The 72,089-nt window shown below is 42.1% G+C and overlaps 1 long non-coding RNA gene across 1 annotated transcript; it reads left to right on the forward strand.

Moving 5' to 3' along the window:
* The first annotated feature begins 10,868 nt into the window (after nucleotides 1–10,868).
* Nucleotides 10,869–21,898, forward strand: LOC119856164. The gene is made up of 3 exons (XR_005293189.2): nucleotides 10,869–11,016; nucleotides 12,403–12,637; nucleotides 21,009–21,898. It is a non-coding gene; the product is annotated as an uncharacterized LOC119856164 (long non-coding RNA).
* The last annotated feature ends 50,191 nt before the right edge of the window (nucleotides 21,899–72,089 follow it).

Raw genomic sequence — 72,089 nt, forward strand, 5'->3', positions numbered from 1 at the left:
TCCCAGTCTCTATTCAAGCCTAAGTTAATTGTATCCAGTTTGCAAATTAATTCCAATTCAGCAGTCTCTCCTTGGAGTCTGTTTTGAAGCTTTTTTGTTGAAGTATAGCCACTCTTAGGTCTGTGATCGAGTGACCAGAGAGATTGAAGTGTTCTCCAACTGGTTTTTGAATGTTATAATTCTTGACGTCTGATTTGTGTCCATTCATTCTTTTACGTAGAGACTGTCCAGTTTGGCCAATGTACATGGCAGAGGGCATTGCTGGCACATGATGGCATATATCACATTGGTAGACGCGCAGGTGAACGAGCCTCTGATAGTGTGGCTGATGTGATTAGGCCCTATGATGGTATCCCCTGAATATATGTGGACAGAGTTGGCAATGGGCTTTGTTGCAAGGATAGGTTCCTGGGTTAGTGGTTCTCTTGTGTGGTGTGTGGTTGCTGGTGAGTATTTGCTTCAGAATGGGGGGCTGTCTGTAAGCAAGGACTGGTCTGTCTCCCAAGATCTGATCTCCCAAGAGAGTGATGGGTCGTCCTTCAGGATAGGTTGTAGATCCTTGATGATGCGTTGGAGAGGTTTTAGTTGGGGGCTAAAGGTCATGGCTAGTGGCGTTCTGTTGTTTTCTTTCTTGGGCCTGTCCTGTAGTAGGTGACTTCTGGGTACTCTTCTGGCTCTGTCAATCTGTTTCTTCACTTCAGCAGGTGGGTATTGTAGTTGTAGGAATGCATGATAGAGATCTTGTAGGTGTTTGTCTCTGTCTGAGGGGTTGGAGCAAATGCGGTTATATCAGCTTGGCTGTAGACAATGGATCGAGTGGTATGATCTGGATGAAAGCTAGAGGCATGTAGGTAGGAATAGCGGTCAGTAGGTTTCCGATATAGGGTGGTGTTTATGTGACCATCGCTTATTAGCACCGTAGTGTACAGGAAGTGGATCTCCTGTGTGGACTGGTCCAGGCTGAGGTTGATGGTGGGATGGAAATTGTTGAAATCATGGTGGAATTCCTCAAGAGCTTCTTTTCCATGGGTCCAGATGATGAAGATGTCATCAATGTAGCGCAAGTAGAGTAGGGGCATTAGGGGACGAGAGCTGAGGAAGCGTTGATCTAAGTCAGCCATAAAAATGTTGGCATACTGTGGGGCCATGCGGGTACCCATCGCAGTGCTGCTGATTTGAAGGTATACATTGTCACCAAATGTGAAATAGTTATGGGTCAGGACAAAGTCACAAAGTTCAGCCACCAGGTTAGCCGTGACAGTATCGGGGATACTGTTCCTGACGGCTTGTAGCCCATCTTTGTGTGGAATGTTGGTGTAGAGGGCTTCTACATCCATAGTGGCTAGGATGGTGTTTTTAGGAAGATCACCAATGGACTGTAGTTTCCTCAGGAAGTCAGTGGTGTCTCGAAGATAGCTGGGAGTGCTGGTAACGAAGGGCCTGAGGAGGCTACTAGGCAGCTCTCCAACACCACTTTCCACTGAGAGTTACCAAAACAAACTACAGCATTTGCTCAAGAAACTCCCTGAAAGAGCACAAGAACAAATCCGCACAGACACACCCCTGGAGCCCCGACCTGGGGTATTCTATCTGCTACCCAAGATCCATAAACCTGGAAATCCTGGACGCCCCATCATCTCAGGCATTGGCACCCTGACAGCAGGATTGTCTGGCTATGTAGACTCCCTCCTCAGGCCCTTCGTTACCAGCACTGCGATGGGTACCCTACTCTACTTGTGCTACATTGATGACATCTTCATCATCTGGACCCATGGAAAAGAAGCTCTTGAGGAATTCCACCATGATTTCAACAATTTCCATCCCACCATCAATCTCAGCCTGGACCAGTCCACACAAGAGATCCACTTCCTGGACACTACGGTGCTAATAAGCGATGGTCACATAAACACCACCCTATATCGGAAACCTACTGACCGCTATTCCTACCTACATGCCTCTAGCTTTCATCCAGATCATACCACTCGATCCATTGTCTACAGCCAAGCTGATATAACCGCATTTGCTCCAACCCCTCAGACAGAGACAAACACCTACAAGATCTCTATCATGCATTCCTACAACTACAATACCCACCTGCTGAAGTGAAGAAACAGATTGACAGAGCCAGAAGAGTACCCAGAAGTCACCTACTACAGGACAGGCCCAAGAAAGAAAACAACAGAACGCCACTAGCCATGACCTTCAGCCCCCAATTAAAACCTCTCCAACGCATCATCAAGAATCTACAACCTATCCTGAAGGACGACCCATCACTCTCACAGATCTTGGGAGACAGACCAGTCCTTGCTTACAGACAGCCCCCCAATCTGAAGCAAATACTCACCAGCAACCACACACCACACAACAGAACCACTAACCCAGGAACCTATCCTTGCAACAAAGCCCGTTGCCAACTCTGTCCACATATCTATTCAGGGGATACCATCATAGGGCCTAATCACATCAGCCACACTATCAGAGGCTCGTTCACCTGCGCATCTACCAATGTGATATATGCCATCATGTGCCAGCAATGCCCCTCTGCCATGTACATTGGCCAAACTGGACAGTCTCTACGTAAAAGAATGAATGGACACAAATCAGACGTCAAGAATTATAACATTCAAAAACCAGTTGGAGAACACTTCAATCTCTCTGGTCACTCGATCACAGACCTAAGAGTGGCTATACTTCAACAAAAAAGCTTCAAAAACAGACTCCAATGAGAGACTGCTGAATTGGAATTAATTTGCAAACTGGATACAATTAACTTAGGCTTGAATAGAGACTGGGAATGGATGAGTCATTACACAAAGTAAAACTATTTCCCCATGGTATTTCTCCCTCCCACCCCACCCCCCACTGTTCCTCTGATATTCTTGTTAACTGCTGGAATTAGCCTACCTCGCTTGTCACCATGAAAGGTTTTCCTCCCTTCCCCCCCCCCCCCCCCCGCTGCTGGTGATGGCTTATTTTAAGTGATCACTCTCCTTACAGTGTGTATGATAAACCCATTGTTTCATGTTCTCTGTGTGTGTGTGTATATAAATCTCTCCTCTGCTTTTTCCACCAAATGCATCCGATGAAGTGAGCTGTAGCTCACGAAAGCTTATGCTCTAATAAATTTGTTAGTCTCTAAGGTGCCACGGGTACTCCTTTTCTTTTTGCAAATACAGACTAACACGGCTGCTACTCTGAAACCTGTCACTAATTTATAAAAAAATCTCTATGTTAAAAATTCTACATCTCTTAGTTAGCTCTGAGCCACATGGTACCAACTGGGTTGTGTTGTGGTGTTGCTAGTTCTTTTTGCGCTGATTACATTGCTTTTTGGAATTCATTGCTTTTTAGCGCAATGAAATTGTGGGCTTCTGGGTTTTTTCCTGAATCCCTCATCTTTAGACTTGCTTGTCCTCTACAATATTATATACTAAAGAAGAGCTGATTGCAAAATGGTCTTTGCAGGATCTCTCAGATCTAAAATATTTCAAAATCATTCCCATATATAAAATATTCTGCCCTTGTAAACTATTCCATTTTCTCTCTCTCAAGACACCATTAGTAGTGGGCAGCTCCTGCTATGACATCACTAGTTCAGAGCCTGAGTGTCAATTTACCAGTAGAGAGCTGCAGAGAACCCCCAAAATAATAAAATAGCACTGGTTGTGCTCCATGAACACCAGGATTCTTCTTTCCCCAGATAACATTACTTTCTCATTTCTTGTGCAGCTGTTCTGATGTAGTCCAATATACAGAATACACAATAATGTCTTACTCTCTTTTTAAACATCTATTAACCTTAAAAAGTCTCTTTCTGTAAGTTAAAGAAAAATAAACTTGACCACAAACTCAGAGGGTGGTTTGCCAAGCAATGCCCTAAACTCCTCTATAAACGGATTATCAACCAGACTGAAGAAGACTGTGGAAATCTTTATTGCTTTCTGAGAAATATAAATTGAAAATGATTGTTTTCCCCTTATATAACCTACTAGACATACAATATGGCTGCAAATTTTATATTGGAACTAATTATGTGCATATTATTTATAGAGGGGGAGGTTTGTTTTAGGGGTTTTGCTTATAACATCTAGTCAATTTTTTCTTTTTACTAAAAATGAACAGTTTGAAATAGAGATGTGACAAATTATCTAGGAAGAGTTGTTCCCTTTTTAAACCAATTTGCTGCGTTCAATTTTTTGGTCTGTTTTCAGGGACTATGCTCACTAAAAAAATTCACTGTCAGGAATATTTGCCAAATTTCAAATAAATATTGAAAACTATGCACCAAATATTGGAGACTACGCACAGAAAGTGACTATCTGGTTTCTGATCATGAATACTCACACCAGAAAGCTGATTCGAAGAGTTACACATATCTAATCTGAGCTCAGATAGAAATAAGGTTACCTAACAGATTAAATTTTGAATAGTAAGTATTCACAATCAATTGCTTGCATGCAATCTACAGGTCACAAATTATTCACAGAAGTTATTTAGCAAATCAGTTCAAACAGTGAATAAATCCTAAAAGATAGTGATCTGTGCAAAGACAGGAAAAAAATATGACTTTTTGGAATTGATCATGAATTATTTGTAGCGAGCAGCAACAACCACCCTGGGAATGTCTACACTACAGTGCTTCACAAGGTAGGAACAGGAATGCCAACATCATTGTTAGTGAATTTTGCAAAGTAAACAGCAAAATATTTTTTCCCATATCAGCTGGGGGAGTGACAGACTATTTTGCAGGGAAATTAACATCCATCATCTTTAGCAACCTTTTGCAGTCATGCACTGAACATCACAAACCCCAGTGCTTCTAATTTGAGTTGGCATCAGCTGAAGGAGAATGGAAGCTTTTCCAGGACATTGGCAATATTTCTTGCTAGTTGCAATTAGTGGTGTGAGATCTGCAACTTCCATCTGCACAATGCAGTGAGACCAGAGGGCGCCTCAGGTTAATGACTTGGAAGGGAAGCAGATTTCCTACACCCTTCAGTTCGCTGACACAGAGGTGGAGGGGGAAAGCTTTCATAAACGGTTCATAATAGAGAAACGAAGGTTTGTAAATTCTGAGTGAGAACAGAGTTTTTATTGGCAGGGGCAATATTAGGCATAGGCGGTTGCTGAGGGCACCACACTAAGGAAGTATATTAGTATTGGGAGTGACATGGTCACTCACTAAGATCACTGCTAAATCATTCTTCTCTCTCCCTGTAGAGGAGTCAGCTCACATTTGCCTCTGCACATAATTGAGCAAAAACTGGGACTGGAGGAAATGATGTAGACAGGGAACAGGGTGGGTTGCTAAGATGGATAGGATGAAGGGAGGCAGGCAGCTGTGGAGGGGATGCCACATCCTATTTTGTTTAGGCTTAGAATCCACATAGGACAGTAAGTAGATGACTTCAAAACCAACAGCTTCAAATCATGAGATGACCCACTAAGAGCAAAACATGACCCATTATCAGCAGTGCAATCCTGTGAAAGCTGTGAATGTCTTGAGCAAAGCCGTGAATAAGGCTACAATTTTGTCACAATATTTTTAGTGAAAGTCATGGACAGGTCATGGGCAATGAACAAAAAATCATGGAAACCCATGTCCTGTCCCTGACTTTCACAAAAAATATCCCTGACGAAAGGGGTAGGCGGGTTCAACACTTACTGCTGCTGGGGCTCCCGGTCCCCCACGACTGTGGTGTAAGCAGGACTGAAGTACAAAGGGTCAGTATCAGATCTGCTAATAAAAGGCCATTGTTTAAAAAAGAACACTTTAAATATAACTAATTTTCCCATACTCTCCAGTGTTTTGTAATGTGTGCTGCACACTAGCTGATAGTTTCTTTGCACTCCAGACGTGACTACATTAGTGTTGCTGGATGGATGTTGATACTAGTCAGCTCTGTGTTCTTGGGGAACCAGGGTGCAGTATCCAGCCTGTCTGACTCATGAAAGACACCCCCCCCAGCCTCTGCTTGAACAAAACTGATCAGAGAAAAGACTTGCAGAGAGTAGTGAAGGGTGGTGGGAGACACACCTAGACCACTCCTCACAAGGGTGATAGGATTAAGGCAACTCGCCTAGCCTCATCTGCTTCAAAGATGGGATAGGGAGGCATCTCCATTAGCGTACAGAATGGAGAACAGAGCTTCCAAGGCAAAAGCCACACTGAACTCTGGGACCAGAAAAGCAGGGAAGCACTGCATTCTGGAAAAATAAAAGGAGTATTTGTGGCACCTTAGAGACTAACAAATTTATTTGAGCATAAGCTTTTGTGAGCTACAGCTCTGGAAGATCTCTGCTCCAGATGTTAATGAACCTACACCTGCACACACCCAGCTCAGCTCAATTATCAGATCAATCTAGTAATAAACCCTTGACTGATATCCAAAATACTGAAGCAGCCTAATTGCATTGTGAGCTCCCTGGAAGGAACACCACCCATAGCCAAGAGTGATCAGCTCCTGTTATCTGGTCTAAAGAAAACCCTGGAATCATCAGTTTACCTATAAACAAATCTAGTGTTCTTCCTTGAACCATTGTTGTTTCTCTACGAAACCTGCTACCTATGTTCAAGTAAGTGTTCTGATGCATGGATCCAACTCTGCATCAGTTCCACTGGGATTTCATTGTCTCCTGACTGATCGTACTGGGGGCTCTGCCTGTCTCCAGCACTCAGGAACTTGAGCTACCATCACCTGGGAATCCCGACCAGTTCAAGCTTCAGAGAATGGGTGAGACACCAGGTCTCTCTCTCTCTCTCTGTGTTTTCTTTTCTACCTCAGGTATAACTTTCTAACCCCGACTTTTTGATCAGGTATAGTTTTATATATATGACTTTTGTAACCTTTAATAATGTAACTGTTATGTTTGTTCAGGCTCTCCTTGTGTGGTTATCACTATTATTCAATAAATAACTTTTATGGTTAAGCTGGTTGCTTCTCTCTCTCTCTAAACTTTACTCTTTTGTGTTTTTAGATTCCCCATTTACTCTGCAGCAACGCTTCTTTTACCTAAGCTAAAGATCTCTGTAGTGCCCAAAAATACTGTGGGATTTGCTCATCAAGTGGGTTACTACCAGAACAATTGTGACGTGAAAGGGGGGATAGGGACATGTTGAACCTGTGACATACGAGGGTGGCAGCTTGGTAATGTTGCTCGACCCAGACTACTGAGTCCAGGGGCATATAAGGGTGGCAGCCTGAAAGTGCTGTTTGACCCAGCCTGCTCAGGCTTACTGTATTCCAGTGAGGTACCTGTGGCATACAAGGATTGCAGCTTGAAAGTGCTGCTTGGCCCAGCCTATTGAGCCCAGGGGCATATAAGCGGGGGCGAGGGGGAGCTTGAAAGTGCTGCTTGACCCAGCCCACTGAGTCCAGGGACATATAAGGGGTCAGCTTGAACGAGCTGATTGACCCAGTCTGCTCAGACTTGCTCTGCTAATGTGTGTGCATATGTGTGTTCATCTGGTTCTGGGACTGGAGGAACCTAGCCCTGAGGAACCTAGATCCTGCAGGATAGCTTCATTGGAAGGGGACTTGCAGAAGGGAGTAGTAGAGCTTCATATGAAAAAAAAGTGACACAAGCAGTACATTAATAAAATTACAGAACACCACCATCCCAGAAGAGTAACCCTAATTAATGAGCATACCCCAAAGTAACGGGCAAATCTGGTAACAATGGATGGATAGATAGATAGATATAGATATAGCTTGTATTGTGATTTGGGAACCTTCAGAATGAAAAATGCAATAAACATGTAGATTATTATTAATAGCAGTAAATAATTCTGTTTCCTACATTTGTCAGTGCTGTATGTACACTGCTTGCTTACATTGGTCTGATAAGGGGTTATGTTGAGATATCCCAGTAGCAGCTACAGAGCACCACCCACTGTATACCTGATTGTCACTATATAGCCAATGTACTACAGAACCCAGATGTCTTGTATTGTTGGGACGGAGATGAGCCTTTATAGGCAAGTGAAGAAAAGCAGTGAGCATGTAATTAGGAGGTGCCATGAAGCAAGTCCAGTCTTCATGGCGTTCCATAGACTGATTACTGTTCCCAAACTGGGGATACAGTCAACTTAAAACCAGTCCTTCTTGTTATTGTGCAGGTGTGTGCAAGTTCATGGACCACATGGTTTGCTACTGCAATGGGTCTTATTCTTTATTCAGGCCATGATCCTGTAACTGAATATCAGTTAATAACTTTTCATAATAATTCCGCTTGTATCAACTTCTAGGTACAGAGGGCAGCCAGGCACAAAGCTCCTTCTTTGTCATACTTCAGCTGTGCCTCTGGAACACCTGCAGAGAAAAGGGTCTCTGTAACAGACCTCACGGTAATAACCACATCCTGGGTCCACTTATTGACATCTGCAGGTTCAAAAAGTGAAGAGGCCAGGTGGATCCAATTTTTTTTCTCCCCAGAGGACTGTGTCTGCCATTTTAAAGACAAGCTAGCAAGGAGCTGAAAAGCCTTTCAAAAGCTTTTGTCAAAAGCCTTTCGTTTTTTCATGTGAGAACTGAGCACAGAATCAGCAAAATGAGATCTATGTGACAGGAGAACAACCAATCCTATTTAGTGTTCCTTGCCCATCAGCCTACACTGCAAACAGTGTACACCTGGAGGCATGAGCAGATGATGAGAGCGTAAAGGACACTAAAGGGTAAGTGACAGGTTACACTTGTGTCTGTAGCAGGAAAAATGTGTGTGGGATGAGGTTTGGATGGGGAGAGGTAGGTTATTATGGTGGGATACTATGAGTAGGATGTTTCTGAAATGATTTCCATGAGATTATTCATACAGAATTATCCCATTGTGCAATAGAGCTAAACCCAGAGGATGATGCTGACTGGAAAACCAACTGTCCCATGAGGCCAGGGGTTGGAGGTTACTCTGGGCAATGGAGAATGTTAAACTGAAATGTGAGCTGGGGACTGTGGTTGGGATTACCTCATGATGACATTTGAAGTAGGGAATTTCCAGGCATTTTTCTCATTCGCTCTGTGTTTGTGCTAGAGTTGAGGGAAGTAATTGGGAGGATCCTCAGCATCTATGGGATCTGTGTGGATTTGACAACTATATAAAATGAGAGAGGCCACAGATTAGCCTGTATGTGTGGCAGACAGTCTGGGTTTGATGGGTCCAAACTTCTGTGGAGAAGGGCTCTGTAGGGCATCAGAATGTTCTACAAAGACAAATATCATTTTCAAGTTCAGACCTCATCGTCTTTCTCACCTCAGTTATTGCTACCTCCTCCTCTCTGACCTTCATGATATCCAGATTGCCCTTTCTTCCAAGCCATACAAACCCAACTGCCAAAATGACCTCCCTTGCCTGTTAGTCTAACCATGTTCCCTTCATTACTCTGTTCCACCCCACTTATTATCTCATATCAGGTAGCATCCTGCCCTTCTCTGCTCTGTCGATGAGGCCAACCTTGACTGCCCATTTGTTCATCTCTCTCACAAACGTGTCTTCACTTCCTTCCACACCACTCCCTGTGCTAGGAATAACCTCACTTAACTGACCAGTAAGAGCACTACCCATGTGTCCTTCATATCCCTCCTCAGGCAATTGTGCAGGTACTTAACCCATGTGAATGTGAGATCTTGTTTCTGTTACCCTTCTTCTCCCTGCACACCCTTTGAGTTCCCCTCAATTGTTGCATTTTGTCTTTCATTATACCTTTAAATTCATTGGTGTAGGTTATTATGGTGAGATTTGTATGTCAGACATTTGTGGAATGATTCCCAGTCAGATTGTCTGTTGTGCTTCCTATATGTTTGTAGAGTGGGGCCCCAGTCCTGACTATGACCTTTGGGAGCTACCGTAATAAAAATAAATAACCTCAGTTGTGGCAAATCAGGGAATTCTACACGATTCCATTTCATCTCACAAGATACATATTAAAGTTCAGTTATTCCCCACCTCTCTGCAAACAGAAGCCTAGAAGAGGTAACATTATAATGCCACCCACCCTGATTAGTGGCTGGAAGACTTGATTGGATATGCAGAGCGCCAGACAGCTTTAGACTGAAAGACCCCCTAGCACTCTGCTGCCCATAAGCCAGCAAGAGAGAGATATGGGAACAGACTAGTTCATTGCTACTCACAATAGGTAATTTAAACCCTTGGTGGGGGTTTCCAAGTCTCTTGCCCCACTTTAGCTGAAACCACCCTCCAGCCCTGTAGTTATCTGTGTTTAGGATGCTGTGGGTCTGACCGATCCTCTATTTCAGGGTCAGAAGATATTTTTTCCACATCAGGGCCAAGTTGGCTGAGGCCTGGTTCGTTTTTTTGCCCTCCTTGTAGGATCATGGAGACAGAGTAAGTTAAATAGGAAAAGGACTAAGAAATGTAATATTAGAATATATGAACATTTAGGTTGTTGCAACTTGCAGCTGGTGTCCAGTGCAGATAAGAAGCCAAAAGGGCCAGTCCCCAGAAACAAGATACCTGGGATTTTGTGGGTGCTCCACTGGCCTTTGAGAAAAGGGGAGACTTGAAGACTCTGCAAATTGAGGAACCTCTTTAGTACCTTCTGTCCCCTTCACAGGGCAGGAAGGCGTGAGGATTCAGCAGAGCAATTTGAATCCTAGGGATAGGCAGTGGAGCATCACTCTTGAATTATCAACTGTGACAGGTTGTACCAGACCCTAAGACCCCCTTCTGGAGTCCTCATGGTCCTACCACACTCTATCCCAGAAAGAAGCAGTGGAGATGAGTCCTCCAAGTGGCCTAGAGAGGCTGCATGGGAAACAATCAGGGAGAGGCTACAGGGAAGCAGCCAGTCCAGGCCCAGCAGGCCCATATAAAAGGAGCTGCAGTAATTGAGCAGAGTCAGTTGCTACTGGGAGTCAGAGGAGTGAGGATGGTGTTCCTAACTGGCTGAATGAACTGTAATGCCTTGGCCAGAGCAGTTGCTGGCAGATACTGGGAGAGGGAGCGGGACGGGAGCGGGAGCTCTTGGCTGGCTGTTGGGACTTGGTAGCTGTAAGCCCTAAGGTAAGGGTGAAGGGGCCATTTGGAAAGTGGCCCAGAGAATCATAGCAGCATTGTGAGCAGTTGAAAGGGACACAGTGGCATATGGCTGCTATCCAGTGTGTCCCTGGGTTGGGACCCTGAGTAGTGGGCAAGCCTGGGTCTCTCCACTGACTAGAGGTGGAGTGGCCAAGGCCCTGAGCAGAGAAGTTGAATCCCAGAGTACCCTGAAGAAGGTCAGTGATATTGGATTTTAATACACTCCTAAAAGGAGACCTGAACTGTTTAGTGCCCAAGCTGGAGAGTTGGGACCAGAAAGGCCCAGAGAAGGCGAAGACATACCCTCCAGAGAGGGAGCCCCAAGATGCATGGCCCCCTACCAGGGCAGGATTGTTTAAAGACTGTGTGATTAAAGACTGGGGGAGGGCTGCATGAAGAGGCATTCCAACCAAGGGGTACTGGGATAGGTCCCTGTTGGACTGTTTACACTGAAAGGGGATTGTTTTGTGTTGTGTTACACATATGGACTGTGTGACTCAGGTGGAGGGTTGAGTCACGGAAGACCTACCACAGTTGCAGAGAGTGCAGGCACACACACACTCAGCCAATGGGGCACCTGTGAGAGGTGAGTGCCACCCCATTGTATTGACTATATGATGGGAGCTCTGTAATCCTCATGCTTAAAATCCATCTCTGTGTCCTCACACTTGTGTGCACTGATCAATTCTAAAATTCCAGTTTTAGAAAGTTTCTGAAGACTGATAGCTGTGTGGGTGTTTAGCGTCTATTATGGGGCCTGGCTGCCATGCAGTGCCCTCTTCTGTTGAGTGTGGCAGTGCGCCTTGCCTCAGTTTCTCCTCACCTAGGTTTTGTCCCTCTCAGAGATTCACATAGGCCAACTGTCCAGCTGGGTCACTGAGTTCAATCCCCTTTTGGGGGTAACAAGCCAAACAAATGAGGACCCAAATTAACAGAAGGTTCTTCTGGCTTTTGGGGCTTCTCTGCAGTCTGCTCTCTGGGTTCTGTTCCCAATCCCTGCTGGGTTACCTTGCAGTTTCTCTCGTTCTGACTCCCAGGCTACTTCCCCAGAGTCCTCTCACAATCTCCTGTAGACCCTTGCTCAGGACCTTCCACAGAAGCCTGCCTGCTCTATGGTTCCAACTTAGGTGTCTATTAAGCTATCACCTGACCCTCCTTAGTCCTGACCCCCTCAGGCTAGGAAGCAGCTAATTAATTATGGCACAGCTGTGGCTGACCCCATTCCCCTTAAACAGGCCAGTCACCCTGTAATGGGGTCAATTGCCTTTTTGTATCAGGGAGCAGGAAAGAACCTCTAGTCAGGCTCAGTTTGAGCTAGACTGTTCTTATTGCCACAATGCATCATCTTGTTGTTTTTGTTTATCGCAACAGATAACAAAAGGCAGTGTTATTTGTACAGCACCTAGCACAATGCAATCCTGGTTCACGACTGGAGCTCCTAAGAGCTATGCAATACAAATAATATCTTGCACTTCATTGGGAAAAGACCCAAGCTACATTACAAACTGTGGCTTTGATTCAGCCAAGGGGAGGCAACAACTTAATAGAGGTGCTCATCAATAAAAAGCCTACAGCAGAACCAGGAAATGCAGAAGCCCATGGAAAGGTAAGAAATGATCTCCAGACGTTGAAGGTTTGGTTTGAGGAGCCCAGGAAGGTTCAGACTAATTCTTTCTTAATCCAAATCAGTTTGCCTGCCTGACACAAGAAAGGGTTGAGGAAAAAAGATTACCTCACCTCACCTTACCTCACCTCAAGTCAGACAGAAGGAAGGGTCTAAAGCAGTAGTTCTCAACCTTTCCAGACTACTGTCCCCCTTTCAGGAGTCTGATTTGTCTTGTGTACCCAAGTTTCACCTCACTTAAAAACTACTTACTTACAAATCAAAAATACAGGTGTCACAGGATGCTGTTACTGAAAAATTGCTTCCTTTCACATTTTTACCATCTAATTATAAAATTGATTTGAAAGATAAATATCGTACTTGCATTTCAGTATACAGAGCAGTATAAAACAAGTCATTGTCCATACGAAATGTTAGTTTGTACTGACTTCGCTAGTGCTTTTTATGTAGCCTGTTGTAAAACTAGGCAGATATCTAAATGAGTTGCCATACTCCTGATGGCAAACCACTGGCCTAAGGAATACTGTGCTCAAATTTGTGCTACATAGTAACAAAAGCCAGGTAAAGGAGGTTAATGCTGATATTCTGATGTGAATTTATATTCTTTCTCACTTTGTCTGATTATCTAATGCCATATTTTTTAACAAATGAATTTCCTTTTTTATAAATAAGGATATTTAAAACAGGAAAAATGGTGCATTGCAAGGGATATTCTTTATTGTCTAAATATTTAGAATTGGGCATCTAAAAGATTATGGGCCAATTCTGATGTCTGTTATATCAATATAAATATGCAGTAATGACTTTTCATAAGTGGAGCTATTACAGGTTTAGATGGTGGTGATAAGGCCTTGACAAATTATTTACCTGGTAAATTCTAATGACTCATTTGGAAGCAAAAGTAGTATGAACTTTGGATACTACCCAAGAAATACAGAATGGGACCCTAATGTTAAAATCTTTTGGTTTGTAGGCCATAGGGGGGGTTTTCCCCTGAAGGAAGTGCTAAATTAAACCTTTTCTACTTTTCAGTTTAGGAATAACAGTGGACCAATTTCATACCTAGTGTAACATTGCTGAAGTCAATGTGGTTACATCAGTGACAAGTGTGGCCCAGTATAATTATAAAGCACTTACTAAGCTTGTATTTGCTATTGACACTGCATTTCACACATCTGCTTGATTTGTAGGGCTCCAAGTGCATGTGTGCACTCACCATTTTGACAAGTTTCAGAGTAGCAGCCGTGTTAGTCTGTATTCGCAAAAAGAAAAGGAGTACTTGTGGCACCTTAGAGACTAACAAATTAATTTGATCATAAGCTTTCGTGAGCTACAGCTCACTTCACGAAAGCTTATGCTCAAATAAATTTTCGTCTCTAAGGTGCCACAAGTACTCCTTTTTCTTCACCATTTTGTCTCTCTATTCTGGTACATTAGTTTTTCAATTTAGTATTCCCCTCAGTGTTCATGGCTTAGGGTCTCAAGATTCCTGCTTACTCAACTACTGTATAACTTGTATTTTACAGTAACTTTATTCACAGTAAAAAGTTTACCATACCGACTAAAAGTTGATGTAACTGTTATCATGAGATGCTGGAGTATCTCGACGTTTTCAGTAAAGTCTCCGTATTTTACAGTTTGTGTTCTGATCCCCAGTCTCCATGTGCTGATTTGCATGTTTTCATGTCTGACAGTTGTGCCTGATCTCCTATGTTAGGCCTAAATCCATATTTATGAGCTGACTAAGTGCAGGAGGTCAGGAGGGACAAAAGATGTCATCTCCATTCTCCTCTCTAACAGGAATGAAACACAAGACTGACTCTCTCCAGATGAGCCATTTAATGGAAAACAGGATTATACTCCATTATTTTTAATGTATATGGTGATCCCATATGAAAAAGGGAAAATAGCTTTTTCTTTTAAGATGTATTTGGGTAAATGTTGAAGGAAGAATAAAATATGTAACCTCAGAAAAAGAAAATGCAACAAATTGAGGCACTACCCTATCTTTGTATCTTCATCTGTCCAACCAGATTCTGTGCATTTCTCTCACAGAGCATAACTTCCAGCAAAGTCAAAGGCAGTTTTGCCTATGTAGGGACCGCAGCATCAAATATAAACACACTAAAACTGGAATATAATGTTTAAAATACAATGCACTGAAAACACTTAAATGGCATTAAATCTCCTGCAGATGGTAACAATCTACCCCTTCCAAAAATAAGCAAGTACTGTAGCTTAACATTAAATAATAGTACCTGACTATCATATAGCATTTTTCATCACTAGAGGTCAAAGCTCTTTACAAAAGATGTCAATATTTTTATTAGGACTGTCAAACTATATTAAAAACATTGCAATTAATTGAGATTAAAAAAATAGTTGTGATTAATTGCAGTTAAATAGTAGTAGAATACCAATTTATTTATGGATGTTTTTCTACATTTTCAAATGTATTAATTTCAGTTACAACACAGAATGTAAAGTGTACAGTACTCACTTTATATATTTTTATTACAAATATTTGCCCTGAAACAAGAGATGTATTTGGATGGGGTGAACTGAAAAATACTCTCTCATGAAGAGTCTCTATCATGAAGAGCAACTTACAAATGTAGATTTTTTTTTTTTTTTTTTACACAACTGCACTCAAACAAAACAATGTAAAACTTTAGAGCCTACAAGTCCACTCAATCCTACTACTTGTTCAGCCAATCCCTAAGACAAACATGTTTGTTTACATTTATGGGAGATAACACTACCTGTTATTTAGTGTCACCTGAAAGTGAGAACAGGTGTTCACATGACACTGTTGTAATATAAAGTGAGCATTGTATTGTGTTGCTAATATTTAGTCTCAAGTAACTATGTGCAACAGTAGCTCCAATGAGACTATGCTAGGACTCCTAGGTGCAACAATATTATAAGTACCGATAATATTCACTCACATGCAGAAGTGTTTTCAGGATCTGAGTCCAATTTTGTGACTAATTTTTTCTTTTCAAAGGTACTGGGGGCCTGCAGATTCAGTAGTGCTCTTGATTTAATAAGTACACCTAGCCCTTACCTAGCAGTGATACCCACACCCTCTCCCCCCAGAGCCCAGCCACAGGCTCCCCCCCCCCCATTGCCCCGATACCTGCACCCTCTCCTCCCCAGATGCCATGGACTCTCAGCCCAGACACCTGCCCCATCTCCTCCCCAGAGCCCGAGGATCCAGAGGGAGAAACAGCTTGATGCTCAGTCCCAGGCTTGCATGGAGTTTCCCACATGCCACCCTCTCCTTCCCTCAGGGCATGCTGGGAACTGCAGCTGCCAGGAATCCTCTAGCTCTCTCTCTCCCCTGAGCAGAGTCTTCTATGTGCGAGCTGGGCTCTGCTGAGTCCAGTGGCCCTTAGTGATAGGCTGCAGTGCTGCTGGCTATTTCTGTTTGATCTTGTACTTTCAGTACTTTTCGCAGACCTGAAGACGAGCTCTGTGAAAGCTTGAAGGCTTGTCTTTCTCACCAGCAGAACTTGGTCCAATAAAAAATATTACCTCACTCACGGTGTCTCTTTAGAGGAAATTATGACAGAGGAAGAGCCTAAAGCAGTTCCCCTGCAAGGCAAGGGTCCATTCCTCTATACTAGAAATTCATTCTAGAATCTGGCAATTGGGAATCTATGTAGCTCCATGCTGAATAAAGGATGACTTTTTTTTTTCTTTAACTAGGTGCTTTAGACTCTTGCAACATGATTCATCTTTTACACTGGAGTATTTCCAGTTATGTTAATGAGCTACCCCAATGTGAAACCATTATAAGAGAGGAGAATCGGGCCCTTAATACTTAACTTGGGCTGTTCAAAAGCTGTAAGATCTTATTGCAAGCCACCTCCACTGTGCATAAGGGCTGTATTATGCACCTAGATTCATTTGACTTCTTCCTTTGGAAATGGTTTGAATTAGTGGTCCTCAATATACAACCAATTTAGATTTAATAAGATAGTGCTTGTCTTTTAATAAAATAACAATAATTAAAACCATATTTCTTGTGGTTCAAATACTAGGCAATCAATATATTTCTGTGAGGAATTGCTGAGATGCTTGAAATATGGTTTTAATGATCAGCTGGAATTACTTTTATGCAGAAAAACTGTTTTTAATAAATGTAAATTAACTGTGCACTTGTGAGAGAAGAGGGACTAAACAACCTCCACAAAAGGCAAACAGAAGTAACAAGATACAAAAAGATCAAAATATCAAATGCCAAGAGAAGCAAAATAACTGTAGTCCACGTCAAAGATGGCCTTTTTTTTGATCCTTCTCTATTTCCCTGTTTTTTCGGAATGTGAGTGTAAAAATTTTTGCAACCATCAACTCATACAGAGTTGTTCTTCTAAAAGATTTATTTTAATTTTGAAGGCCCCTTTATCCCTGGCATAAGGGAATCAGTGGGTGCTGTAGAGCTGGCGTAGCTGGTTCTGTGCCAGCCATTCTCATAGTCAGGGTTCAGGGGGTCAGCTGGAGGCATGGCTAGAGAAGGGGAATGTGACTAAGGCTCTGCTCCCTTGGCGCCATTGCCGCTGGATGCAACCATTGCTCCCTGAAGTTGCTCTAAGGTGTTTTGGGGCCTAATCAAAACCCCGTTTTCCATTCCAAAGGGAGCTCACCAATAGCTAAGCCCATGTGTTGCAGATATTTTGAAACTAATGAACTATGACTCCACTAGGCAATATACTTACAAGGAGTTTTTGTTTTGGTAGCTTTCTGTGTGATCAAAGCACACATGAAACAGACTTTTATTTATCAACCACTTTTATTCTTTAACCCACTGGGGGCTCTCATAATATAAAGGAAACCCCTTTGCTTTGACCTTCCCATGCAGCTTTGTATATAAAGAGACATGAGACAAATTTATAAAAGTTACTTGAACTCTAGAAATAAAAGTCATTGTGCTGGGTATCCCAGCACTACAAACATGGTTAGAATCATGTGCAAAATATAAAAATAACTCAACAATTAGTTTATCATAAACTGTTAAAGGGTTCACTGTTGTAATCGGCTCATACAAAGAGTATAAAATATGTAAGAAATTTAACTTTTGCCCAAATCACATTTTTTTTTTAATGTAAGCCAATTCCTTTTTCAGTGTCAAATATACAGGCTTTTTAATGCTCTCCAAAATATCCATGTTTGTATATTTAGTTATTGTATTGTATTTGATTAACAGAATATCACCTTGCTTCATCCACCCTCCCCCCTCCCCGCCCCCCAAAATGCAATTTTTATTGCTGCTCAAAGGCAGGTATTTTTCATTTGCATTAATACCTACAGTAGCATGAGCAATATTATATGTGTAACTTGAGAAATATTTGCAGTCTGTTAAGAGTTTCTTTGCCTGTGTATGGCCACTAAGAGCTTGTTTGAATGGCACTCGCAGAGTGCACGAGAGGGGTGTGATTTGTAAAGTGCTGTAACGTGTTGCATTCCAACTGCCCAGGGTAGACCCTGCTGGCATGTTCCAAAAGGTTCCTAGTTCAGGTTAACAGATGACGTTAACACAAACTAGTTACCTTTTCGAATGCACCACCAGGATCTATATGGGTCAATTAGAGCACAGCACCTTAGTGCACTCCACAAATCACACCCCTCTGGCATGCTTTGCCCTTTATGTTGTTTCGATAGCATAGTACTGAATGTTCAAGAAGCTGCCTGATATTAGATTTAAATGAACCTCTTTCTAGGCATGCAAGTCTTCATAGGCACTAAATAGCAGCCTTGCGCTTCATTATAATAATGCTAAAAAAAATCATTTATACTAGCACCGAAAGCCCCACTCATGATTGTTGGCCTTTTGTGCTAAGCTCTGTACAGACAGAGGCACTTACAAGCTACAGCCCCAGTCCTGCAAACTGCTCCATGCAGGTGGATCCCTGTGTCCCACACTAAGGCCAGTGGGGCTTGGCCCATGTGGAGCAATTTGCAGGATCAGGAGCTTCTGCCCCACTCTTGCAAACAATTTTGCATGCAAGTAATGCCATTAAACTCAAAAGGGGCTACTGACGTGCATAAAGTTACTCACATGCAGAATTCTTTGTAGGATCAGGGAATCAGTGCCTAGTCCTTCAACTGGATCTAAATGGATTCAGTTGGAGGATTAGTACTTTAAATCCTAATCCTGCCAGCTATTCCATGGCTTTCCCTGGCTATCTTCAATGGGAGCTTCATCTCCCATCCCCTGCTGCCAAATATAATCTCTTTCTGTGGCCATCTTCATGCTCTTTTCTCATCCTGCTGGGGCCTGGAGCTAGATGTAGTGACTTCACAGGGCCTGTTTAAGAAGAGAAGTGGACAGGATGCACAGAGGGTTGCCTGGGGGTGGCAGGAAAGGATCTCATTTACATATGCTCCTCACCCTACTGTTTGACTCTGCAATCCATTCCCAGAGACATATTGTCTCCCTTCCACCCCAGTCTGAGTCAGATCTGACTGAGTCTGATTCTCAGACTGGCTGGTCTGGTGTGCCGCTGAAATGTGTGGCTGTAAGGGTCTAACATGTCCCCGAGAGTATACGTGGACCTGAATTTGACCCTTTATTGATATGTGTTCTACACAGACTTTTCTGGAAAAACAATATTCTACAGTATAATTAGCACCATGACAAAACCAGACCATCCCACCACTAATTTATGTTAGAAGTCATTTTAAACCACATATTAAAAAGTAATCCTTATTGTCTTCTTGGAGACTAGTGGCTGAATATTGTACGCTAGTGCAATGAGAAAATGCCTGTATGTCAGTGTTAATGGAATGAGCCAGAGCCGGCTGGCTTGGCCAACAGAAGTTTCCAGTGTCTCAGATGTTTGGGTGACTAATGGCTGTGGGATGACTGCTGGCACTGAGTTCTTGTTGAGAGAGGAACAATAGAAGGAGATGGGAATGGTAATTGCTCTTCATAGGGTGGGGCTTGGCTAATTTTGAAGATTCACACCAATAGAGATAGGTAAGACTGTTCACATAATATGAGAACAGGTCTGCCCTAAATGTCCCTCCAGAACACAAACCAAATCTTTTCTGAGATTTAGAAAAGTTCAGATACTTATTTACTAGGCTCTTTTCTTACAAGCAGAATCACTCAGGTGATAGATCCACTGCACCCAAGTGACAGGTTTCAGAGTGGAATCCCATTTACTTCTGCTGGCCTCCATGTGGGTGCAGGAGTCTACCCACATCTGGTAAGTTGTAGGATTGGGACCTCACTCTCCATTTTTCAGTACCTCTGTACATCTTTGTGTTTGCTGGGACTGGAATGGAAATGCTGAAATACCACCTGGAAGACTGTACTCTCAGTATGTGAGTATGTCAGGAAAAACATGGACAAATTGGAAAAAGTCCAGAGGAGAGCAACAAAAATTATTAATGGTCTAGAAAACATGACCTATGAGAGAAGATTGAAAAAATTTGGTTTCTTTAGTCTGGAAAAGAGAAGACTGAGAGGGAACATGATGATGTACATAAAAGATTGTTACAAGGAGGAGGGAGAAGAATTGTTCTTAACTGCTGAGAATAAGACAAGAATCAATGGGCTTAAAGTGCAGCAAGGGAGATTTAGGTTGGACATTAGGAAAAACTTTCTAACTGTCAGTGTGGTTAACCACTGGAATACATTGCCTAGGGAGGTTATGGAATCTCCATCATTGCAGATTTTTAAGAGCAGGTTAGACAAACGCCTGTTACGGGTGGTCTAGATCAGTGGTTCTCAAAGCCAGTCCGCCACTTGTTCAGGGAAAGCCCCTGGCATGCCGGACTGGTTTGTTTAACTGCCGCATCTTCAGGTTCGGCTGATCGCAGCTCCCACTGGCTGCTGTTCGCTGCTGCAGGCCAATGGGGGCTGCGGGAAGTGGCGCAGGCCAAGGGACATGCTGGACACCCTTCCCGCAGCCCCCATGGGCCTGGAGCGATGAACCGTGGCCAGTGGGAGCCATGATCGGCCGAACCTGCGGACACAGCAGGTAAACAAACCAGTCTGGCGTGCCAGGGGCTTTCCCTGAAGAAGCAGCGGACTGGCTTTGAGAACCACTGGTCTAGATAATACGTAGTCCTGCTATGAGTGCAGGGGACTGGACTAGTTGACCTCTCGAGGTCCCTTCCAGTCCTATGATTCTATGTCCTGTTTGATTGTAAGCAGGAGTTACCAGGGATCTTAGGAGAAGCCTGCTTTCTTGAGATTTGCAGCCTAACTTGCAAACTCAGATAGTTTTGACAAAGTGTAGAGAAATTTCTGAATGTTTAGTTGCTTATCTGAACCCTTCAAGCTCCATCCATTGCAATTCCAAACAAATCAGACCATCCTATTTCTTTTTTTTAAATTCAGATTATACTACTCCAAGAAGAACAAGAAAATCAATTCACAAGCAGGAGCTCTAGAACAGATATTCATCAATAACATTTTATAGGCTGCAAGCAAAACCCATGAGATGGATAAAATGTGGGCTCAACATAGCATTTCACATTATCATTCAAATTAATTGATGTTGCATGTTCGGTATGGGTTGGTTGTTGTGCATTAGGTTGTATATACTTGAAAATCAAAGTTTTGCTTATTTAAGACATAATCCAAACTGAGTTCTCACTGAGGCAAAGTTCCCATTGAAGTCAATAGATTTTACCCAAACAAAGACCCCAGTAGTATTTATCTAATAAAAGCATTCTAGCCCCTATACTACACCAGAACACCAAGCAGTACATCATACAGATCTAGGATTAATATTCATATAGCTTGAGCTGGGAGGGGAATAGAGCCTGTTTTCAAACACGAATAAAAGCAATGTCAGTGTTCTGTGCTGAATCTAAAGCTTTAAAAACCTCAGTTGGCAATTTTTAACTGTCCTCTTCCTTATCCCATGAGAGAAGGCTTTCAATGAGCCAGGGGCTTTAGAGGCTAAAGTGCTATACACTGTACACAGACAAGGACAAACAAACTACTGGAAAATTCAGCTTGCATATGGCATTAAATTTGAATGGCTCTGTGCAGCAAATCCATTGCTTTTTCATCGATGTGTTGGTGTTTTAAATAAAACTTTATTAAATAATTTATTTCGTTTCTTTAGTGTTTGAAAGAAAAAAATGCTGTATGAGACTTCCCTGAGTTTTTTCACAGCTGCCTGCCAAAAGTACTTGAGACTCCTCAGTGAGAAGAACTTTGCATAAGTAACTCTCCTGTTAAAGAACTTTCAGCTTTTCAAAATGTTTTTAAATGTCTAAGATTTTAACACACATCTGAGTCAGCCTTGAAACTTAGGCTTTGATCAGTTTCTTTCTGGACATACTGCATTGAAAACACTTGTGTAAAGCTGTAAGGATATAAACAGCAATATATTAGTGCTTTTTTTTATATGGATCGCATATAAATTGCCCCAGTTTAACCAAAGATGTGCTTTTCAATCAACTTAGTTAAGCCAATGCAAACTCCTGTGATAGCCTACTTAACTAGGTTTAAAGATGGTTTATGTTGATTTTGCTTCAGTCCTTAAAGGATCTGCTTAGTGAACAGGTGTCCGGTTTTCCACCGGAACACCCGGTCAAAAAGGGTCCCTGGCAACTCTGGTCAGCACTTCTGCCCGGGCCGTTAAAAGTCTGGAGGGCGGTGCTGCGGTGCTAAGGCAGGCTAGTCCCTAGCTTGTACCACGCTGTGCCCAGAAGCAGACAGCAGGTTCAGCTTCTGGGGGCGGGGGAGGACACGCCATGGGGCTCTGTGTGCTGCCTTTGCCCAGAGCACCAGCTCTGCAATCCCATTGGCTAGAAACCATGCAGGTGAGAGTGGTGCCTGCAGGTGAGAGTGGTGCTTGGAACCTCCTGGCCCCACACCGCGTAGGACCTGGACCTGCTGGCTGCTTCCAGGGTGCGCGCAACTTGGTGCCAGGACAGGCAGGCAGCCTGCCTTAGCGGCCCCCTCCCCCACACAGCCGTGCCACTGACCGGGAGTCACCTGAGGTAAGCCCAAGCCCCAACTTCCTGGCCCCACTCCAGAATCCAGACTCCCACCACATAGACCTCACCCCCTCCTACACTGCAACCCCCTGCCTCAACTCACAGCCCCCTCCCGTACTCTGAATCCCTTGGCCCCACACCCCAGCCTGGAGCCTCCTCCTGCACCCAAACCCATCATCACCACCCTCACCCCAGAGCCTGCCCCCCAGCTGGAGCTCTCACCCCCTCCTGCATCCCAGCTCCCTGCCCCATCCTGGAGCCTCCTCCCACACTCTGAATCCTTTGGTCCCACCACCTGGCCTGGAGCCCCCTCCTGCACCCCGAACTCCTCATCCTCAGCCCCACCTCAGAGCCCGCACCTGCAGCCGGTGCCCTCACCGCCTCCCGCACCCCAGCTCTCTATCCCAGCCCAGTGAAAGTGAGTGAGGGTGGGGTAGAGCGAGCCACCAAGGGAGGGGGGAATGTAGTGAGTGGGGGCGGGGCCTCAGGGAAGGGGCAGGGCTAGGGTGTTCAGTTTTGTGTGACTAGAAAGTTGGCAACCCTAGCTTATGCTAACTCAATATAAGCCAGGTTTAAATCGATGGAAGAGTGTCCACGCAGGGTTTGCATCAGTTTAACTAAACACATTGAAAAACATGCCATTAGTTACTCAGCTGGGCCTTCTGACTGACCTCCAATAATTTGATACAGGATTGCAATAATAATGCTTACAAATCTCAATTACAAAGGCAGGTAAGCACCATTATTGTCATTTTAGAGCTGGAGAAAGTGGTCCCCAGGGACGTGAGGTGCTGGCTGCTGAACCAAGGATAACATACATGTCTCCTGACTCCTGCTCTTGGTGCCCTATCCTGTAGGCTACACTCCATTGTCAGTAGTCACCTTCCACCTTTGACCACACCATTCACAATCTATTTTAGACACCTGCCTAACTGAACAAATCTTAGTAATGCTGTGTGTGTCTTTCAGTTGACTTTCTAAACGAAGCAACTCGCCCACTGGGGTGGGATGCATTTTACTTAAATACTAGTCATATATATATACTATCAGAAGATAATTGGAGACCAACACTGACCCTTTAGTAATTAGGGGCATTCTAATTAATTAACATTAGAAACAAACAAGAGTTTTCAAACTTAACCAAAATCTGAGCTGTAGATACAAACTTTACTGTTTCAGAGGGGTAGCCATGTTAGTCTGTATCAGCAAAAACAATGAGGAGTCCTTGTGGCAACTTAGAGACTAACAAATTTATTTGGGCATAAGCTTTCGTGGGCTGAAACCCACTTCATCAGATGCATGGAGTAAAAAATACAGTAAGCAGTATATATATTACAGCACATGAAAAGATGGATGTTGCCTTAACAAGTGGGGGGGGGAAGACAGGTCAGTGCTAACAAGGCCAATTCAATCAAGGTGGAAGTGGCCTATTCTTGAGAGTTGACAAGAAGGGGTGAATATCAACAGAGGGAAAATTACTTTTTGTAGTGCTAACGAGGCCAATTCAATCAAGGTGGATGTCGCCCATTCCCAACAGTTGACAAGAAGGTTCTTGTTCTGCAGTTCTGCAGTTTCTTGGTGAAGTCTGTTTTTGAAATTTTTTGTTGAAGAATTGCCACTTTTAAGTCTGTTATTGAGTGTCCAGGGAGATTGAAGCACTCTCCTACTGGTTTTTGAATGTTACAATTCTTGATGTCTGATTTGTGTTCATTTATTCTTTTGCGTAGAGACTGTTCAGTTTGGCCAACGTACATGTACAATGTACACTTTACTGTGTGGTTAATCTTTTGAATTTTGCATTTTGTAAAATCCAGTGAAAATATACCTTCATCAAGAACTGTCCCCAATAAGCTGTTCTGACTTAAGTGACCACTTTAAATTATCTCTATGGTTTTCAGCATTTTTTTGAAGATCCACCTCTGCTAGGCGACTGATCTTTGCTGGAGGTCTCATTGATCTTTGCTGGTGCTCTCAAGTACCCTCTCCACCTTGGGAAGGGAGACAATAGAAACCAACCCAGTAAAGAAGGGCCTGTTTTAAGATATTACAGTGATTGGAATGAGAGGGAAGAAGGAAGGGATAAGTAGAGAGACAGAATTTGTCCTTAATATCTAGTCTAGGATCTTGCAGCTGGTGTCTGAATTGAAACAACCATCTTGTTTATAATGAAATCCTCTTTTCTTAGTTTGTGTTTATAAACTTAAGAGAATTCTCCCATTAAAAGCACAATTCTTTAATTGATTGATCTGTCTTGATTTAAAAAAAAACCCTCTCTTTTAAATCGGGAGTTGTTTACTCCAGCAGTGCCACTAACTATAACAGCCACAGTACCATGAGGGGAGAAATTTTATGATCAAAGTGGGGAAGTGAGCTGACAGGTCTAAAATAATCATTTGTTCTTTACCCATCGCTAGGAGATCATTAACTAACATAACGAGTGTAATTTCTGTATCATTCTGAGACCTGGAACAAGACTGGCTATGGTAAATGAAGTCTCATGGCTCCAGCTACTGCCAGAATTGCCTGGTCTCCTCCTGCTGAATCACCTTTTCCTAAAAAAAGGAAATTGATAAATGGTGAGTTTGTTGATTTGATAAGATGGAATTTGAGCTGAGGTCTAACAAGTGCTTCCTGAGCAGACGCTAGCGACCAGCCTGTCCAAAGGGCAGCATTGATAATCTTCACCTTCATTCATGTCCTGGAGGCCCTCACTAGCCAGAAAATGCATAAATCTAACTCATGGATCATAGGTGTTTTTGGTCTTGCATAAGATGGCTACACAACTGCTCAGATACTGCAATGATGAATGTGTTATACTGACTCAGCTCCTGTGCACCTGTATGTGGCTCTGTGCCATCTGCATTTACATACTGTTTTTTCTTGGGTAAATGAGAATTCATTTCCTTATGTGGTGTAATGTGATATTTAGTGCTCTGTTGCTATTATGTGTCATGACACTTCATTCTCGCACACACACCCATACACACTGCCTGGGGTCAGAATAACTTTAATGCATGGCTTCTAATAGTGTCAATATTCCATTATGTGGCTTTTATTCACTCACTTCTTTTTGGCAGCGGTAACACAACAACAAATCAATGGTTTCCTATTCTCCATTGTTATGACCTTTTAAAAAGGAGGGTGGTGGAGGAAGTTTGAATATGGAATAGGGGTATGTGTGTCAGTGTCTGCATATGTGCTACTTACTGTAAATTCCCTAGTCAGCAACAATGGTATATATTTGTGCAAATCATTTACACTTTACATAAGTCGGTCACAGAGCGGGATAACCATTTTTGACCCTTGTCAGTGCTGTAGTCATTTTCTGTACATCATGACATCCTCCTTCTTACAGTTCACCACATCACAGAAGATAGAGATAGCAAAGACCTGTGAGATCATCTAGTCTATCACCCGAACAATGCAGGATTGTTTCCTTCAGTATATTGACTAGTATTTTGTCTGGCCTAGTTTTCAAAACCCATGCAATATGAACCTTGTGGCACCATAGAGCAACACTCTTTCCCTACCTTTGCCTACTTCTGAAGTCATGTGCCCTCACCCCTAAACCTGCTCCTAGTTTTTCAGTTTAATCCTTGAGGGTGCTTAGGTTTTTTTCCAGAATGAAAGCAAAGGAACCAAATGCAGAGCAGATCTTGTAAATTTAATTAATAAAATATTTATGCCTGACAGAGGTTCACAAGAACATCTGTTGTTTGATTTTGAGAGATGCCAAGTTTGCAAAATGAATGGCATCCTGGCCAGATTTCAGCTTGGGTAATTACATTCTTCCTACTTGAAATTGTTCCTGTCAGTTCAACTAAATGCAGTATTTTTCCCCCACTTCCTTTGCCTAATTATTGTGTATTGTTGCTGTATGCTCTTAAATTGCCATATTTCACTCCTGAGGTTGCCACAATGTAGTTATGGAAGATGCTAGGGGCTTTTGCACCTCCAGAGAAATCAAGTCTGTGCCTGGAGCCCTAGCAGGTAAAATGTATGATGTTGTGATCTCTGATACTTTGGGGCTTTGATATTAAAAAAAAAGCCCACAGACATTTTTTTCTCAGGCTACTTATAGTAGGAGTGTAAAGGAATTTTAATCAGTGACAGAACTAGTGAAAATGTTTTTGCAGGAATTGTGAAGAACAAAACTTGACATTTTTAGTTAAAATTTCTACCATTTTGAAAAGGCTTGTAAATCTGGGTCCTAAGCATGCGCTCATCTATAAACAACCCTACACTGAGGACCTCAGCTCTCATCTATATTAGTACTTGTTCAAGCTCCTGATACACTGGTCTGCCTAGGACAGAGCTGTAATGCAGTGCAATGCTGAAAGAATGTTTTCTTCATTAATAGTTGTGAGGTGATAGAATCTAAGAAAATCCTTATACACAGAAGGCCTGATTTCCACTGCCTTGCACCTTATACAGACATAAATGACTATATAAAGTGGATGTTACCACATTCTGATTTAGTAGCATTTTATTTCTCCTGTACATACAGGTAAATGAATGCTAGGGTTGCCAACTGTCTAATCGCACAAACCCAAACACCCTTGTCCAGCTCCCCTCCTCACCCCTTCCCCAAAGACATGCTCCTGCTCTGCCCATTCTCCGAGGCCCTGTCCCACACTCACTTCAGCCCCTCTTCCTCCGTCGCTTGCTCTCTCCCACCCTCATTCACTTTCACTGAGCTGGGGCAGGGGGTTGGGGTGCAAGAGGGTGTGCGGGCTCTGGGAGGGAGTTTGGTTGTGGGAGGCTGCTCAGGGCTGGGGCAGGAGGTTGGGATGCGGAAGGGGGTTCAGGGTGCAAGCTCCGGTTGGGCAGTGCTTATCTTGGGTGGCTCCCAAGATAGCGGCAGCATGTCTAGCAGAGGCTCATAGGCTCAGGGGCAGCCAGGCAGCTCTGTGTGCTGCCCCTGCCAGCAGGCACTGGCCCCTGCAGTTTCCCTTCCCGGCTAATGGGAGCTGCGGAGTTGGTGCTCGGGGCAGGGGCAGTGTGCAGAGATCCCCTGGCCGTGCCTCCGCCTAGGAGCCACTGCTGGACATGCCGGCCACTTCCAGGAGTAACGCAGAGCTAGGGCAGGCAGGGAGTCTGGCTTAGCCCCACTGCGCCGCTAGACTTTTAGTTGCCTAAAATCTCCCAGATTGGCTCCAGTAGCTGCCGGGAGATCAAGCCTGATTCTGGGAAACTCCTGGCCAAACCTGGAGGGTTGGCAACCCTAAATTGAGCGCATCCAAGATAGTGGAGAATCAGGCCTACTTTTACACCAGAATAACTCTTTTGACGTCTGTGGTTTTACCTTTTCCGTTAACATTTATGTGGGGTTACAGATTAACTCTGAAAAAAAGGAACTTTTATTTTAAAAGTTCTCTCTGTGATATCATATTTTAAGCCCTTTTAATACAGTAAGCATCAGTAAAGGGTACTTCTTGTTCCAGGGGCATATAAAGCATATGAGAATATAAAGACTAGACTAGACTTCAAGGTGTGAAAACTAATTACAAAACATTTCAATTTTCAGGCATTCAGTTTCTTGATGGAAAAATTGAAATTTTCTGCAGAAGGGAGACACTTCATGCAAAAACTTTTGTTTAGATGAAAACCCATTTTTCCTTTAAAAAAATTTATTTTGAATGAAAAATGTTGACCTGCCCTAGTGTTTAATTTCTATCAGCATGTCAGATGTTTCTATTCTGTTACTGTTTCTCTGGAATGTACAAAATTAAAAAGGGGATATATTTTTAAGATGGATTTAAGGTGATTCCTTCTTTTACTGGGTTTTTAAAGATAGAATAAAACTGACAATTGTGAGGAAAATCTTCTTAGATTCCCTTTAGATTCCCATTCTTAATCCAGAAATATCTGAATATACAATAGCTCTTAATCAGTCACTAAACTAGGTTTCAGAGTAGCAGCCATGTTAGTCTGTATCTGCAAAAAGAAAAGGAGTACTTGTGGCACCTTAGAGACTAACAAATTTATTTGAGCTACAGCTTTCATGAGCTACAGCTTGAAGTGAGCTGTAACTCACAAAAGCTTATGCTCAAATAAATTTGTTTAGTCTCTAAGGTGCCACAAGTACTCCTTTTCTTTAAACTAGGTTTATTAACAGAGCAATAGACAAACTGTGGGAAAAGCAAACTTTTGAAAAGCCAAGTACCTGAGAATGGCTTGCAGTTAGCAAACAGAATGAAACTCCATTTCCTATTGATATGTCAAGTTAGTTACTTAAAATGAGCTACAAAGGACTTTATTTAAATTGGGTTTGTGCCTTACTTTGCCTTTTTATGATTGTAAAGAGGACCTGGAAGTTTATTTCTGGAATTCTGTCTGTCTGTTTATTAACTTAGAAATATCAGAAAAGTCAAGTTTGGTCTTCCCTGGCTGTGCTAAATGAACTATCTTAAATGTGTAGTGTGAAGTCTCTAAGGGATGAGGGCTGGAGGGATTAAAGCCCAGATCTTCAAACCAGGGTCAGTGCTACTGGGGATGGGGTAAAAGGAACATTTACCCTCCCAAATTATTTTCAAGGGGTCCCAAATTCATAGGTGCCCGAGATATTGGGGGGGGGGAGGGCATTTAGGCAAAGGGCCATGTCTTCCCCTGCCCATTTTTCAAACCTGACTCCTGAACACGGTCAGGAGGTGGCATGCCGCAGCCCAGCCCACACCCTGACCCACTCTGCACCGTGCCACATGCACAGTGTGCTGGCCAGTCTGGCTCTGCCTGCTGCTTGCTGCTGGGCCTTCATCTGCCATTGGCTGCCAAAACTACAGCAGTGGCTCCTCTTGGCCCTGCTTGCCAGCCTGGTCCGGGAAGTAGGACCGGTATTGTCAACCTTAAATGTTCAAAGATCATGAGTCAGGCTCATCAAAAATCATGAGATTGGCTTTAAAATCACAAGATTATGTAAAAATAATAACAGGTTTCAGAGTAGCAGCCGTGTTAGTCTGTATTCGCAAAAAGAAAAGGAGTACCCGTGGCACCTTAGAGACTAACAAATTTATTAGAGCATAAGCTTTCGTGAGCTAGCTCACGAAAGCTTATGCTCTAATAAATTTGTTAGTCTCTAAGGTGCCACGGGTACTCCTTTTCTTTTTGTAAAAATAATAGATTTGGTTCCTGCTGCTTTTTGAGCCTTTACTGTGCACTGGGGGGGGGGGGGGAGGTCGGTCACATTTTGGCACTTTCTCCACAGCCACAAGGGCTAGAAACTTATTTTTCTTTAAGAATGAAGGCTGAAATCATCACATATTCACTTGACTCCTGGTGCTAGGGTTTTAAGGAAAACAATAATTATCATGAGACTCATGATAAAATCATGAGAGTTGGCAACACTGTCAGCAGGGAGGATCAGATAAGGGGGGAGGAGGGGAGGCAGAACCTCTGGGAGAATCAGGCTGGTCGGGGCAGGGGGAGGCAGGGGCTCTTGGAGAGTCAGGCTGGTTGGGGGAAGGGGAGGCAGGGGTTCGGGAGGGTTGGGTTGGTGGATAGGGTGGCACTTGGAGGGTCAGGGTGGTGCAGGTGGGAGGCAGGAGCTCCAAGAGACTTGAGCTGATAGGAGTGGGGGAGACAGGGTGTCGGGGGGGGCAAAATACCCACTTGCCCACCAATAACGGGATCCTAGAACTGGCCCTGCACCTAACCCCCATTGATTTCAGTTGAAGTCAAGCATGTAAAAACCTTTAAAAATCTGCTCCTAAGTGCCTGAGTCACTTTTGAAAATGAGATGTAGGCTCCTAAGTCAGTCAGGTGTTGCAATGCTGAGCAGAGCAATGCTTAAATACCGCTAAACTCTGGGCCTCAGTCACTTTTCAAAGTTAGACTTAGGGCATGTCTTCACTGGCAACGTTAAAGCATTGCCACGGCAGCGCTTTAATGTGGTTTGTGCAGTCATGGCAGAGCGCTGGGAGAGACCGTGCTGAAAAAACCACCTCCTCGAGGGGAATAGCTCCCAGCGCTGGTGCACTGTCTACACTGGCACTTTGCAGCGCTCAGGGGGGTGTTTTTTCACACCCCTAAGCGGGACAGTTGCAGCGCTGTAAAGTGCCAGTGTAGACAAGCCCTTAGGCTATGTCTACACTAGCACTTACTGCCGTATAACTTATGTCAATCAGGGGTGTGAAAAAACACTCTCCCTTCCCCCATGATGTAAGTCAGTTACACCGACACAAGTGCCCGTGCAAACAGTGCTATGTTGGCGGGACAGCTTCTCCCTCCTACATAGCTACCACCTCTCATGGGGCTGTGGCTTAGAGTGGTTACATTAGAGAGCTTACAGCAGCGCTGCTGCTCCGTCGCTGTAAACTCTCCAGTGTAGCCACAGCCCTTGTTTCTTAAGTGATTTATACCTTTGGAAATTTTATCCTTAACATTAATTTCCCTCACAGGTGCTCTGCTTTCAATCTTATCTCTCCAATGTACTGTCACTAGATCTCCAGCCACCATAGAACCTACCAGGGTAGAGAAGGCATGAGGTTCTAAAAACCCCAGAATATATATTTTCCAGACAAAAATCTTTCAGACCTTCTTTGTACATAATAAAGGAACACAGAGAAGGACTAGAGCATTTTTTTTCTTTTGAAGGTCATCTTTAATGCAAGTCAGGTTTTGGACACAGAGTAGTGATGGTAGGAATAACAGAAACACAGCTTCTGGAAAAAAAATACTGTTTACCAACACATGCTTCCTCTTTGAAATCTTTTGTGATTTGAAGGAGGAAGAGGGGTGGTCAAGATGGATACACTTTAAATAAAGGCTTCTAATCAAACACTTGAAGCAAGTGCAAATGTCCATATGCTTAGGTTAGTTTCTAGCAGAGTAGGAAATGCCTTGTTCAAATAACAAACATACTTTTTGATTGCATTCCTGTCTCCCTCCCTGTGCGCATATGTGGACATTACAATGACTGTGTTCCTTTATATAATTATTGATCATTTGGCTGATAGAGCAGTACCCTTTCAGAATTCAGGTCTATTTAAATGGCTTTACATGTTGCAAAGAGCCTCTCCTTTCTCCTAGAACAACTTACACTTCTCAACTTGTCACTGCATCCCAGAAAAGGTAATGGCCTAAATATATGGAGGATTTCTGTCACCGAAGTCAAAAACTTTCAATGGAGATGGCTACCATTAGGCATCTAAATAAAAGTGGCCAGATCTTCAGAAATTCTGAACACCTTGAACTTCGCGTCACTATTATTTAGGTGCCTAGTGATAGACATCCACATTTGAATGTTTTGGCCATAGAGGTTATATAATTACCTGTTGAAAGAGAAAAATCTGCCACAAAGAATATATATTTCATGAACTAAAGAATGATAAATTGTTGGCTTTTGAAAGGAATGTACCTATCAAGGATTGATACCACACCAGCCCAAGGTTTCCTGACAAAGCATCCATGGGTTTGATTCGCTCTCATTTCCCATTAGTGTAACTCCAGTGATGCATGGTATGAGAAGGATTATATACCATGTGTTTCTGTAATCTTTGGTTTACTCTTCTGTCACTCCTTGCAGTCACCAGGCTTCCACACTGCCCTCAATTCTCCACAATCAGCATCCTGCCAGCATCATTTGTCAATGAGCACACCATGCCCTGACAACTTGGAGTGACTATCCAGACCAGATACCTTTGCTTTACTTCTTCTTCTTCTCATTAAAAGTTTGGTGTTTTAGTCTCTGAGGCCATCCATAGTGGTCATCCCAAGTAATTCCAAAAGCATCTTAAAGAAAGCAACATTCATCCTTTGTTTCAGAGTAGCAGCCATGTTGGTCTGTATCCGTAAAAAGAAAAGGAATACTTGTGGCACTTTATAGACGAACTAATTTATTAGAGCATAAGCTTTCGTGAGCTACAACTCACTTCATCGGATGCATACAGTGGAAAATATAGTGGGGAGATTTTATATACACAGAGAACATGAAACAATGGGTGTTACCATACAGACTGTAACAAGAGTGATCAGGTTTCAGAGTAGCAGCCCTGTTAGTCTGTATTCGCAAAAAGAAGTACTTGTGGCAGCTTAGAGACTAACAAATTTATTTGAGCATAAGCTTTCGTGAGCTACAGCTCACTTCATCGGATGCATTTAGTGGAATGCATTCAGTATTTTCCACTGAATGCATCCGATGAAGTGAGCTATAGCTCACAAAAGCTTATGCTCAAATAAATTTGTTAGTCTCTAAGGTGCCACAAGTACTCCTTTTCTTTTTAAGAGTGATCAGGAAAAGTGAGCTATTACCAGCAGGAGAGCGGGGGATGTGGGGGGGACCTTTTGGAGTGATAATCAAGGTGGGCCATTTCCAGCAATTTACAAGAACAGTAGGAGGGGAAATAAACAAGGGGAAATAGTTTTACTTTGTGTAATGACACATCCACTCCCAGGCTTTATTAAAGCCTAAATTAATTGTATCCAGTTTGCAAATTAATTCCAATTCAGCAGTCTCCTATTGGAGTCTGTTTCTGAAGTTTTTTTGTTGAAGAATTGCCACTTTTAGGTCTGTAATCGAGTGACCAGAGAGATTGAAGTGTTCTCCGACTGGTTTTCGAATGTTATAATTCTTGACGTCTGATTTGTGTCCATTTATTCTTTTACGTAGAGACTGTCCAGTTTGACCAATGTACATGGCAGAGGGGCATTGCTGGCACATGACGGCATATATTACATTGGTAGATGCGCAGGTGAACGAGCCTCTGATAGTGTGGCTGATGTGATTAGGCCCTATGATGGTGTCCCCTGAATAGATATATGGACAGAGTTGGCAAAGGGCTTTGTTGCAAGGATAGGTTCCTGGGTTAGTGTTTTTGTTGTGTGGTGTGTGGCTGCTGGTGAGTATTTGCTTCAGGTTCGGGGGCTGTCTGTAAGCAAGGTCTGGCCTGTCTCCCAAGATCTGTGAGAGTGATGGGTCATCCTTCAGGATAGTTGTAGATCCCTGATGCTGCGATAGAGAGGTTTTAGTTGGGGGCTGAAGGTGATGGCTAGTGGCATTCTGTTATTTTCTTTGTTGGGCCTGTCCTGTAGTAGGTAACTTCAGAGTACTCTTCTGGTTGTCAATCTGTTTCTTCACTTCAGCAGGTGGGTATTGTAGTTGTAAGAACGCTTGATAGAGATTTGTAGGTGTTTGTCTCTGTCGATCTTGTAGGTGTTTGCTGTCTGAGGGGTTAGAGGAAATGTGGTTGTATCATATAGCTTGGCTGTAGACAGTGGATCGTGTGGTGAGGTCTGGATGAGAGGTGGAGGCATGTAGGTAAGTATAGCAGTCAGTAGGTTTCCAATAGGGTGGTGTTTATGTGACCATTGCTTTTTAGCACCATAGTGTCCAGGAAGTGGATCTCTTGTGTGGACTGGTCCAGGCTGAGGTTGATGGTAGGATAGAAATTGTTGAAATCATGGTGGGATTCCTCAAGGTTTCTTTTCCATGAGCCCAGATGATGAAGATGTCATCAATGTAGCGCAAATAGAGTAGGGGCATTCGGGGACAAGAGCTGAGGAAGCATTGTTCTAAGTCAGCCATAAAAATGTTGGCATACTGTGGGGCCATGTGGGTACCTATAGCAGTGCCGCTGATTTGAAGGTATACTTGTCCCCAGATGTGAAATAGTTATGGGTGAGAGCAAAGTCACAAAGTTCAGCCACCAGGGTTTGCTGTGACATTATCGGGGATACTGTTCCTGACGGCTTGTAGTCCATCTTTCTGTGGAATGTTGGTGTAGAGGGCTTCTACATCCATAGTGGCTAGGATGGTGTTTTCAAGAAGATCACCAATGGATTGTAGTTTCCTCAGGAAGTCAGTGGTTTCTCAAAGGTAGCTGGGAGTGCTGGTAGCATAGGGCCTGAGGAGGGAGTCTACATAGCCAGACAATCCTGCTGTCAGGGTGCCAATGCCTGAGATGATGGGACGTCCAGGATTTCCAGGTTTATGGATCTTGGGTAGCAGATAGAATACCCCAGGTCGGGATTCTTGGGGTGTGTCTGTGCGGATTTGTTCTTGTGCTTTTTCAAGGAGTGTCTTGAGCAGATGGTGTAGTTTCTTTTGGTAACCCCCAGTGGGATCAGAGGGTAATGGCTTGTAGAAAGTGGTGTTGGAGAGCTGCCTAGCAGCCTCTTGTTCATATTCCAACCTATTCATGATGACGACAGCACCACCTTTGTCAGCCTTTTTGATTATGATGTCAGAGTTGTTTCTGAGGCTGTGAACGGCATTGTGTTCTGCATGGCTGAGGTTATGAGGCAAGTGATGCTGCTTTTCCACAATTTCAGCCTGTGCACATCGGCGGAAGCACTCTATGTAGAAGTCCAGTCTGTTGTTTCGACCTTCAGGAGGATACTCACCTTTGGATACCCCAGGTCCTCAGAGTGAGTCAAGGAGAAATCAGTGTCATCCTCAGAGAGTCCTTATGTTATCCTGGCTCTGTGCTCTTATCACACCCCACACCCAACTATGTAGGGGGTGGGGCTCAGAAAGCTAAATACAGCTTGGAGTTGTATTATCTATCTATTTGAGGGAACACCTACAGGTGCCAATGCATCCTCCTGGCCCATTCCTTTTGCCCTGACCCACCCACCACTAGCCCCCAGATGTCAGACAGCCCTTTATGGCACAAAGGGGAAGGAGGGTGATGCTCTGGAATCAGCTCACCCTCTCTTCTACATGGGAGAAGGAACTCTGTACACAGATTCTCTCCCATAGGATCATTTGCAACCCTCTGTAACCATCTCAGCATATGGGTCACCCCGGTGAAGCTTCTCTTCTTCACGGCTTGTACTTTTCTTGTTTAGACTGTGTAGGACACTTTTTGGTATTTCACTGTGAAAATCCTTTCTTACCCTGTGATTGATAATCAAACACACCATAGATTATAGAGTGAACTCTGATGCCAGCATATTATTTTCTGTTGGATATTCCAGTTTACCCAGTATTTAAAGGAAATCCACAATGTTTGAGGGACAAGCTTTTTTCCCCATCGCCTCCTGTCACTCAGAGAATCTTACTTTGTTTGCAGCAAATAGTTCACCCAGCAGAAGAGCAAAATCTTGTGAGAATCTAGCCTGGAGTGTGGGTTTTGTTATGATATTTGTCATCTAACTACATTTTTTGTTTGGGATTATTACTGAAAAGTGCTATAGAGAAACACAGTTTGGGGGAGTAAAAGTTTTTCAGTATTTGCAGTTACATCATCCCTGGGTCTGTGACCTTTTCAACTTGGCTGGGAATCTGCTGGAAAACAGCTGTGATGTTTTTCAGTTTTGAATTGTAAAAAGGAAACTCTTTGCCCTAATGTCTTGCTTTGTTAGTATTACTGTTGTAAACTTCTTGGGGATTTTGTAGAATACTCAGTGTGTTTTATTGACAGTGAAGTGCTGATTTTTTTGTCATTTACAGGGGTTACCCCAGGGTGAGCCAATACCGTTTAGGCTGGGAAAAAAGAAAAGGAGTACTTGTGGCACCTTAGAGACTAACAAATTTATTTGAGCATAAGCATAAAGTTTTCCACCGAATGCATCCGATGAAGTGAGCTGTAGCTCACGAAAGCTTATGCTCAAATAAATTTGTTAGTCTCTAAGGTGCCACAAGTACTCCTTTTCTTTTTTGCGAATACAGACTAACACGGCTGCTACTCTGAAACCAGTTTAGGCTGGGGTTACTCTGGTCCTTAGGCCTGTAAAACATGTTCAGATCCTCAAAACTACAGTGGGAAACCGATTATATAAAGACTTATTTTGCTTCCAGAGACCGGTGGGTGTTGTGCAGAGGCTCCCAAGGTCAGAACTGGGGCATTATATTTTTCTGCTCTCATTTTACTACTGCTAAAATGCTTGGTAGAGTTGATCATGGATACATTAGTTGATATGTTTGGGAAATACTTACTATTTTCAAGTAATAAACATGAGGTAATGTCAGAGACTGAATTGTCAAAAGAAAACACGCTGAAACAAATGGATATATGAAATAGCAATTAGTTACCAGGACAGATGACTACTTGTTATTTCATTTATCAGTTTGTTCCAGGATTGCATCATACAAGAGTTTTGAAGGAATTTAAGAATGAAAAGACTGAGCTGATAGCAAATATATGCTATGGTTTGATTTTGTTTTGTTTTGTTTTGTTTTCCCCAACATGTTAGCATAACTCTGCAACCAGTGAAGTCGATGAAAATTATGATAACCTGAGTACTCTGGAAAATTTCTTCCAATATCTCATCAAAATCAACTACTATCCTAAAAGAATGGATGTTGTACCTGTCACCTTATGTCCCTTAAAGTTAGTTTTTGTCCATGTTCATTAGAATTTTCTGTGCATCTGGAGGGCTCTGCAAATGATTCTCACCTTGTGGGAGATGGCTCTTAGGAATCCCTGTGGTAGGGTCCACACACAGATTCATAGATTCTGATGCCTCTTTCCCTCTTCTTGAGGCTGACGGGTTTTCACATCTCCTAGGCAACCTGGATGAAAACTCCAGCACACCAATCTCAAACCACATCGGTTGTAGTAACGCATGATCTACGAATAGAAAATCAGATGAAGTCATCGTGCTGAATACTATTAATCTTTGGCTACACTTGGGGTCAACAATTTTCAGGGCCATTTCATTGCATTTGTTGTCAACAAGAGGTATTTTTGCTAAGGTGTACAAGGCTAAAAAAACAAAACACAAAGAGTGGGACTAAATGGCCAATTTTCAACACATCAAAGTGTTAATGGTAGGGTGCCTCAGAGAGCCATGCTAGAACTGATCAAGTTTATTACATTCACTAATGCTCTGGAAAGTGGGGAGCTCAGTAAACTAGTAAAATTTGCAAAGGGTACAAAGATAGTCAACGTTAGAGAAGACTGTGAAGAGCTTCTGAGAGCTGACAAAACTGGGGGGCTTGATGGCAGATGAAATTCAGTGCTGACAAATGAAAAGTAATGCACATTGGAAGGAATGATTTGAACTACTGATACACATTGCTTGGTTCTGAGTTAACCATAGCCATTCAGAAAAAAAGACTTGGGTGTCATTATGGACATCTCAGTGAAACCATCTGCTCAATGCACAGCAAAAATATGAGCAAAGTGTTAGGACACAGAAGGAATGAAATAGAAAATAATATTGATTATAGTATAATGCCATTATATAAATCAGATACACCCTCACGTGGACATCCCATCTCCAAGAAGATACAGCAGATGTAGCAAGGGTCCCGAGATGGGTGGCAAAAATGGTTAGAGGCCTGAAAAGACATTTATGAGGAGAGACTGGAAAGTTTAGGATTGTTTAGCTTAGAGAGAAAATGAGTAAAAAGATAACACAGAAGTATATAAAATAATTAATGCTATACTGAAGCTAATTTTTCTCCAAAAACATGGGGACAGACCAGGAAAGTGGAAGACAACACACTTAAACCCGATAAAATAATACTTTTTACATAACGCATAATTAAAGAATTAGACATGTACATGAGAACATCCACAATTTTACTAGATAAGAACAAAAGTGTGAAATGTTTAAATCCTTGTGTTTCAGGACATAAGACAAACATAAACTGATGGGATTAATAAGAAATTTATCCTATGGGCAGATAATGCAATTAATATCCATTATGGCAATTCTAGAACCTTTCTCTGAACTATCTGGCCACTTTTTAGAGGCAAGATACTAGAACAGATGGACCACTGGTTTGACACAGTAGAGCAGTTTCTACATTCAGCTGTTGTTACCAGGGACAAAAAAAATTTCTATCAGATGTAGCATAGCAAGTAGTTGTTAGATCTCACTTCACCATGTCTGACATCCTAGCATAAGCTTCATACAATAATTTCTATTAAAAACATAGAACCATTTCTTGAATACCTGCTGGTAATGCAGCTCTGCTCAGTGAATGGAAATGATATGTACCCTAAGTCTCGGACATTACATAGTTCATAGACTGTCCAGATTATAAAATATTTCTTAAAGGTACAGTTTACTTCTGTCTTAAGTATGTAAGATGTCAGGGCCCCAGTATCAAGCCCCACCCCTCAGGGTCCCTAGGTGAAATCTCTAGCTGCAACACCATGACCATGGGCTAGCTAATAGTTTTAGAGCTCAAGGTCTACAACTCCACAGCAGCCATGCCCCAGGCCGCTGGTTGGCTGGACATACAGCATTCCTCATTATTATATAAAGACCACAACAGGAAGAGGAAGCTGTCTGAGTAATGGGCCATTGTCTGCTAGTTGCTACTGTCTTGCCACCTTGCATACATGCTCCTTGAATTGGATTTCCCAGCTACCAACCCCTTGCACACACTCCAGTCATTGCCTCAGATGGCCTCTGATCCCAAATGGCCAACTGTGCACCACTTGGCCATTGTTCTGGACTGCCCCAGCCTGCTTTAGCCGGTAGGCATTATACCATCTGACTTGGCCCTAATTCCAAACTACAATCTTTTTTGGATAACCTTTCTTGGCAGACCCTCCTCAGACCCTTGGAACACTTTACTCTCCAGTTCTAGCAGCCTGAAGATGCCATTGGTACTGATCTTTCTGGCTCAAGGATGAAATCCTGACCTTATTGAAATCAATAGGAGTTTTGCCACTGACTTCAAGGAGGCCAGGATTTCACTCCTGGTATTTCTCTACAAATGTCTTAAACTCTTTTTTATACAAGGAAGAGGCATTTGGAATATGGTCCATATTTATGTTACATGAGAGAAGAGTGCTGGGACAGACCCATCCCTGTGGTGAGTGGCATTACTCCAAGGCTGAAACTGACCCATTATGTTTTCTTCAGCTGATCTACGAACTCACTACCATTCCCAGTTAAATTATCCAAATGTTTCAAAGATGCAGGTGAATTTCCTAATTATTAACATCCCTTGTCTACTAACAACAGAACAACTTCCTGACTTTTACCATGAGGTTTTATTTCAGTAACAGATGACTGTCATAATAGACCCATGGGCATCTCTTCTTAAATGAAATTGTTTAGACTGTGGTTGATGAATTCATTTCCTACTAGACAAAAATACCAATAAATTCAAACTTCAGTCTGTGAAATGATTCTCCAAAATGTTTAGCTCTCATTAGCCTCCTTCAGCTGTCAGATAATCTGGGCAAGAGCTTAGTCTGAAATCAATAAGAGAGAACTGTAGTTCTTACCTCTGTCACTCTGTCTCTGCACAAAAAGTTTAATAGATAGCATATGCTGCTCGCTGAACCTTTGTTCCTGCCCCAGCAGTCAATGCACTGCCAAGTCTCACTGAGTTTGTGTGTCTCACCCATTTTTGGCTTGAGTTACCTGGAATCTGAAGCAGGTTCACATAAAACTGAGAAGATTCACAGTACATTTAAATGGAAAATGTGAACCATCACTCATAGAGTGCATTTTTCAAATTTACTCCTTTAAGTGACTGAAACTTGGCAGGCTTGCCAACTGTCTGATAAGGATGGATGAGAGATCATGGCGCCTCCTCCTTGTCTCCACAAAAAAACCCCCAAGCAATGATCTCAAAGTGACATTTCAAGTGAAATTAATTATTAAGCTGTACAGTCCTCAGTTTGTTTGTTTTTTAATGGTATTTCATTATTAAAGATGTTGGAACTGCTTTGAAGATTAGGATATTAAAAAGGTGTCTCATCTGTGGTCTTAAAAAAGATCTTAGGCATGTGAAAAGATACAGCGGCTTCCCTCAGTGGTTTTGTAATTCACTGATATACTGTCTATAACCCTTCCCTCCAGGGGAATTTCCCAGATGAAGAATTGTCTGATTCTTCCATAACTGGCCTTTTAGAGGCTTTTGTCTTGTTTAAGTTCTTTTCTTTGTCATTAACTTACATTGCTGAAGAATTGTACAGTGTGTTAGCTATATGCTTCTCTTTAAGAGATTCCGTTTAAGAAGTCTCACAATATTGATAAAACTTCATGCAAGTTAAAGCACGGAGACATGCAAGTTTTGAAAATTCCAAGAATTTGTTTTTCTCTCTCCAGTTAGACAAAAATACCCATTTGTAACGCCTGGCTTGTTGGTGAATTATTTGAATCAGGTGTTTCCTACCAAGTAGAAAACTATGCTGGGTAATACGTGCTGTTTGTAAAATCTACAGGAGACAGATGGGAAGAGATTTTCCATGTGGATTTGATTAATGGAATATATTTGAAAATCCTCCAAGAAGCTGTTATCTTTGCGCATTATAGCTGGCGCATCAAGTGTGTGTGAGTATGCACACAGCTTAGTGTCTAATGGCTTGGGGAGCACCCCATTCAAAAAATCAACATTTGGAGCCTCAGACAATCATTTAAATACCCAAATTATCTTTAAATAATAAGGAAACATAGTTGGCAGTAGCTAAGATATTCAAAGTTCAGGCTGGCATTCCATCCACGACTCATCACGGCATAGTGAGAAGAATAACAAAAACTCCCTGGACAATCTCTGAACTTTGAATTTCCTGGTGTTAGGCGGTTCCCCATCACCACCACAAGGATATTGGTCAGAAATGTGTAGAATACATTTTCTAGTTTAACAGAACCAAAACAACAAGCCAGTTGAGGACAAGTTAGAAAAAACATGTGCTGGCTGCTAGCCTTACTCCCATAAAAACTTCATTGCATTCAATGGGAGTTTCATCTGGGTAAGGACAGGGTAAATCCCACGTAAGACTTCAGGATTTGGTGCTAGGGTTGTGCTTCATACTCAAGTCTAAAAATGATTATACCTGCTTGTGGGCTATCCCAAAACATTTCTGGGATACAAATACTGGGCAACATTCTCCTCTCTGATCCACGTGTGGATCAGTATCAGAGTCTGCCTCAGTGGGGCAGTGCCTTCTGTGTGCTTTAGCAGTGCAGAATATGTAATAGTGATTGGCACTGTGGATACGGGATCTGCAGCGGGGTCAGAGATAATTTTACCCATTGAATCGGAGCTGTGCCCAAATGTAAAAATGATCTAGAGATAAATTTTGATCACAAAATTCCTCCCCACTCAGGCCAGAAATGAAATAAACCTCTGACAACAAGCCTGGGCTTTGTTAACTAAGCTTTTCTCCTAATTAAACAAACCAAAAACTCCACGGGGCTTCCTCTAGCTCCTGAGGGGAGCCCTGAAAGCTGATTTTAAAAGTTATGCCATGTTCTGTGCCTTTGCTCTGAGACTAGAATCTGAGCTTTGGTCCTTGGTGGTTTGAGCAAGCCCCAGCTTTGTTATTGTGACATAAGAATGATTCATTACTTTTGTGCCACAGTAAGCACGTGTGAGGAAACGGAATAAATATCCCCTATTCATCTTAGATAATGGAAGGAATTAAATTGGTTGGCACTTGGACCAAAGCTCATTAGATTTGCATTTAACACTTGACAACCAAAGATAATATCAGAAAAGGGGTTTTCTTATGCCATTTTCTGCATGTGCTACTGTAATTATTCATGTGTAATGAGATCATATCTTAGTGAAGAATGAGAAATAGGGTTTTTTTCAGTTGTCAAGACCTATCTGAACATAAAGTTTATTTAAATACATTTTTTTTCTATGAGCTCATATTAAATCTCAGACAGTTTATCCATCCCTAATTTAGTTATATTGTCATTACACGGAAAATCCATTTCAGATAAAGCAAAGCATTTTCATCCTCTAGTTACACAAGTATCAGGTCACAGCAATTACTTGCAAATGCCAGACACCAAGTATGCCACTGCAGGGTAAAGTTGTATATGGTCTGATCTTCCAGTGAGGAAGCTACTTTGCACAACAATGCCGTGAATGTGGCATTGCACTGACAGGATCCAAGCTGTGGGTTGAGAAAAAGAGAAGAGTCTTCCTGTGAATGAGCTGAGTCCCTACACAGCCCTTAACAGAGCCCAGAGACAGTAAGTTAGCATCCAAAGTTACCCTCTTCCTGGGGGTTGGTTTTAATGATAAGAAAAACAAGAACAAAACATAAATCTCACCCTAGGCTTCCCCCTTGATCTTGACTGTTCCTAGGGTCTCCTGAATATCTGTCCTAGCACTCTGGTTCCTTCTCTGAGAGAGCCACTGTCACCTCCTAAGGATGGAATTATGAACCACACCTACCAGAACACTTTAAAAATCTATCCCTTCCTTTCTGCGCCTACAACCAAATCACCCCTCCACTATGGCAATTTCCTCCTCTCCGGATTCCTTGCTCCATCTCTGATCCATCAAAATGTTGCTGCCAAAGTCATCTTTCTTGTTGTGACAATGTTATCTACCTCTCTAAACATTTGACTGTTTCCCCATTGCTCTTCAGATCAAATTCAAATGGTTTGTCCTTGCCTTCAAGGCTTTGCATTGTGCAGCTTCTGTTTATATCCCTGACCAGTTGTCCCCAACCTGCTGTCTCCTTTAGCCAGCCTGGATACTCCTTCTGTCTCCTCTCACAAAAGTCTGTGTGCCCTCTTCTATGATGCTCTTTATTCTTGGAATGCTCTACCCAAAGCTGTTCACTCAGCCACCCCTCTAGCCTCATTTAAATCTTTCCAAAAGACTCAGATCTGGCATCTCACCAACAAAAAGTAAGTGTAGAAAAACAATTAAAAGAGCCAGCAAGATGTGTTTACATGCCTTACTAAGATACTACACGTTCTTGCTACTGCCACCTTTGTCTTTCCTCATCTCTGTCCACTCTGCTAGTCTTTGACCCTCACTTGTGTCATGTAGAAGTTGGGGCTTGTCTAAACTTTAAATGTTATAGCTGTACAGCTGTACCATTGTAGTGCTTCAGTGTAGACACTACAACACTAATGGGAGGGATTGTCCCATCGGCATGGGTAATCCAACTCCCTGAAGGTGGTGGCTAGATCAATAGAAAAATTCATCCATTGATCTAGCGCTTAACTTAACTTGTCTTAACCCTATGCTGCTCAGGGTCTGGATTTTTCACACCCCTGACAGATGTAGTTAAATCAACCTATTTTTCTAGTGTAGCCCATGCCTTAGACTTATTTGCTCTTCTATGCAGATACGGTAGGCTAGATTTTTCTAGTCAGTCAAGTTCAATGGAGAGAGGTCTCCACAGAAGAATTTCCCCTGTGTAGGGATATTCTCCACTGTCATAAAGCTGACATAGATACCTTATACGCCAGCTGCACTCCCCCACCCTCAACATAAGGAAAGGTAAGAGGTGCATCATGGATAACCCAGCTCAGCTTTGCCCGGTCTTCAAGATCTTATGCCAGTGACTGAGCTACAGCAGGCCCCCTACTGCTCTGACTTCCACTGGGGTCTGCCAAGGATCAGGAAGCCACAGCCAGCTTCCTTTAGCTATCACTTAAGTTGTAATGGAGAATCAGGACCTGTATCGTCACTTATTTTATGAGTCACCCGGCATATTTTTGGGGTGCTTGAAAAATAATTAAGAGCGTCTCAGTATTTCCTTAGCTTACTGTTCCTCTGTGTTTGTACAGCATTTCCTGTACTTCCATGTAATTAGCATAGAGTTCACCAAGGGAAGCTACAAATGCTGAGGTAGCAGTATTTAGGTTTTGTCTACACTAGCCCTTTTGTCAGTAAAACATTTTATCAGTCGGGGTGTGAAAAAACACACCCCGACTGACATAAGTTTCACCGACAAAAATGCCAGTGTGGACAGCCCAATGTTCACAGAAGAGTGTCTCCCGCCGGCATAGCTACCACCACTCTTTGGGGGGTGGCTTAATTATGCCGGTGGGAGAGCTCTCTCCCGCCGGCATAGAGCGGCTATATTGGAGAACTTACAGCCGCACATCTGCAGCGGTACAGCTGTGCCGCTGTAATGTGTGTAGTGTAGACATAGCCTTAGTTATCCAATGCCACTGACAAGTTTTTAAATTATGACCGTTTATGTTCTGGTAAGAAGTGACTAGGCATGAGTAATGGACACTTTGCAACTATAATATTGTAGTCAGTTTAACTGAAAAACAAAAACCAAGCAGCAAGGCAGACACATTTTAAAACAGCTAATATTTTAATCAGAGTGGGACAGAAAACGTCATATTTAATCTTGACTTTTTCTGGAACAATTAAACGAAAAATTTAAATGGTTAAATAAACATTGTCATCTGGGCTAACTATGTGAGCATGTAGTATAAGCTTCAAAAAAGCTAGATCCTGTCTCTTGAAGGAGGGATTTGACAATGGAAATCCCAGCTGACCATTAGACTTGTAATTATAATGCTTTAGCTATTGTTATTTGTCTCAGTAGCCTTGTTTAGAAAACAGTGTAGGCAGTGCCAGACATAAAGACAGAGAAGAGCAAGGGCCTGTCTGCAGCCATAGAAAAAAAAATAGGCTCCTGTTCTGAACATAATCAGGTCCATCCATCACTGTTCTGATTTATTCTTTTAGGCTCCAGCCACATCCATGTTTACTACATCAATCAAAATGTGTCCTTCATTTCCTTTTTTAAAAAATGGGGCATAAAACAAAAAAAACAAACCCTATACATTTATTAAAATGTATTAGCCATCAGAGACAAATAACACTTCTGGAACTGTTCCATTCTCTTGACTAAGGGTGCCATTTATTTCCCATCCAAGTGTTGGGAGAGCGATCAGGCTGTAGGTATGTAATTACTCTTACAATATTTTTATATGTATATATTTTAGCCAGACATCTATCTTTTAAAACTTACTCTTTCTTGCTGTGAACAGATCACACTGCTCGATATTTACATGGCCCCCAACTCTCGAGTATCTAAGCACCTCACCAACATTAATAAATGTATCCTCATAACACCCCTGAGAGAGAGGGGAAGTATTCTAATTATGGCTGGGCAGGAAACGGTTTTCCTACCCTATGAAAAATTTTGACATTTCAATTGATTTCCCATCCTGAATTGGGGATGTGATGCAGCAGATTAGGTGCAGCTCATGCCAAGGTCCTCCTGGCTCAAATGAACACGGATAGATGCATAGCTGGAGTCTGTCTGGTTCGCTGGTAGGATAATATTGATAGACTAGGTATTAGAATTATGAGAAAGTGTGTAGTGTTTGGATTCTATTGGATGCTTGTGAGTTGCTGCATGCATTAATCTTACTTGCAATATCTGTGTTCCATACTGTAATGTAATATTTGAGCAGTTATATAGTGACCCTCTGTGACTGTATGAATGAGAGGGACATTAAGTAGTGTGGAGAGCTGCTCTTCTACAGAAATTGTTATATTCCTCCCAAAAGAGGAGACCCATCAATACTGGATGTGTTCTAGTTGGTTCAGGCTCTTACAACTGGAAATTCCCTACATCTTGATTGAGAAACTGTCAACAAAAGGACTAAAGACTCTTATTGTTGTTCTGCTCTCCTCCCTCTGAAGATGAGTCATGGAAGTGGACTCCTCTGATCAGCTGAGTTTTCCCCTCAGAGCACATAACAGGAGGGAGGGGATAAAAACCCCAGGCCAAAGGATCTAAGCAGTTCTATGCTGCTTGGACTCTGACAGGACAAGGTGTTTCTAGGCAAAAGCAAGGGATCCCCAGCTGCTTAGCCTGGGTTAGCTCTAAAGACCAAACAGAGCTTACTGATTGTTGCTTGCTGAAACCTCATTTGTGTATCTGTTTGCTTTAACCCTGTAAATAACTTTCTCATTTCCCATTCCTACTTAATACATCTTTAAATAGTTTACTACAGGATTGGTTACAAGTGGTGTCTTTGGTGTGAGACCTAAAGGACAATTGACCTGGGTAAGTGACTGGTCCTTTGGGATCAGGAGTAACCTGAATATTGATATGATCTTGGTGTAAGGGGTCATGTGTCAGGAATCGGAGCCTGCAGCCTAGCTACTTTTCAGGCACCCTCATCAGTACAGCTGATTAGCCACTCCATCTGATTGGCTGCAGGGGCCAGCAGCTGCTTGCAGGCTGCTCAGTGCTCATACCTACCACTGTGGCTGCTCCTGTGTTACTTGGTTCCCGCTGCTCCTGCTTTGCCTCCAACCTTGCCTCTGTCCTGCCTCTGCTTTGAACCCCTCCTTGCCTGATATCCTGCTCACTCCAGTTCCTGACCTCTGGTTTGACCCGTGGCTCTGCCTCCTGACTGTAGAGTCAGGCTTGACCCTTTGCTCTAGTGTCCAGTTCCTGCCGTTTGTTTTGACTCTTGACTCTGGCTCCGGACTATGGACAGCAGGTCAATCCTCAGCGCTGGTATCCAGTTTCTGCCCTCCAGTTTGACCTTTGGCTTTGGCTCTTAACTACAGCTCCAGGCCTGCCACCTATCCCGATTACTAGACTAGACAGCCCTAATCCCAGTTGGCTGACATCATTTATCACAGAGATATGCTCACCCGGGTGACAAGACAGACCAGAGTACCCAAGGGACAGTCTGTAGCTCCATGTTAAGGCTGTTAAAGTGTCTAAGGAGTTTTCACTTGGTCCAGTAAGTTGGTGAAATCTAAATTGAGAACTCACAGCCAGATAGGGGGTTGTGCTCTGGTTTTTAACAGTCTGCCTTGAGGTTGATACTCACATGGTTGTGTCACCATTGAGAGCATTATAGGGCCAAAAAGTCACAATCTCAAATTTCCACAAACTGAAAATACAAAACTTGTTTCAGTTTAATGAAATGTTTCATTATTCAAATAATTTTGAATTATTCCATTTCAGTTTTGACCTCCTCCGAGCCCCCATTTTTTAACCTTTTTGGTGTAAATTTACTAAAATTTCTAAACAAAAAGGCATTTGACTTGAAAAAACAAAACTTTCTGGTCTTGAAAACTTTTTTTTACTAAACATTGTTGAATCAGTTGTCTCAATGAACCCAGTCTTTCTGTAAACAGTTTCAGTTTTAATAAATCAGGAATTTTGACACAATTCCTTTTTTGTCAAAAATGCTGATCAACTCTAATTGTTATCCCAATTTTACAATGGGGAACTGAAGCATAGAGAGATTAAGCCTGGTCTATACTACAAACTTATGTCAGTATAACTACATCATTCAGGAGTGTGGAAAATCCACCTCTCTGAGCAATGCAGTTATACTGACCTAACTTCTGGTGCAGACAGGGCTCTGTCAACAGGAGGCCTTCTCCCATGGACATAGCTACTGGCTCTCAGGAGAACCGTTGGCGCAGGTAGCCTCTTCACTAGTGCTACTATTTCCCAAGCTCACACAGGAAGTCTGTGACAGAATCAGGATTAGAACCCCCAATCCAGTGCCTTAGTGGATAGTATAGTGGACTGAATACTAGAGTAGGAGTCACAATGAGCCCTGTGTTATAATCGTGGCACCACAGGGTTTCAGACTGCCACTATGATCTAATTCTTCTTCTGTGGGGATCTCTCTCCATTGAATTTGACAGACCAGAAAATCTAGCCTACAGCATCTGCATAGAAGAGCGAGTAAGTCTAAGGCCTGGTCTACACTAGAAAATTGGGTTGGTTTAACTACATTATCAGTACTGTATTTCCCCTGTGTAAATTCCAAGTTAACGTTTGCATTCAAAGTCCATCAAAGTTTCCAATAAAATCCAAAGATTTTAAGCCATTGAGATGAAAGGTGGATATATCCCTGTCTAAATAAATGGAACAAACACACATCCCTCCAGTGATTCTAGATTTATTTCTCTCCTGCCATCATTACCTTAGTCATACCTGGATTGAGTGAAGACAGATAGATGTAGGATCTTAAATAAAAGCTATCAGATAATAAGAGAAGAAGGAGACTTCAGGATCTGGGTCTGTTTAAAAAGGAGCAGATCTATGCATCGTCATCCGGATGCTGTCTCTTGCAGCCCCGGTACTTTTTTTGGACCCTGGCCACCGCTTCCTGCACCATCCACTTGGTGGGTGGCCTTGGACAAGTCACTTAATCGCAGTATGTCTGCTCCCCATCTCCAAATGGGGATCATATTTATCTACTTCACCCTGGTATTGCAATGCTTGGCTAATAATTCATTTATATTTGTATAGAACTTGGAGCTGTATAGAGGTATGTAAGTACTAGGTATCATTATTATTATATATGTTTTTCTCTCCTATATGCTGTCAGTAGGATTGTTTTTTGAGGATACTGGGCTGGGAACCCATGCTGCCTCAAACTCCTTCAGTTTATTTTTATTTTTATAAAGTATATATTTTTTTTCTATTGGCAATATGTTCCCAATCTGAATCATCCACTTGTTAGTGATTGGCAATGGCTCAGCATTCCAATGTAAAGTGATCTTTTTTTGTCTGCCAGTAATGTAATATTAACAAATTTGTCTTGATATTTATCTGTTGTTATGTCTGTTGTTAGAGTGTATGAAGAAAACAAAACATAGAACACAGTGGCAATGGTACTTTTATGATATTTGATATGGCACCCAATACCTTCCTTCAGCATTTTCCAATGCAAAGCAACTCAGAATGATATATGTGAATGTTCCCTCACCAATTTTACACTGGCCATTTCAAATAGATTTCTTTAAAGGTGATAGGAGCTCAGATTTTCTTCCTACCCACTCAAAATCATAGAATCATAGAATTCAATCAACGATTGTTCCCTCCATAATTATTTCTGCTAGTTTCAATGTAAAATGGACTGGCTGAACCATTCAGGAAGGAATCCAAATCAGCAGTTCTCTAGACTCTTGAACTTGAACATTTGGATTCTGTTGCCCTAGAGTCTGCAGTACCTAAGCCATCACATTATAGTGCTGGACAAGGAGCACAAAGAGGTTGGATTAGGTTTAGCTCATTAAACGTTGTTGTTAGCATTAGAAATGGCCAAAGATGGACATATTTATATGAATCACCGAGAAGTTTTTGAGTTAGGATAAAATGAGACTCCAGTTAGAACCAATCCTTTTTTTTTTGATTTTGCATAATTAAAACCCATCTAATAAGGTTGAGTAGAAGCAGAAATCACCTCTGATTTTTCTCTTCTATAATGTCAAAGTTCCTTCCCCACTCTGAACGCTAGGGTACAGATGTGGGGACCTGCATGAAAACCTCCTAAGCTTACTTTTACCAGCTTAGGTTAAAACTTCCCCAAAGTACAAACTATTTTACCCTTTGCTCTTGGACTTTCGCTGCCTCCACCAAACGTCTAACACCGGTATTATTATTATTAGGAAAGAGTTTGTTTGGAAATGTCTTTCCCCCCAAAATCCTCCCAAATCTTACCCCCTTTTTTCTGGGGAAAGTTTGATAAAAGTCTTCACCAATTTGCATAGGTGAACACAGACCCAAACCCTTGGATCTTAAGAACAATGAAAAAAGCATTCAGTTTCTTAAAAGAAGAATTTTAATAGAAGAAAAAGTAAAAAAAAAAAATCACCTCTGTAAAATCAGGATGGTAAATACCTTACAGGGTAATTAGATTCAAAACATAGAGAATTCCTCTAGGCAAAACCTTAAGTTACAAAAAGACACAAAAACAGGAATATCCATACCATTCAGCATAGCTTATTTTCTCAGCCATTTAAACAAACAGAATCTAACACATATCTAGCTAGATTACTTCCTAAATTCTAAGACTCCATTCCTGTTCTGTCCCCAGCAAAAGCATCACCCAGACCCTTTGTTTCTCCCCTTCTCCAGCTTTGAAAGTATCTAGTCTCCTCATTGGTCATTGTGGTCAGGTGCCAGCGAGGTTATCCTAGCTTCTTAATCCTTTACAGGTGAAAGGGTTTTTCCTCTGGCCAGGAGGGATTTTAAAGGTGTTTACCCTTCCCTTTATATTTATGACATTCCAGTTAGAATCAATCCTTTTTTTTTTGCTTTTGCATAATTAAAACCCAACTAATAAGGTTGAGTAGAAGCAGAAATCACCTCTGATTTTTCTCTTCTATAATTAGACCCTAACCCAGAAGCTCTTTTGATTGCCACACCTAAAAAATACCAAAGAAAGTATAGTGACATTAATAGAGTAGTATTCAGTGTTGTGGTAGCTGCGTTGGTCCCAGGATAGTAGAGACACAAGGTGGGTGAGGTAATATCTTTTTCTGGACCAACTTCTGTTGGTGGGAGAGACAAGCTTTCAAGCTACACAGAGCTCTTCTTTGGGTCTGGGAAAGGTACTTACTAGGGTAGCTCATTTTGTGCTTAATTTGGAAGCAGAAACCAGATCTAACCCAAAGAAGCAGCCTCACAACACGTACTTGAACTAGATTTTCAAAATGCAGAATTGTTCACAGATGCCCTAATTCTAAACACAAAAATAATATTGACACTCCTCCACATCCTTATCTAAGGGCCAGGTATTGGTTCAATAATAGGACACTGAAAAGCTTCCCAAAAAGAAATGGCAGGCAGAGAAAGGAGGATTAACAAAAGACCAACACACCTTCAATTTTATTAGTCACAACCTGAGCAGATCAGTGGGCTGGAACTGAAAAGAAATTGCAATTTTATCCAGATTGATGACTATTTATATTGTAATATTGATCATCAGCAGAGACTTTTATAATGGATTGAACAGATGTGACCTCCCTTAAACTGCACATAGGAGTCTTCTTGCCTAAGAGAGGGAATTGTAATTATCCAATGTTTTTCAAAACCTCTGGCTTGCAATTGAGTTGTCACAGTCTCCCAGACACTGCTCCAGGCACTACAGATGGTACCGGCTGACACACTTGGGGCATATCATTATGAGCATGAGTAAGCCACATGATCTTGACTCGCTTCCTAATGAATGACAGTGTCTCAAAAAAGAAATGTCTGTCAGGAAGAAATATGGGCTTTGCAAAGCTGAGGTATGATTGAGGGGAGGAACATGAGAGAAGAAACTGTTAGTATGAATTACAACTACTAATGACCAGCATCTGCTAACAAAATACTGTTTCCATCTTGAAATAACCCAACATATTTTACATGTTCCTAGAGTCCCTGTTGTTGAAAATATGTTTTGTTTATTTTTAATCCTTCATATATTGGATTATGTGAAGATCGTTGTTTAAACTGGGAGTGGATCTATTAACAATAACATGTAGCAGCCTATTATAAATTATTTGTTTTCCAAGGGAATAATGGATTTATCCAGCTAATACAAAGAAAGCAACTGCAAACATTAACTTGGAATTTACAATTCTTTACTTGCAGATAATTCAGTTTGATGCAATTGGTTTCACAAGCTTGATAGTACCATACATTACTACTTGAAACTCTCTGGAAGTTCAGTTGAATCAGTCTGGTGAGAAATACAAAATAAAATAGCCTACAGACTTTTGGAAGAACAATTTCACAGTTAGAAATTATTATTCATGACTACATCCCTGCTGGTGGTTACCTGCTGCTGTATAAAGTAAAGCAGAACACATAATTTGTCAAACTAATGTATTCACTGCCTTTTACCTCTGTTTCTCTTCACAAGCTATTGCAAGCAATCTTCAATTTATTCATTATTTGTGATTATGCACACATTACTTCTGTAAATGTTTCTCCCTATTTGAACCTCACAGAGACAGTTTGCCACAAATATTTGATATTCAAACTTCAAAATTCATGCTGTGTTTGGTTATTTTAGATTGCAAGAGCTTTGGAGCAGGGATTGTATTGTGTATTGTGTGATTGTACAATACTAAGCACAAGTGGGCCCTGCTCATAACTCAGGCCTTTTGAAGCTACTGTAATACAAATATTAAATAAATAAACTAGTTACATACATCTTGTAGCACAGATTTCTCTTCCATGATTGGGAGAATTATGTGCCAGTAGCCAGCATAGTAATAACTGCACATTTTTAGTATTACAACTGAGTATATGACTGGAAATTCTTTTTTTTTTTTAACAAATGTTTGAGCATTCAGGGTTAAAATGCATTTGTGCAAGTAATCACACTAGTAAGGGTCGAGTGCTCAAAGGTCCATGGAAAGTGAACATGAAAGGGTCACAATCATGATCAAATCAACATTTACATTTGAATACAAATGAATATTTGTACAGTTTTTCCCCACTGTTCATTTAGCTCTAGGGTTGAGCCAATACAACCATTTCATTTTTTTTTTTTGACACTTTAGACCACGGCGGTATGAGCAAGTGCAAGTCCCATTGGAGTTTTCTGAAAATTCCAATGGTGAGAGAAGTGGCATTGTAAATTACATGGGCCAAATTCTTGTCTGGTTTACACCCTATGCAATCCCATTTAAATGAAGGAGATTCCGTGAATGGATACTAGTGCAGAGTTTGGATGTTACTAGTAAAATAGGTTTCAGAGTAGCAGCCATGTTAGTCTGTATTCGCAAAAAGAAAAGGAGTACTTGTGGCACCTTAGAGACTAACAAATTTATTAGAGCATAAGCTTTCGTGAGCTACAGCTCACTTCATCGGATGCATTTGGTGGAAAATACAGAGGGGAGATTGATATACACACACAGAGAACATGAAACAATGGGTTTATCATACACACTGTAAGGAGAGTGATCACTTTAGATAAGCCATCACCAGCAGCAGGGGGAGGAAAGGAGGAAAACATTTCATGGTGACAAGCAAGGTAGGCTATTTCCAACAGTTAACAAGAATATCTGAGGAACAGTGGGGGGTGGGGTGGGGGGGAGAAATAACATGGGGAAATAGTTTTACTTTGTGTAATGACTCATCCATTCCCAGTCTCTATTCAAGCCTAAGTTAATTGTATCCAGTTTGCAAATTAATTCCAATTCAGCAGTCTCTTGGAGTCTGTTTTTGAAGCTTTTTTGTTGAAGGATAGCCACTCTTAGGTCTGTAATCGAGTGACCAGAGAGATTGAAGTGTTCTCCAACTGGTTTTTGAATGTTATAATTCTTGACGTCTGATTTGTGTCCATTCATTCTTTTAGCTAGAGACTGTCCAGTTTGGTCAATGTACATGGCAGAGGGTCATTACTGGCACATGATGGCATATATCACATTGGTAGATGTGCAGGTGAACGAGCCTCTGATAGTGTGGCTGATGTGATTAGGCCCTATGATGGTGTCCCCTGAATAGATATGTGGACAGAGTTGGCAACAGGCTTTGTTGCAAGGATAGGTTCCTGGGTTAGTGGTTCTGTTGTGTGGATTTTCGACGTCTCCAACTCAAGGAATATTTCCAACACACCTCTGACCAACATATTAACCCACAGAGACCTTCCTACCAACACTACAAAAAGAAGGATTCTGGGTGGACTCCTCCTGAAGGTCGAAACAGCAGCCTGGACTTCTACATAGAGTGCTTCCGCCGACGTGCATGAGCTGAAATTGTGGAAAAGCAGCATCACTTGCCTCATAACCTCAGCCATGCAGAACACAATGCCATCCACAGCCTCAGAAACAACTCTGACATCATAATCAAAAAGGCTGACAAAGGAGGTGCTGTCGTCATCATGAATAGGTCGTAATATGAACAAGAGGCTACTAGGCAGCTCTCCAACACCACTTTCTACAAGCCATCACCCTCTGATCCCACTGAGAGTTACCAAAAGAAACTACAGCATTTGCTCAAGAAACTCCCTGAAAAAGCACAAGAACAAATCCGCACAGACACACCCCTAGGATCCCGACCTGGGGTATTCTATCTGCTACCCAAGATCCATAAACCTGGAAATCCTGGACGCCCCATCATCTCAGGCATTGGCACCCTGACAGCAGGATTGTCTGGCTATGTAGACTCCCTCCTCAGGCCCTACGCTACCAGCACTCCCAGCTATCTTTGAGATACCAATGACTTCCTGAGGAAACTACAGTCCATTGGTGATCTTCCTAAAAACACCATCCTAGCCACTATGGATGTAGAAGCCCTCTACACCAACATTCCACAGAAAGATGGACTACAAGCCGTCAGGAACAGTATCCCCATAATGTCACGGCTAACATGGTGACTGAACTTTGACTTTGTCCTCACCCATAACTATTTCACATTTGGGGACAATGTATACCTTCAAATCAGCGGCACTGTGATGGGTACCCACATGGCCCCACAGTATGCCAACATTTTTATGGCTGACTTAGAACAACGCTTCCTCAGCTCTCGTCTCCTAATGCCCCTATTCTACTTGCGCTACATTGATGACATCTTCATCCTCTGGACCCATGGAAAAGAAGCCCTTGAGGAATTCCACCAGGATTTCAACAATTTCCATCCCACCATCAACCTCAGCCCGGACCAGTCCATACAAGAGATTCACTTCCTGTACACTACGGTGCTAATAAGCGATGGTCACATAAACACCACCCTATATCGGAAACCTACTGACCGCTATTCCTACCTACATGCCTCTAGCTTTCATCCAGATCATACCACACGATCCATTGTCTACAGCCAAGCTCTACGATATAACCGCATTTGCTCCAACCCCTCAGACAGAGACAAACACCTACAAGATCTCTATCATGCATTCCTACAACTACAATACCCACCTGCTGAAGTGAAGAAACAGATTGACAGACCCAGAAGAGTACCCAGAAGTCACTTACTACAGGACAGGCCCAACAAAGAAAATAACAGAACGCCACTAGCCATCACCTTCAGCCCCCAACTAAAACCTCTCCAACGCATCATCAAGGATCTACAACCTATCCTGAGAGCCATCACTCTCACAGATCTTGGGAGACAGGCCAGTCCTTGCTTACAGACAGCCCCCCAATCTGAAGCAAATACTCACCAGCAACCACACACCACTCAACAGAACCACTAACCCAGGAACCTATCCTTGCAACAAAGCCCGTTGCCAACTCTGTCCACATATCTATTCAGGGGATACCATCATAGGGCCTAATCACATCAGCCACACTATCAGAGGGTCGTTCACCTGCACATCTACCAATGTGATATATGCCATCATGTGCCAGCAATGCCCCTCTGCCATGTACATTGGTCAAACTGGACAGTCTCTACGTAAAAGAATAAATGGACACAAATCAGACGTCAAGAATTATAACATTCAAAAACCAGTTGGAGAACACTTCAATCTCTCTGGTCACTCGATCACAGACCTAAGAGTGGCTATCCTTCAACAAAAAAGCTTCAAAAACAGACTCCAAGGAGAGACTGCTGAATTGGCATTAATTTGCAAACTGGATACAATTAACTTAGGCTTGAATAGAGACTGGGAATGGATGAGTCATTACACAAAGTAAAACTATTTCCCCATGTTATTTCTCCTCCCCACCCCACCCCCCCACTGTTCCTCAGATATTCTTGTTAACTGTTGGAAATAGCCTACCTTGCTTGTCACCATGAAAGGTTTCCTCCTTTCCCCCCGCTGCTGCTGGTGATGGCTTATCTTAAGTGATCACTCTCCTTACAGTGTGTATGATAAACCCATTGTTTCATGTTCTCTGTGTGTGTATATCAATCTCCCCTCTGTTTTTTCCACCAAATGCATCCGATGAAGTGAGCTGTAGCTCACGAAAGCTTATGCTCTAATAAATTTGTTAGTCTCTAAGGTGCCACAAGTACTCCTTTTCTTTTTACTAGTAAAATAGTATAACTTGGCATGAGTGTGAGTTTGGGAGCAGAAAAAAACCTGTAAGATAAAATAGGGAATCTGTTTTACATTAGTGTCCTTTCATATTTTTCTTCTACAGGCTGCTTTCCCAACCCTCTGGATGAAACTGTCACATGCACACCCAATGAATGCACTAAATCGATACAACTTAAACTATTTGCCACTGGCACTGAATTTCTGATCATTTCAAGCCTGACATGTAACTAGCATCATTTACAACTGAGCTGAGTGTACATTACCGCTGAATTTGGGCCTCTGTGCTTAAATTTCCTAAGACTAGAAAAAAGAACAGATTTTATATTAAAAATTTCAAAAATGAAATGAGCACTAGATGTGTTGTGACACCACAGTTTTCATTCCCAAAATGCATGTCATGTGATTCAGTAATACTAGGCAAGAGAGATCTGACATAGAAAGGACTTGGAAACTGGAATGTAAATGAGATTTCGAGCTGAAATTTTTTGGGTGTAAACATGAAGCATGACTTCTTGGGAGATTATATTATTTTAAAGACATAGTTGGCCCTTCAACATCAAAATACAACAGCTAAATGGCCACTAAGGAATCTAGATGCCAGGGCGAGTCTGTGTTTGAAAGTAACACTCCCTAAAAACGGAAGCCAATTGATCAAACAACCATGGTAGCCCAAACAGTTAGTTGATAGCCTCAAGTTACTGTTTATTTTGAGGTTTGCATTTGTGTCTGGTAAGCTGATATCATTTCTTCTTCACTCCTCAAAGGCATAGATTACAATTTGTTATTAAACAGCATGGTGTCAACAACACAAGAACTTCCTGTGAAATGATAGACATCAGAAAACAGCACTTAAATAATGTCAGGTCAATCATTTGAATACTCTTTAATCCTTGCCCTTTTAGAATTCATTCAGGGCATGACCATCTCAATAACTATTCATTGGTGCACTGGACTTTCTGTTCCAGGGGCAAGAATAGACAGAGGAAGGGGGCAGCCATAATGAGGTACGTTTCTACCTTAACAAGAGAGGCCATAACTGTTTTACTGGCCAAAATGGAAAAAATTTCCGGCTCCTCCCCAACAACCAGCCCAGCTACCTCCAGCAGAATGGTTCCATTTCACACTAATATTAAGTAGGATTGTAGCAGGGAGGGGTGAAAACCTAAGAACCTCTTCCACCTTCTCAAATGTTTTTATCCCAAACTCAAACTGAACTTTTATAGAGGCTTGGAAGAGTTTACCGAATATTTTCCCCCAGTGCTTTTCATTTTTGTGTGTCTCTGCATTTCCAAGTTTGACTGATGACCAGAAGTGGCTGAATTAGAACACCATGAGAAAGGCTGTTGCTATTGGTATTTCTGAAATGATGGGATAGAGAAAGCCACTTATTAAAAGATTTCCAGACCTATTTTGCAGAGCCAAAAAGGTCTGGATAGTTTGGATAATGTTACCTATACATAATCACACTTTTGGATGCTTTATCTCAATCTAAGCAAAGTTTTTCTAAGGTTCAGCCATCTCTTAATTTCATCTTTTGGGGCTTAATCCTATGGCACTGAGTCTTTCTACTCACATTATTAAGGGCTGAAAGAACTGGTCCTTCCTTGTTGCCCTTCAACATTTCTCATTTGCTGAATCCCCCAAATGTTGGTGGTTTGGATTAAAAGGAACCAAGACGTAAATTGTTCCTGGCTGCAAAACCTTAAATGATCAGATTTTTCAAAACTAACCACTCTGGTTTGCTCACTCATTGTAGAGGGGGAATAAAACCGTAACCTCTTATCTGGACCACCTTGAACTTTGTTGATTCACATAAAATGGAATCCAGATCTGAACTTTCCCTGGTTTTGTGGTTTGATTTTACAAAACTAAAACCTGGTGTCCTCAGCCCATGTGGAGTTTCAGGTAAGGGATGGTGAGCCGTTTCTTTTCTCTCTAGTAAGACAAGAGTAATACTATTGAAGCCAAATTAATGTGAGGGAGTCTCCATTTGAAATTGCAGAGGGAATTTGACAGTTTGACAGAAACTGACAGTTTCTTCTAAAGATGTAATGTGTTGACCTTGTGTCTCATTGCACGACTGTTTCAGTACTGTATACCTGCAAGGAAGTTCATATGAACTGAGTTTTGGAAGAAATCAAAACATTCCTTCCTCATCTTGATTACTGTTGCAGATAAGCTCAAATTACTTTTGCTCTAAATGAAAATTTTAGAAAGGCAGAATTTAATTCTTCAAGTTGATAGTTAGATTTAGGCCAGCATGTAGATTAACCACCTCCAACGCTTGCATAGAATGTCAAGGGATTTTTAATGATCACAAATGGGCATGATCTCTGTTTAACATCTCCTACAAAAGGCTGTTTCATTCAAAAATGAAAACTTTCAAAAATTCCTTAGTGCTCATATGGGAAACAGCTCTGCTCCATGTGCATGCCTATTTGAATTCTGGTACAGAACATCATTTTTAAATGACTTCTTTCTAGCTGGATAATTTGTCTATCTACATATGTCTAAGTAGCTAATCCTGCCCTGTTGTAGGATTGTGAGGAGACACGTGTATAACCTCACATCTCCCACAAACCTACTTAGTCTTAGTTCCTTCGCACAGGACAGTTTGATTAAGTGCAGAGTCATAAATCATGGTGCACTTGCGTATGAAACTCAAATCTTAGGTTCTATGTTTTGATATATTTTATTGTACAGTCCAAACCTGACATGGCTAAATCACTGCGGGAGAGCCAAAGAGCAAGGTCTCCATTTTCATATTTAATGGGGTAGGCTTAAATCTCAGTGTGAGGCTGGTGAAGTCACCTCCTATCTCAGATAGTAATTTAATGCTTATTTTTTATAGTTCTTTTGATTGATATTGCAGGTTTTATAATAATAACAGTAGTTCTGCTATATAAACACTATTCTAAAACAATTGTTCCTATAGGTGGTAATAAAGCAATGAACCTTGTTATCCTACAATGAAAAAGAAAGCATTGCAAAATCTTCAGAGAGTTTTAGTCTAATACATGCTGTGAGGTTAGCAATTTGCTGCTCGGAGGCACAGTTACTGAAAGAGTTCTTCCGGTCCCAGAGCCTGTGGGGGGTATGACTCAAACAGATGATTCCACAGAATTAGCAGAACCAGAGGAAGGAGAGTCCAAGCCTCCATTGGAAATGAGCCTAGAGTGAAATCTTCAGTCAAAATATAAACACTATGTTTTTTAAAAAGTGCATCATCAGCAATTCAGCACTCAAATGGGGAGATGCTTCTTACTGAAAAAAACGAGTTACAGGCTTTTATTGTCCTGCTCAGTTCTAAGACTCTGATCCTGCAATGGCCTCTGTGCAGATGCAGGGCTCCGCCCACGGAAAGGCTCATTGCAGAATCAGTCATTAACAGAGAGTATAAACTCTATGGCCCTCTGCAAAGCAGAGCTGTGAATATGGGGGAGTTGCATTGTTTTTTGTTTCACAGCATTATTTGTGAAAACAATGGGCTAAATCCTGAGTCCTCACCTGGGCAAAATCCCCTTGAGTAAGGACTGAATAAACTCTGTCAGGACCTCAGGGTATGGCTCACAAGAACAGCAGAGCAAACTGGGTTTGAATGATACTTTGGTTTGTAGAAAGCTGGCAGTAAGGTATATATACTCTCTAGAAAAACCTTTCAGAATACATTTTCTGTAATGAGCCATTGTGATTATTACACCTTCCTGAGTCTTTGTGAAGTGTGTTTCATAGTAGCAGCCGTGTTAGTCTGTATTTGCAAAAAGAAAAGGAGTACTTGTGGCACCTTAGAGACTAACAAATTTATTAGAGCATAAGCTTTTGTGAGCTACAGCTCACTTCATCGGATGCATTTGGTGGAAAAAACAGAGGGGAGATTGATATACACACACAGAGAACATGAAACAATGGGTTTATCATACACACTGTAAGGAGAGTGATCACTTAAGATAAGCCATCACCAGCAGCAGGGGGGGAAAGGAGGAAAACCTTTCATGGTGACAAGCAAGGTAGGCTAATTCCAGCAGTTAACAAGAATATCTGAAGAACAGTGGGGGGTGGGGTGGGGGGGAGAAATAACATGGGGAAATAGTTTTACTTTGTGTAATGACTCATCCATTCCCAGTCTCTATTCAAGCCTAAGTTAATTGTATCCAGTTTGCAAATTAATTCCAATTCAGCAGTCTCTCCTTGGAGTCTGTTTTTGAAGCTTTTTTGTTGAAGGATAGCCACTCTTAGGTCTGTAATCGAGTGACCAGAGAGATTGAAGTGTTCTCCAACTGGTTTTTGAATGTTATAATTCTTGACGTCTGATTTGTGTCCATTCATTCTTTTACGTAGAGACTGTCCAGTTTGGCCAATGTACATGGCAGAGGGGCATTGCTGGCACATGATGGCATATATCACATTGGTAGATGCGCAGGTGAACGAGCCTCTGATAGTGTGGCTGATGTGATTAGGTGCTATGATGGTATCCCCTGAATAGATATGTGGACAGAGTTGGCAACAGGCTTTCTTTCAAGGATAGGTTCCTGGGTTAGTGGTTCTGTTGTGTGGTGTGTGGTTGCTGGTGAGTATTTGCTTCAGGTTGGGGGGCTGTCTGAAAGCAAGGACTGGCCTGTCTCCCAAGATCTGTGAGAGTGATGGGTCATCCTTCAGGATAGGTTGTAGATCCTTGATGATGCGTTGGAGAGGTTTTAGTTGGGGGCTGAAGGTGATGGCTAGTGGCGTTCTGTTATTTTCTTTGTTGGGCCTGTCCTGTAGTAGGTGACTTCTAGGCAGCTCTCCAACACCACTTTCTACAAGCCATTACCCTCTGATCCCACTGAGAGTTACCAAAAGAAACTACAGCATTTGATCAAGAAACTCCCTGAAAAAGCACAAGAACAAATCCGCACAGACACATCCCTAGAATCCCAACCTGGGGTATTCTATTTGCTACCCAAGATCCATAAACCTGGAAATCCTGGACGCCCCATCATCTCAGGCATTGGCACCCTGACAGCAGGATTGTCTGGCTATGTAGACTCCCTCCTCAGGCCCTACGTTACCAGCACTCCCAGGTATCTTCGAGACACCACTGACTTCCTGAGGAAACTACAGTCCATTGATGATCTTCCTAAAAACACCATCCTAGCCACTATGGATGTAGAAGCCCTCTACACCAACGTTCCACAGAAAGATGGACTACAAGCCATCAGGAACAGTATCCCCGATAATGTCACGGCTAACATGGTGGCTGAACTTTGTGACTTTGTCCTCACCCATAACTATTTCACATTTGGGGACAATGTATACCTTCAAATCAGCGGCACTGCGATGGGTACCCGCATGGTCCCACAGTATGCCAACATTTTTATGGCTGACATAGAACAATGCTTCCTCACCTCTCGTCCCCTAATGTCCCTACTCTACTTGCGCTACATTGATGACATCTTCATCCTCTGGACCCATGGAAAAGAAGCCCTTGAGGAATTCCACCAGGATTTAAACAATTTCCATCCCACCATCAACCTCAGCCTGGACCAGTCCACACAAGAGATCCACTTCCTGGACACTACGGTGCTAATAAGCGATGGTCACATAAACACCACCCTATATCGGAAACCTACTGACCACTATTCCTACCTACATGCCTCTAGCTTTCACCCAGATCATACCACTCGATCCATTGTCTACAGCCAAGCGCTACGATATAACCGCATTTGCTCCAACCCCTCAGACAGAGATAAACACCTACAAGATCTCTATCATGCATTCCTACAACTACAATACCCACCTGCTGAAGTGAAGAAATAGATTGACAGAGCCAGAAGAGTACCCAGAAGTCACCTACTACAGGACAGGCCCAAGAAAGAAAACAACAGAACGCCACTAGCCATCACCTTCAGCCCCCAACTAAAACCTCTCCAACGCATCATCAAGGATCTACAACCTATCCTGAAGGATGACCCATCACTCTCACAGATCTTGGGAGACAGGCCAGCCCTTGCTTACAGACAGCCCCCCAAACTGAAGCAAATACTCACCAGCAACCACACACCACACAACAGAACCACTAACCCAGGAACAAAAAGAAAAGGAGTACTTGTGGCACCTTAGAGACTAACAAATTTATTAGAGCATAAGCTTTCGTGAGCTACAGCTCACTTCATCGGATGCATTACTCGGCTGCTACTCTGAAACCTGTAACCCAGGAACCTATCCTTGCAACAAAGCCCGTTGCCAACTCTGTCCACATATCTATTCATGGGATACCATCATAGGGCCTAATCACATCAGCCACACTATCAGAGGGTCATTCACCTGCGCATCTACCAATGTGATATATGCCATCATGTGCCAGCAATGCCCCTCTGCCATGTACATTGGTCAAACTGGACAGTCTCTACATAAAAGAATGAATGGACACAAATCAGACGTCAAGAATTATAACATTCAAAAACCAGTTGGAGAACACTTCAATCTCTCTGGTCACTCGATTACAGACCTAAGAGTGGCTATCCTTCAACAAAAAAGCTTCAAAAACAGACTCCAAGGAGAGACTGCTGAATTGGAATTAATTTGCAAACTGGATACAATTAACTTAGGCTTGAATAGAGACTGGGAATGGATGAGTCATTACACAAAGTAAAACTATTTCCCCATGTTATTTCTCCCCCCCCACCCCACCCCCCACTGTTCCTCAGATATTCTTGTTAACTGCTGGAAATAGCCTACCCTGCTTGTCACCATGAAAGGTTTTCCTCCTTTCCCCCCCCCTGCTGCTGGTGATGGCTTATCTTAAGTGATCACTCTCCTTACAGTGTGTATGATAAACCCATTGTTTCATGTTCTCTGTGTGTGTATATCAATCTCCCCTCTGTTTTTTCCACCAAATGCATCCGATGAAGTGAGCTGTAGCTCACGAAAACTTATGCTCTAATAAATTTGTTAGTCTCTAAGGTGCCACAAGAAAAGTACTCCTTTTCTTTTTGTGAAGTGTGTGATGCCCTTGGAAGGGTTAATCTAAAGATACTTGAAGTTGCTAGATAGGTATCCCTTCGCAATAGCTAATCAGTCCACTGACAGTTTCTTCTAAAGATGTAAAGTGTCTACCTTGTTTCTCATTGCATGACTATTTCGGCACTGTATAGCTGCAAGGAAGTTCATATGACATGAGTTTTGGAAGAAACCAAAACGTTCCTTCCTCATCTTGATTATTGTTTCAGATAAACTCAGATTACTTTTGCTCTAAATGAAAAGCAGTTGTTATTATAGCTTCTCCTAGGAATGTATTCTTACCCACACAAGAGGCTCTGAGGACAGCCATTGTTTAGCTAAGGAGGGAAATCCTTTGTTCCAGTATAACTTGTTCATTGAAAGGGGAAATATTTGCTCTTGCAGCCTATTGCCCCTCCCTTTTTTTACAGTCAAGGCAAGATGAGTGAGCGGGGTGATGGACAGCTGAGGGGGACAGAACAAACAAAAGGAAGAACACAGTGAAACAGATTGTGGGAGGACTATTGATAGCTTTTGCTCTCATCCTGCCAGCTCTCCAACCTGCCCTACTTTATGGAAGGAGGGGAGAGAAGAGAAGAAGATTGTGAAAGGGTCCATAGCAAAAATCACCTGCTGTGCCTTAATCTGAGCCACTGTTCCAGTCCATGGAAACTACCTGGCCTGCTGAGAGAGAAGAATTCTCTGCTTGGATGATGAGCCCCAGCACTTACTCCTGTGGGAAGTTTAAGTGAACTTGCCTGCTGTGGGCTGGCCAGTGTTTTTCCTGTTCTTGAGCTGCCTAGTTGAATCCCATCTGTATTGTGGCTTCTTTGATGAGTTCCCCAGGGGATGTCTCTGCACCATTGTCTAGTTAATCGATTAGTTAGCTCAGAGAACCAGCGGGGGAAGACTGGCTGGAGACTGTGACTTTGCTTCATTCAAGACTCAAACATGCTGAAACTTCAACACAAGACCTATTTTGGACTGTGAGTGTTTGCTTGCCGTTGCAATTCTGTTTGGATTCCTGCTGTTTCCCATTTACTGGTTGTATCTTCAGCAACAGCCATCTGGGTCTAAAGAAGAGCAGAACTGTTAACTGTGCATGCAAATTCTAATCAGACTAGAAAGGTCACATTCTGAGGTAACTGTGGGAATGGCCAGGCAGGGGGGTGGGAATTGTTGATTTGTACATTTATTTTCTGTTTCCTTTATAAAGTATTTCCTTCCCCTCTTTTGTAACTGTACCAAATGAACTTCTCCCCAGGGTGACTAAGAACAAATAATTCTTCTTACTTTTTGTATCCTGACATAACTAACCCTTAGAACAATGTGTTTGGACTTACTCCTGGAGACAAGGTGACACACATTGCATACAAACCCTCAGGAGAGCTGTGGGCACTATGCTGTGAGACTGCTAATTGATTATACTACATCCAAGATCCAGTTGCTATTAAACAAATGACACTACCAGGCAGGTCAATACAGCCCAATTTACAAAGCCAGCTCTCATAGAAAAACTGTTACCACCTCACAGTGGGATAGGGGTCACATTACATTTTTCACGTTTGCCCCCAGTCCCTGGGCAAATTAAGGGACAGGCAGTACAGTCCTGTGCCAGGACCACAGCTCCTGGAATCACATAATGAGGAGAGAATCTCAGCTTTCACTTAAAAAAAAAAAAAAAAAAAAAAAAAAAAAAAGACAAAGGAAGTTGCTAATGCTTGTGGCTGTGAAGAAAACTTGAAAATGTGATCTGGATGTAACAGATGCAGTAGTGTCTGCCTGACTCTGCAAGCAGCCTGAAAAACTAGCTTTGAGTGGTAGGAACTGCCATGGGGTGTGAACTCCAAGACCCACAAGGTTGGGGTCTTTGCTAACACCATCCCAACAGAAGACTCTGGCAGGAGAAGCTTGCAGTGGCCCACCCATCCACTTAAGCAGATATGCCCCCCGCTGCTAGGGACAAGTACTAGGGCACTTGAGGGCTCCCCTGCTGCCCTCCTATTTCTCTGTGGGGAGAGGGGAACTCTGCTGCCATCCCTGCTGATCTTAAGGAGAACCCCTGCTACGTCTCAGAGGTGGCGGGTGATAAGGTACATGACTCTTGTCTCTCTGAGAGCGGAAGTGGGTCTCCTGCACAGGTACACCCCAGGTGTATGTGGGGCCACAGAAGGAGGGTGATGGTTTATGGGAATGAAGCCACAGGGGGCCTCATGTCACCATGTGTGTGATGTTTCTCAGGGCTCCTAGGGCTGTGAGGCGCTTTATTACCACCTGTCTCCAGTAAGTGGGAGTCTTGCCTGTACTTGCTGGGTGTTAGCACCCTAACAGCACCAGCCTGTCAGCGACTCAAGCACTCTTCTCCAAGCTACAACAGCCTGTCTTTGCCTTGCAGGATGACAACACATGAACTCCAGCTGCCAAATCCCTTCCAAGTATCCCCCTGTGATATCCAGCCTCTGATCACTGGATACCCACAGAAATCTCAGATCCTCTGTTCCCAAAAGAAGGGTACCCCAGTTTACCCATTTTACCTTAGCTCCAGTGTTACACACAGCACTAGTATTCAATTATAAAACAAAAGGAAATTTATTTAAGAAAGACTAGCGATTCAAATAAATACCAGTCTGAGATATGAGAACAAATGGTTACATATAAAAGAACATCATGACACACTTTCTAGAGACTAAACTTAGCTAACAAGGCCTTCCTCTATCTCCTGCAAGAGAGCTTACCCCAAGTTCTTTCCCCAGTGTTTTCAACTAGTTTGGTTGAGACCCTTTGTCATAAGATCAAGCCCACTGCTGACAGTATGTCTTTCTGCTCCCTCAAATATGCCAGAACAGATCTTTGATGTTCACCTTAAAATAGCGATGCCCCTTAGCTGTTTATTGCTTCCTGTTAATTTCCTTCTGAAGTCTCCGTCAGCTCTTCATTAGCATGTGACATAGAATACAAATAGACTCCTACTGTATGCTGTGTTTTTATAGTCTTGTTGGTCTCAGGATATTAGAGAGACAAGGTGGGTGAGGCAATATTTTTTGTTAGACTGTCCATTGGTAAGAGAGATAAGTGCTAATGCTTGTCTCTCTTATCAACAGAAGTTGGCCCAATAAAAGATATTACCTCACCCAACTTCTATGGTGCTGGAACAATTTTTGTATGTAAAAATTTTTATATGTAAAATTTTAGTCCAATGATTCACCATCGCTAGGGAAACAAAATTCTTTAGCTGAATCTTCATCCTGTTCCAAGTGAACACAGAGATAAATCTCCTATTGACTTTGGTGGGAAGAGGATTGGGCCTTTCAGGATTCATGAGTAACTGGACAGTCTCTACGTAAAAGAATAAATGGACACAAATCAGACGTCAAGAATTATAACATTCAAAAGCAGTCAGAGAACACTTCAATCTCTTTGGTCACTCGATTACAGACTTAAAAGTTGCAATTCTTCAACAAAAAAACTTCAAAAACAGACTCCAATGAGAGACTGCTGAATTGGAATTAATTTGCAAACTGGATACAATTAACTTAGGCTTGAATAAAGACTGGATGTAATAATATGATAATAATTATAATAATATAATAATAATATGTAATAATAGATTACATTACATTACAACAGTCATAGATACCAAGGTCAGAAGGGACCATTACGATCATCTAGTCTGACCTCCTAAAAGTAAAACTATTTCCCCATATTTATTCCCCCTCCCCCCTACAACTGTTCCTCAGATGTTCTTGTCACCTGCTGGAAATGGCCCAACTTGATTATCACTACAAAAGGTTCCCCCCCCCCCCCGCTCTCCTGCTGGTAATAGCTCACCTTACCTGATCACTCTCTCGTTACAGTGTGTATGATAACACCCGTTGTTTTATGCTCTCTGTGTATATAAATCTCCCCACTGTATTTTCCACTGAATGCATCCAATGAAGTGAGCTGTAGCTCACGAAAGCTTATGCTCAAATAAATTTGTTAGTCTCTAAGGTGCCACAAGTACTCCTTTTCTTTTTGCTGCTTATGAAGAATATGGTAGTAAAATGCATTGTTTTGTTGTGCTTCCAAAGCTCTGACTGAAGCACAGGCAATTAGATGTTGATCTTCTAGGACAGCCCCCGGCTCAGGTGAACTTGCATGATGGAGATCTTAGACTCTGGTTAACTTAAAATATTTCACTAAATCTACTTCCATGGTAAACCTGTTTAGTTCCCAAAACCAATCTTGCCATAGATCTCAGCGCCATTCTAAACTGTCCTCAATGAGCAGTGTGAGGGGATCATTTACTTTTGCCAAATTAGAGATGAATTGGCTGAGATGTGTTAACATACTCATGAAACTCTGGAAGAGATTCCAGAGCTTCATTTTTTGTTTGAGGGGTCTTTACATTTATACAATTTTCTCCATCTTCTTTGCATCTGGTCAAAGACCTCTATCAGCGAGTATGTGTGCTACATAACTAGAATCTCATTTAGCCCAATTGATGTTAGGAAGTTATTATTATATCAGGGAATGCCTCTAAGCAGTAGAATCCACCATTTGTTGGTGGGGACTATAGTCCATTCCTATCAGACCAGGGACAATGGAGAAGAGTTCATAGTTGTTAACCTTAATGACTGTGCTCGGATCGAGTGATTGATGTGCTAAGGAGATTGAGCTGAGAAACCAGTTCAACCAATTTGTTAGTCTCTAAGGTGCCACAAGTACTCCTTTTCTTTCAGTTCAACCAAGTTTCTCTGCAGGGGCCTGGTGAAATGGAGAGTGGAAAATGACCAACAGCAGAACAAAGCAACCAGGTGTTAATGGAGGGACATATATAAACTTGAGGGACTCAGAGAGCAGCATGCTTAGAGAGGTGGTAGAGAGGAAGAGACAGACACGCTTCTGTAGCAGGGATCCACTTTTTAGCTGCAGGACCAGGTCAGGTCAGAGAGCTAGCTGACCTAAAGAGGGAAAGAGGCTCCATCTTTATAAAGAGAAGCTATGAAGAGAAGGATTCTAGGCAGCCCAGAAGACTCTGTCCAAACCCAAAGAACTCTTCAGAGTGGTGAGGAAATTGAGGCAATGAAATGCATATAGATGTGCATATAGCTTATCTAGATCTATGTATTTCTTGTGCTACTAAGTAAAGAGTAAACTGTGTTTAGAATCCTGTGCAAAGTCTATTTGTCTGTCTGGCTTTCACTGTCACTTGCCCTGAGGAGTTAAACTGAAAGCCTAGAGTGTCCACACAGCTGAAGTTCTGGCAGAGGGTGTGTTTAGGCTACAGATTAGTCTGAGGTGCCAACACTGGTAACATAAGCTAAACAGTTGGACCACAGGGTATCAGCTCTCAGAAGGGGGTGCTGGACAGAGGATCTGCATCCTGAGAGTGTGCTTAGGGACCCCAAGCTAGGGGCAGTGCCAGACTATGCTCAAATTCAGGAAGCTCAAAGCATATGGACTCAATGAGATGGGCCCCAAACAGCTTGGGGAGTGTCCAGCCAGATGGGGAGCTCTACCAGTGCTGAGTGTATGTATCTACCAAAAGACGAGTTGAAGGGCCAACATTTTTCAGTTCTTCTTTCTTTCACCTCCAAAATCCTTGTCTTCATCAAAAATGTTTTCATTTTGGAGTCTAGACTTGATCTCTTCAGTTACTTTCATTGAAGAGTGCTCATATTTGGCCTTATTCTAATCTTCTGGATCTGTACAAATCCTTAACTTGGGGAGGTGTCTTTGCAGCAGCAGCAAGAAACAAAAAACTCTGCTTCACATGGTTTTTATATATATATAAAAACCATGTGATGCTTGTAGAAATGCACTCACAATGATAAAGAAGAATGCTCTTTTCAGAATTCAAGTCCCTTTTTCACTGTCTTAGATTTTCTTGTCTCACATCCTCTGTGTAATTTCTCAGTTTCCACACCACCACCACCACCACCACCTTTAATACCCTACAGGGCATTTATGACCTTTAGTAATTACATATATCTGATTTTTTTCCTTAAGACAAATGGAAAACAAACATGGCAGTTCAGCAACTGTCATTCTGTATGAAAGAATTCCACATAAAGTGTGAATAATACTGGACAGCTCTTGGATGCAGTTAGGGATGGACTTAATTTATGTTGGAGAACACATACATCTTAGTGAAGCACATACAGTGTTTATCTACACAGTAGCACAGAATATTCTTATACACCTGTATATTCATAAAATCAAACGTTATTGGAACTGAAATTCAGTGGTGTCTCAACCTGTTCTCCAGTTGTTTGCAAACAACTTTGCAGATGTAATCAGCTGTAAATTCATTTTTAGTTCACTTAATGCCTGAACATGTAGGCAATATAATTGCATATGGAAACTATATTTAAATATAACCATCTCAGTGCCCAACTAGATTCTATCATCTGTGTACAGAGGCATTTGTGCACAAAAAGTGCACACACACACACACACATACACACACGTAGAAATACAAAGTTTCATGCCTGTGGAGATTATTGCCTGCTTCTTAGTGGAGCTAGATTTCTTTCCGTAAAGAAGACATTAATGTTTTCTTTCTCCACTCAGAAGTTATTCTAGCTCTCCTTCATCTAGCAATGTAAATGATTATTTCTGCATATAAATGTAATACATTTAAGGGAGATTCAAGAGGAGCAAATATGCATTAATAAATACTCATGAGGGGGGACATAACAGTTTTCAAGTACATAAAAGGTTGCTACAAGAAGCAGGGAGAAAAATTGTTCTCTTTAATCTTTGAGGATAGACAATGGGCTTCAATTGCAGCAAGAGCAGTTTAGGTTGGACATTAGGAAAAACTTCCTAAGTGTCAAGGTGGTTAAGTACTGGAATAAATTGACTAGGGAGGTTGTGGAATCTGCATCACTGGAGATTTTTAAGAGCAGGTTAGACAAACACCTGTCAGGGATGGTCTAGATAATACTTAGTCCTGCCTTGAGTGCAGGGTACTGGACTAGATGACCTCTCAAGGTCCCTTACAGTCCTATGATTCTGTGATTATGAATCAAAGTAGAAAAACACATTGGAGCTGTGTGATGGATGGAGGAATTCTCGAGTCCACATATAGGAAGAAAGATACAAGGTTTACTTTGAAGTTGTGGTTCTCTCAAATTGTACCCAAGTGCATTATCATCATGTCAGAAGTGAACTATACTGCACATGAGCAAATGAAAAAACTTGATTGTGAAGGATATGATGACAGTTCTTTGCCTTTCACATATTCATCAATAGGTTCCGTGTTCATCTGTTTATATATTTAGGCATTTTTAATAGGTGCTCTGGAGATGTTAGGTAGGTAAGCATCTACTGATGGATTCTACCTATCAACAGTGATATATTAAAAGGACAGGAGAGGCTGAAAAGATCCAGCATACAGTCAATATACAGAAAAGTTTTGAGACTATGTTCTAAGAGTTATAGATATAGCAACTACTTTATCTTGCGGAGGAGGAGGCTGTGCTTTGAATGCAGAGAGCTTACATCTTGCTAATGCTGTGTATTGTTATCTTAGGGCCAGATCCTTGGCTGATATAATTGGCCTGGTTGCAGTAAAGTAAATGGAATTATGTCCATTTACATCAGCTGAGGAACTGGCCCATCTGATGCATATAATACATATAGTGCTCTGAATGTGCAATCAGTTGCATGATTTCCAGGTTAAAATTCCATAAGAGCTGTTATACTATTGGAAATAGATTTGTTTTTAATATTACAGTCTCACTTTGTGGCAAGTTGTGCTTATGTAAACCCAAATGCCATACTTGGTCACATACAGCATCAACCAGCTATAAACTCAAGGGGTGAAATCCTGGCCCTAATAAATTCAATGGCAACATCCCAGTCACTTCACTGAGTTCAGAGTCCCTCCCAAGATCTTGGTGTTCACAACATGCCCTCTTGCTTGTCACGCTAAAGAAGCATCTCCTTTAGCTCAAATAGTGGCAAGAAGTCCTGTGTCTATAATTCCTATGAAGTCTCAGCACTTTACCTCATAGTCTCTGGTTCTTGCCACATTTCTCCTGTCAGCTTCTCCTGTCCTTTTAACATGTGGTTGTTGATATGTGGAATCCATCAGCAGATGATTATGTAGTATAACACTTACCTGCTAGCCCATCTCCAGCACTGCTAATAAAAAAATGACTAAATACATAACAGATGAACAGGGCACCTATTGATGAAAATATGAAGGACAGAGAACTGTCATCATATCCTTCACAGCCATATTTTTTTCACATGCTCATGTTCTAACATGATGGTAATCCACTTGGGTACAATTTGGAAGACTCACAGGTTCAAAGTGGGCCTTGTATCACTCTTCTCCCATTTGGATACTTTCCTGGTACTTTTATACTAAATTTCACTATCACCATCCTGTGTTTGTGGGAAGCATGTTCACTCTCATGAATAATATTAAATTCTTGCATGTGTGCCCCTTCCCACAATGCGTAGATATAAATGTAGAGACAAACATATGTATAATATCAGGTTTCAGAGTAGCAGCCATGTTAGGAAAGGAAGATGTCTGTCTGTATCTGTTCGAGTTTTTTCATGAAGTTGATGGATTTCCATTCCATACGGCTAAATTCAATGCTTTGCATAATACTACAGTGCTAATAAGCGATGTTCACATAAACACCACCCTATACCAGAAACCTACTGACCACTATACTTACCTACACGCCTCCAGCTTTCATTCAGACCACACCACACAATCCATTGTTTACAGCCAAGCTCTACGATACAATCACATTTGCTCCAACCCCTCAGACAGAGACAAACACTTACAAGATCTTTCAAGCGTTCTTACAACTACAATACCCACCTGCTGAAGTGAAGAAACAGATTGACAGAGCCAGAAGAGTACCCACAAGTTACCTACTACAGGACATACCCAATAAAGAAAATAAAACGCCCACTAAAACCTCTCCAGCGCATCATCAAGGATCTACAACCTATCCTGAAGGACGACTCATCACTCTCACAGATCTTGGGAGACAGGCCAGCCCTTGCTTAGAGACAGCCCCTCAACCTGAAGCAAATACTCACCATCAACCACACAACAAAAACACTAACCCGGGAACCTATCCTTGCAACAAAGCCCATTGCCAACTGTGTCCACATATCTATTCAGGGGACACCACCATAGGTAGATAAAGAT

The sequence above is a fragment of the Dermochelys coriacea genome, chromosome 5 (assembly GCF_009764565.3).
Source record: "Dermochelys coriacea isolate rDerCor1 chromosome 5, rDerCor1.pri.v4, whole genome shotgun sequence".
NCBI classification, from domain to species: Eukaryota; Metazoa; Chordata; order Testudines; family Dermochelyidae; genus Dermochelys; species Dermochelys coriacea.